Here is a 60,948-nt window from a genome sequence, read left to right as displayed (position 1 = left end):
GTGAAAATGACTTTATTTGTATCTTTAAAAACATCACTCACCACCATCATACAACCATTACTCAATGTGGCCATCAATGATAACTTCCTGATTGCTTTAGGACCTTATTTGCTTCTTTCATAGACAAGACAGACCATCAGACAACCATCACCTAATGTGTCCATCAATTTGCAATGCCTGCACCTATAATCTATTTGACTTTGAAACAAAAACAGTAGACACACATCAGACAACCATTTCCTTCCTTAATGGGTCCATCAATATGCATATTTGTGTATAGCAGGCTAATTTACAGAATGTGCCATGCAAGAAATGAATCTACAGTACTGTAGATTCTTAGGCCAGAATTAGATTTGCTGTTTTTGCAATGTTATAGTGATTATATAATTGTTTCTCAGTCTCTTTAATAGAATACATCCAGAAAATTAAAAAACTATTTTTACTTCATTCTGCTAAAAAACGCTCAAGATGTGTTTAGTGCCAAGATAGGTCACACTAAACACAGATGATGCCTAAAGAAGACATTTAGTCCTGAAAATTTACATATTTTCTGTATTTTCTGTTTGTATCTTAATGACATAGAATGGAAAATAAATATGGATGGACATTAAAACTTCTAAAACAATTCTGGTGGTGGTGCCGTGGTGGCTTAAAACTTGCACAGTACTGTATATAAACTGTGTAATGTAACTGTGTTTTATAAATGTTGTTAGTGTATTATGATTGCTTCCTTTTATAAAGTGTATTTTTTTAAAGTTTGACGTTTACTTTTACTCTTTATTTTTTATTCAGTTCCTAGGATTTTGCGAATATGTGATTGCAGAATTGAAGGCAAAATCAATCAAACTGCAAAATTGGAGGCATCTTGCAATTTTTAATACTTGCAGAGGATTTTCCGTAGAATTTGACCCAAGACGTGTTGTGTTGCGTCATCACTTCGTGTGATGCTCTTTCCGCTTTACAGTAAGAGCATGTAATGTGACTATAAAAGATCAAATTTAGATCATGTTAATGATTGATACATGTAAGTCAAATAGACGTCTGGGAAACTGGCTGATGCTGTTTATCTTCGGCAGTGGGCGAGCTCCGTTCAGGGATGCTCAAAATGCCAGAAGTGTTCCTTTTTGAGTTGTGTTCAGACTACTGTTTATGTAACTTGCATTGTTATACTGATTGTCAAGTGGTATGTGACCACTGCATTTAAACCATCCCAATGAGTAATGAACACGCACTTCAAGTAATGAACACACACTCTAAAGAAAAAAAGAATGTGGTAATTTTTACACATTTTTTGTGTTATGCTATTTAACACATTATGTGTAATTTTTTACACATTTTGGGTTGATTTTGTGTAAAAATAAATACACTATAAAATAAAAAAGTGAACAAGATATGTTGTTTCAATAGAACCACACATGCTGTGATCCATGTGATTGCCATGGGTTGTTTGATAAAAGTTTATGACACTTACACGTTTTCTCCAACAAGTTAATCTTTACAAATAAACACAACTGAAGTCTAAATGTGTTTACTAGAAATATGAAAGTAATAATTTAGACTTCAAAATGTATAAGCGTTGTCCAGAAGTATGTTAAGTGGGGGCCCAATAACTGTATTTTTTATCAGAATTTATTTGTGCTGTATGGACTAATTTGTAAATGCATGCTAGCACTGGTTGCAAATCAAAACAGACTGAGTCAGCTGACCAGTTTAAGTTGATTGATAATTTCAGAATTGGGGGCTTTAAAGAAGCTGGAGCTACAACCAAGCATTTCAGGCAGAGGGTGAGAAAAAGGCTGCATTAATGTACAGTAAGAAAAAAATGTCCTTAAACTTTAAATCATGTAAATGTCTTCTAGCAGGTCTCAAAAATGAAATTATCAACTTGACAATGAGCAAAAGGGGGCTTTTTAAATCTCGGGAAGATACACATTGATAATATCTGTAACTTAAATGCATTTGCCAAACACATTAATGTAAAATAACTCCTGTAGTCTATTCTGGTCCTGCACACGTTATTATATTGAATAGTCCTGCTAGGGCAGAGAATTTAAATACGATTAGTCGGAGGTATAATTGCAAAAGCATCTTTTTGGAAAAAAATTGAAGTTACCAAAAACTATTAGAGTACTGAGCAGACAGTGGGCAATAAATATTTCTGTAAAAAAAATCATTTTACACAAAAACTGATGGAAAACCTGTAAGGTGACTTGGCAAAAGAAAAACATGGAGCTGTAACCAGATTAGTGATTCAAAGTATCTCCAATCATGAAGAGTTGCTGTAATCTTTTATCTTTGCATCCGACAACAGCAACACATTGCTTTGTTTCTGTTTGGGTATGTAATGTAGTTTTGTGGGTTTTTGTAGGCCCAGATTAGGTCTATCATACATACTATTTTGGCAATCTATTCATTCAATGAAACAAATGCGATAGATATTAATAACAAGATGCCACAGTGAAATACCCACCCAGTAACAAGCCTTGCCTTTCAGTAAAATAGCCAATCATCAATTGTTAAAGACAATTAATTAAATAATTAATTATTCTCTGTGGGAGGAGTTCTGTACAAAACTTAGAGAAGTTGGAGAGAATTGTTAGACAGAAATAAGTTTTACTCTGACCTTAGCCATTTTGGTAACATTTTACAATAATGTTGTATAAATAAAAATTAGTAGATTTACTAAAATGAAAAAACAGTATTTTCAAAAAAATATTTTTCAATATGGTTTATCAGCATTTACTAATTCTTGTTAATGTTAGTGAAGGTCAATACAGTTAATAATGTTAGTTCATTTTGCAATAATTAATGTTAGAAGTGAAAACACAAATGCTGAAATTAACATGAACAAAGATTAATAAATGCTGTAGAAGTATTGTTCATTGTTAGTTCATGTTAGCTAATGCATTAACTAACTGTTAACAAATTAAATAACCTTATTGTAAAGTGTTTTTTAAAGTATTTTTTCTCCATTCGAGAAGATTTGGTCTTCTATGACTGAAAAAGGCATTGCAAAATAGCCACCAAGTGCAGTGACTTTAAAGCAACACCAAATAGTTTTTTTCCCCCTTAAAATAACATTTCTAAAAATGTTTCAGTCATTCATCCACTCGAAACAGGGTGAATGGTACTTTCACATTCGATTTGCAGCCCTCTATCAGCCAAAACCGCACTAAAGAAGTTTTCAACCGTCGGGTTGCAGTCCTGTAGTTCGAGTGAAAACTACAAAAACTTGCTTTACGGCAGACCTTCAATTCAATCAGATCCAGCTGTGCTGCAGTATTCACAACAGTGGTAATGGATAATTACGCTTCTAACCTGTAGGCGGAGCAAAGAGCAAAAACTCTTTAGTGTTGCTTTAAAGTACACTTTAGAGAAAAACACATAGTATCACAAATAATAAAGAAACTTTTCAAATTTCATTCACATTTATTTTGCTTTTAGTGTGCTCACAGAAAATTAGAACACGATAGGCAGAAAACTTTAAAAGCAATTTTGTAAGCAAAGTTACAGTCCTTCTCTAAATCAACCAGGTCAAAGCTGGTCTCCCGCATTCACAAAAGACTTTAATATGGTCAAAGACCACTAAAAAAGCACCATCGGTTGTAATCAAAACCACAGTATAAAAACAGGAACCAGGTCATATATCACAGCTTGGTTTGTGTTCAAAAAAACGCTTCAAGAAGTCTCTCAGGATGACTTAAAAAACAAGCTTGCTGGTAGAAGAGCTGCTCAAGACTTAATTTGTACATTAATCAAAGGAAAAAAAACACCTCTCCTGTACATACTTACATTTTTATAAGATCATAGAATTGACAATAATCCATAAAACCTATACAAATTATTTTCCTATTGAAATCACTGACTGTTACCACTAAAAAAAAAAGATTAAATGCTCATAGGATCTTCAAAACCTACCAAAGGGAATCATATTGGCATGTTACAGAGTGAAGTTTTAGTGTGCTTTATAAATTGTTGGTTTGTTTGTTTTGTAGTCTACTCTCTTTGTGTTGTCTGTTGTATAATTCTCAGGCACCAAGGCGCAAACCCTTAAAACTCCCATTCCCAAGCCCTGTCCCTTATTTGACCCATAACCTGACTGCCCTTTTTTCATAGGCATGTCCAATTTATTTGAAGATTTTTTTGTATAAAAATGCAAAAATAAACACACTTAATACTGATTCCAAAAATCTACAGCAACAGATGACATTTTCAGGTATTGTTCAATTTAGCAACCCACCTCACAGCTTAAAAAATTACTTAAGAAAGGGGTAGAGGTAGATGGAGAAAGGGAATACAACAAACAAACAAATATGAAAAATAAAAATGTAAAATATATCCCTAGTTGCAAACAAGGTTCTCCAAAGTCTCACAGCCATGTACCACTCCCACTGGGCAACATTGTTTTTTATCTTTAAAAAAATTGCTCATTTTCTGCTGGTGTACGTTGTGCTTGTTACTCAGCAGTGGATTCCACTTCCTGTACAGCGGGAACAGCTTCCTCTGTTGCAGGCGTTTCATTATGAGAAAGACTGCACTCGGGCTCCGAGGGCTTTGTTTCCTCTTTGGGCTCCTCTGCATCAGCACTGGCCTCTTTGGGCTCCTCTACTGGTTTCTCCACTGGCGTCTCAGGTTTGGCATCACTGTCATTTGCACTGGCAGGTTCAGCCTTTTCTGGTGCCTCATGAGCTTCAGGTGCCTCATTATTTGCCTCCTCACAGGCTGTCGCCGCCTCCTCAACACCCTCTTTTTCTCCAGTCTCCTTTTTGCCTTTTTTGAAAGAAAAGCCGCTTAACTTGAAGGATTTCTTAAAGGAGAAGCGCTTCTTTTTCTTGGGTGTATCAGTGCTTGTGGAGGGAGTGGCACCATCCTCAGCTTTGGCAGCCTCCCCTTCAGTAACTGGTTCTGTGTTCACCTTCTCCCCCTCTGCTTCTTTTTCAACAGCAGATTCCTCAGCCTTCTCTTTTGGTGCTTCTTCAACTGCTGCACTGCCATTAGCTTGGCACTCCTCCTCGCCCTCAGCAGCCGGAGAAGTTGGGTCTCCATTCACCTTCACATGACCATTTTCCTACAGCAAGACATTGACATTATTAGAAAGCCAGGTTGGGGAAGTAATCCATTACATGCAGGGCTCAATGCAAATCATTTTTTATACTAGCCTGGTCGGGCCAGTGGTTCAGGTTTTCACTTGCCCTGCCAACATTTTCACTGGCCCCAATAAAAAAAATGTCAGTGTCACATATTTAAAAATAATGATTAAGAAGTCAAATATAATTGTATACATATACAACAGACATGTGTCAACGAAAAAAGGCTCCAAACTTTTCTGCTTTACTTGTAAACTGACAGCAAATTGGGCAAAATATTGCATTGTTTCTTTCATCGTGTTTTACCCAAGACAATGTCTGCTTAAATATACATTGATGAAAATATATTTTAGTGATCGGGCAAGTGACAATGCTTTTTACTGGCCGAACGTCTTGCACGCTTGCCCCAGGCCACCGGGCAGTCCTTTATGTTTAGCCCTGACATGAAATGGGATTTAACTTTCATCGGACGCACATGCGGTGACGCGATACGTGTCTGGTCCGAACTTTGCTTCCGGTTTCAGCTTTTTTAATGGTCTGACTAGTTGCTAAACTGAACTTGAACAAATACCTTGTCGAGAATAAAAAAATTCTAGGTAATCTGTGTGTTGTTTATTTGCTTGTTATATAAATAAACTACATTTAAAGTACTTTGTTGTTATTTATTCCTAGTGGAGTTTTCCTGGAAGTTACATGTTGACCACTAAAGCCGCTTGTTTATGTTGTTACTGCTAAATACATCTATAAAGGATAAAGATATCTATCACTATACTGCAGAAATAGCTAATTTTGTTACATGGATTAATCAACTTAGGAAAACAGAGGAAATTATTTTTGACCCTATTATGGTGGGTAATTACTCACCTATTGTGATTGAAAATGAGCCCATCAGACAGGTTGATTCAAATAAATATTTGGGAGTATTTACTGATACTTAAAGCGTAACTAAACCCCTGGTCAGAGCCTGACTCCACCCACTGCAATATTTGAAAAATGCAAGAAAAGTGGGCAGATCCCAAGGAGATAGAGGGGACGAACTAAGTGTGTGGTGAGATCGTAACAAGGGCGTGGTGAGCTTGAACATGCTTACGTCACGAGTTATTTCTTGGACCCAACATCCAATAGGAAAATTCAACTGCAGTAGCCACCGTTCAACCTGAAGAGGGCAGCACGCAGACGTTTTACACCATATATTGTAGTATTGAAACACTTTATATCCAAATGTCAAAAAACTTACTAAAATCAATGATCAGCACTAATAAAACCCCATTCTTACAGATCATTAACTAAAAAAAGTTGGTTTAGGGTTTAGTTACTCTTTAAAGGGACACTTCACCCATTTGCATAAAGCATTGTATAGTTAGAACCCCAGTCATGTTTTTGAATGGTCATGCATCATTTCCTCAGTTGCCGCTGAGACAGGAGAAATACAGATTTCAGTGTTGCACTTCTTTCTTTCAATGATGTAAAAATCATCATTTTGCATCATTAAAAGAAGGAAGTCCAATATCTTTGTTGAGGGGATGAGACTAAAAACACCCCTTTTCTCGGTCAAATAGGCACCAAATTCTAAATGTATGTTACATTTCGACTACAAATATGACACACTTTCAATAAAGATGAATGTTTCTACGGGTGAAATGCTCCTTTAACTATCATGGGAAATGCGCATATATATATATAAAATCTGTGTCGGAAGGTGCAACAAAAAATGAGAATGTTGAGAACGAGAATAAGGACGTGTGGAGTTGCATAGAAAGTCATGTCAATGCTTTATCATGCTTGCACTGAAACTGTTCTGCTGTATGGTATAGTGGTTAAGTTTGGTAATCTGAAAGTTACGCACGGCAATAAAAATGATGATTTTGGGGTTTACCCCACTGATCTATATAAATGACTGGATTGCGCATAGAACGCTTGACGTAACTGCGTGAGGTGAAGCCAGCGCAGAGTTCGAGCCGCCATCTTGGTATACCCAACCGGCAGAGAGCGTCATTGACTTCCATTCAAAATCATGATCAAAATTTACCCCCTTTACAGCGTATCAGTTACACAAGGTTAATTTTTAGGATATGTGTACGTTAATTATTTGTTAATTCTGGTGTTATTTGCAATGTTTATGTTTTAATCGGGCAGGATAATGGATTAATAAAAAACCGTTAAGGTGAGTGTGTCTGTTGCATTTGTTAATGACACGGGTATAAATAAAGTTTTTTTAGACATTCAGCTACACTGTGACGGTCAGCGTTATTTCTCTAAATAAGTTTAGGTAACTTGTAAGTTTACAACATAATTACAAAACTAGCAAATTATTGCATGCACATACGGTACAAAGCATGATTATGTATTTAGATTTCAGAATGAGCACGTTTATTGTCATTAATACTAAATATGCTGCGGTCTGTCTGCTGATCTGATACTGTAATAAAGATGAATGTTTCTGATTAAAACGCAAAATGTACAACTTTCAGTAAATAACTATCAGGCATGTGATTGGCTAAGGACAAAAAAGCAGGAAAATATATTGAGACCCCACCCCCAACACACACACACACACACACACACACACACACACACGCCAATCAAACTGGTGGCGGATCTATACGGATAGTAAAGTAGGACCCATAACAACTTATTTGAACAAAAAAACACATTTTAATTCATTTTACAGCTAGATGTGCAACATGCTACTTTTTTGTACAGTATGACACATAACAACTTATTTGGTGGATGTGTAACAGTGGGAATCAAAAGCAAGTGTCTTGTCCACTGCTCCATTACCACCTCTCTCTATATCAACAACCATGATAAAAAATATGTTTTAACTTATTTTTGTTTTGTATTTTTACCCAACTTTAACAGCTAAATGTGCAACATGCAAATGTTCATGTCAAAAGAAGGCCTATTTTGCCGACATCCAAATAAAATGTAGGCAATGGCTTATAAAGAACTAAAGGCATGGCTACTTTTAATTTTATACTTTAAATAAATTTCCAAGCCTGTACTTTGATACTTTTACTTGAGTAAAGAAGTTAAATCAGTACTTCTATTTTTACCAGAGTATTATTTTAATACAAATATCTGTAAAATGTGCTACACAGGACCATTAGTTATAATAAAGTGTCTTAAAGGTCTCTTTTTCTAATTTTAGACCCCTGTAGATGAGTAACTTTGTTAGCTGTTAAACATGAACAATAGAAGGTTGACACTAATAAATAGAAGTAATTGTACAAAAAAGTGCAGGTGCTATTTATTTTAATCAAACTGGCAACCTTAAAACTTTAAACACACGAAACCTTTGAAACAAACGATGATACAGAGGCCGTTTCTCAATCCTAAGTCTGCAGCCTTCCGGAGGTCGCATTTCTAAGCTGCATACGTCATCAAGACTCATCAAGAGTCACAATATTAACAATAATGAAGTTTACTATTATTCTTAGTTAATCGTAAATTGTTGTAATATGTTTATCAGGGCTTGACATTAACTTTTTGAGGAACTTGTCCTTCGGACAAGTAAATTTGTGTTTCACTTGTCCATGCACAAAAGTCACTTGTCCGGGTAAAGATTTATAATATAATGTATTTTTTGTGTTTTGCTAATCAGTGGCAGAGCAAGGGATTTTTCATAAGGGTGGGGCCAGCAGTAACTCTGGGGTGGCATATAAAATCTCTATCATCCAACCTTAAAATACTTTTAAGTATTATAGTGTGTTAATCAGAATAATCTAACATACAATTGCTACAATAATTTAATTTTTATTAAAATGAATTGAGATTAACATACAATTTATAGTCATAATTCAACCTCCTTGTTTTTTAAACTATTTAATCAAATAAAACTTTTGAAATTTACTTTGAAACCAGAATTTATATATCCCATTGCTGAAAAAACTAGAGACCAGAAAAGCATGTGAATTTTGAAGGCTACTTTAATGTATTTTACTAAGATTTGTTTGGCTGCTTCTTGCTACTCTTTCTGAAGAAGGATGCTATATCTGCTGCCTTTCTCTTCATTTTTCCCTCATTTCAATGATTGTCTGACATTAAAACACTAAAGCAAAACATTAAAACATTACCATGTTTTTAAAAACTTATTAGGGTAAATGTATCTAGATTATCTGTTATATATAAAATCAATCTTAATCCTAGCATTTACGCTGTAATGTCTGTGTGGGATTTTTTAATGTACAGTGACGAACTCTGTCAGATTCAAATCGGCTGTCACGCGGCGCAAACACACGTAGGCGCGCTGAAAGAGAGATTCTCATTATAAAACAGATTCTTAAACAAGATTTTAAGCCATTTATGTGTTTTTACCTAACTATAGAAGAGAAATTTATATTCACGCCAGAGCCTGAAGAAACATCACTCTAGACTCCACTCCGTCCCGCGATTCCCGCCCCTCCGTGTTCGTCGATAAGGTTTCATGCACGAATGTAATGCTCAGTTAGGTTAAACCAGGCTCGATGAGGTAACTTATTTCCTTGCCTTTTTTCGGAACCAATATTGTTGCATTGTCCCTCTCTCAGTCGCCACCAGGATTTTCTGCAATGGCGCTCGTTTTTCCTCTCATTTCTGTGAAAATTGCTGCTCCAAATCCACCAAGTAAACCGACGTGTATATGTTTGCCGCTTTGTTTCGCGTCACGCGAGTGACAGCCAAACGTCGCAAATGAGAAGAGAGGAGATAAACGATCGGGTCTGATTGGTGAATACAATCATACTTCGCCATCCGCCATTTGCGAACGGTCAGAAACACGTCCTTGTTGATACTTGGAAAGGAAGGAAAATGCATCTCTTTGTCATCTGCCACCGGTGTGGCCCTGTTGCGCGGGGACGGCGATTGTGGTTCCGTCCCGGGTTACCATGGTGACGGCTGTGAGATACCCCCTCCCCCCTTATTTTTTTTTTTTTTACATATCTGCATGATTCACGTAGGTCACATTTTCAGGTCGGAAAATCCGGAATTCCGGATTAATCCGGAAAAATCACATCCCTGAACTATGTACATGCTTTGGACGTGTTGTAATAATGTACAGGGTAACTTCACAAATAAAAACGAAGACGAGTAAAGTGATGTTTTATCATTAAAATCTGATAACGTCCATTGATTTAATAGAACGTTTGGGTATACCAACATGGCGGCGCGGTGGCTTCAAGTGTGACGTCATGCGCAATCCAGTCATTTGTATAGATCAGTGGTTTACCCTCCTTATCAAATATATTTAATAAAATCATCCTTAGGCAGGAAAATTACCTCAGACCCTTCTCATGTGCTCCATCCAGATTTTGAACCAAAATTTTCATCATTGACTAGTTGATCAGCATTTTTATTGGTAAACCACAAAACATCTCCATTCCAGTGGACACAGGGTCTGAAGGGGTTAAGTGTATTGCCCAACAAGACCATCCAGTACACACCTTAATGTACAGGAAAGCATATGCAAAATAGGCAAAAATGAAAACTTTTTGCTGCATTCATATTCATGGCTCATTTGCTTGTCTGTACTATAGTATAACTTGTTATTAAGGAGTGTTAATAAAATTTGGTCTGTTATTCTGTTACAAACCCAATATTGTAATCCACATTCAACAATGTTTTTACATTAGTTGTTTAAGAATGTCCCATCCTATTCATTAAAATGGAAGATGTTAATGTGTAGTGTAACAAATTTCTATTTACAATTTGGTCCCATTATCAATGGTAATAAACAACAATAATTATTTTGTCTTAGTCTTTTAGCACGTTGTGTCTTTTTTTATCCATAACATCTGCTGCTGACCCACTTAATTATAAAAATTTTAGTAATTTGTAAATTGTATGTGTAACGTTACCAATACATTTTAAAGTAACCTGTACACAGCCAACATAAAGCCTGCTGTTAAAAAATAAACACAATATAAATCCAAATTTGCATCAAGGATTTTTTTATACAGTTCTGCAAGATGTTTTATGTATTCCATCACAAAGTTATAAGACAAATATTTTTTTTTAGACAAAACGTTTTATTTTGGTTCAGTTTCCCACTGATATAAAGTTATACGCTCGTGACCGCCAGAGGGCACTCTCTCTCAAACACCGCTTCTGAACAACTGAAGCACCAATAAAGATCACTTCATATTTACTAAAGTGCATATTAACGTATTAAATCGGCATATTCCGTCTAACGTTAGACAAACATGGAAAAAGAAAAAAAATTAATTATTTGCGGCACTATTAGTTGAACGCATGTGGTTTTCGTCATTGAAGTATTTTTTGAAGGACCTCGAGCATCTGCGTGACCAAAGGCGTGGCGAGCCATTGTTACTCTAACAATCATCCTTTTACCCTGCAAAATGCCGTTTTAAAACGCCCAAACAGAAGGCTGAACAAAACTAAATGTTGTATGGAAAACGGGACATTCCTAATCTATTTCTAAACAAAGACTATTTATCCAAAAACAGAAAACTCAGACAACTGTAAAATCACATTACTAAAGCAGATCTGAATGTTTTTGAATGTGAAAAATATTTAACGCTCTTAAAACCCCAATAATACTAACGTATATGCGTTTGTGTAAGTGGATGACTGCGCTTGTTCGGCAAACGTTGCGCAAATAACTGAATCTAACGCTGTAATATATCGCCAAATATTACCTGTCCGTTAGTTTTAGATGGTGAAGCCGCAGCCTCTTCTGGTTTCTCTGCCACGGTCTCTCCTTTTCCAGCTGTCTTCGAGGTTTGCGCTCCCATGCTTTCACTCCAACAAAGAACTCAACAGATCCTAATACAGAACAAAGACTAACAAGCCTCGAATCATAAAACACGTCCTGGCCAATAAGTACCAAAAAATGTAGGAAGCAATCGAAGTACAATCTCAGTGAAGAAAACAGGTATACGCTAAAAAAAACTGATTTGTGTCTGTGTCGCTACAGATAGAGCCTAAATAAAAAGATATCCCTTGTTGCTAATAAGATGCAATATACAACGCCCAACTGCAGAGGAATGGGCAATTGCGCGTGATGATGTCACCCACAGCCGTAACTGCCCAATCAGATATGACTCTTAAAAAGAAGGCGGGACTTAAAATCTAAACCTGCCAATGAAGGCTCGTCCTCTATGACAGGGGCGCGTTCGAAAAATCTAAAAATTTAACAATAGAGAGAGGAGCAGTTTGATGTAAATCTGAAGGAAACGCTAGCATCATTAAAAATGTATCTGGTGAAATAAGACCTTAATTCTCTCCGATTAACGTCTTTCACACAACATAATATTTCATTTTTTCGAAACAATGTATTTTATAATCATAGTTTTCTGTTTATATGATTGATTGATTGATTATTTACTAACATACACACACGAAAATATTTAGATTTGTTTTATTAACGTTGGTCATTTGACTGTACTGCAACGCATCCCAGAGGTTTAGTAAAAACTTTGTGTTTAAATCCCTAAAATAAAACTCGTAATTTTTCGTTTCAGAATTTGGGGTAAGTCAAGCCCGCTTTCTGATACCGTTTAACTTTTTTCAGTATTTCAGTACCAAAGCAAAATACTTGCTAATTGAACACTCTTATTAATAAAGTTAAATATTTTTTTCACCTAAAAGGACCAGCTAAAACCACAGGCTTGGGGGGCTACTGACCACAAGCGGTTAACTTATTTAATGATTTCTTATTTAAAGGTGCCAAATAATGCATTGAAATAATATGTTAAATTGTTCTTTCATATTTACATAGATTGGATGTAACTTTGTTAAAGGGGACATTCCACAAGACTTTTTAAAGATGCAAAATAAATCTTTGGTGTCCCCAGAGTACATATGTGAAGTTTTAGCTCAAAATACCATATAGGTGATTTATTGTAGCATGTCAAAATAGGAACTTTATGGATGTGAGCAAACATACAGTTTTTATGTGTATCCCTTTAAATCCAAATGAGCTGGTGATCGCAGTTTAAGTGGGCGGAGTTTTAAGAGCTGGAGTGCTGCAGACAGTAGGTGTGTTCGACTTCATGCGGCGTTGCGCAGACCGATCGGCGGCTGACTTGAAGCAGTGCATTCCGGTTAGTATTTCTGTCCGACTTAAGCTGGCGCTGCAGGCACGTGACTGTGTCATATGGTTTTTAAGTACCGCGAGAGCGGTTCGAGATCAGCCGCCTGAGTTAGCCAGCGCAGTTCCCGAAGAGGAGCTGCACGGGCTGTAATGACGACACAGCTGTTTCAAGATTGGTCGGATTCACCACATGACAACAATCACGTGTCTTTCGTGTGTATTTTCACGCCCTCAGTTCCACAAATGCTCACAAATCTGTATTTTTATAACAGTTAAAGCTCTTTTCATGTAGTCGCGATGTTATATTGTGTCATCTTCATCAAAATAAAATGGATACAAAAACGTAGACCCCACTACATTGGTATTTAAATAATTTATGCTTCTGTTAAACTTTATTCTTGTAAAAACAGATGCTGTAAGCCTCTTCAGTTCCACTCATGCTCATACACGGACATTCAAAACAGTATAATTCACTTTTTATGTAGTTTACAGTTTACATCTTACAAATCATGTTTAATGCGATTAAGCAAGCAAACGGCACGTGATCAGATAAATGCAGCAAACTACGGGAACCACAGCGCGTCCGACTTCACGTCTCCGTTTTCAGCTCCTCCCCGCCTGCACGCGGCTAATCTCGCCGATCGGTTACATCCAGCCACAGCCGATGTCGAACACACCTAGGCTGCGTCCGAAACCGCATACTGTATAGTAGGTACTGAATTAGATGAAGTACCTACTTACTTGGCGTTAAAACAGTAGGTACTGTATAGTATGAATCCGGGTAGTATGAATGAGATTCGGACGTACTACATTCCGCCATGTTGCTACATCACGTGACATACGTCGTCATCACGTCATGTCATTTCAGCGCGAAAACAGCCGCGTGCCTCTTCTTCTTCGTTGGATAACTCCTCGTCCGGGGCATCATGGGATAGTGAAGCGTCCATCGTATATACACTGCAAAATCTAACCGGAAGTAGTAGGTCATCCGGGTACTTTTCGCATACTGTTTTTCGAATACTATGTATTCGGACATACTACTCGCCTCGCCTACTGCTTTTCGCGTACTATATAGTATGTAGTAGGCGGTTTCGGACGCAACACTAGTATCACTCTACGGCTGCGTCTGAAAACTCAAGGCAGTGACTCGTTGCCTCGCTGCCTCATGAGGAAATGACTTCGGAGGCATGAAGGCAGCTCAGAGAAAGACTTTCGCACCCACTTCAAAGGCAGCGTGTTTGAAATATAAACAGAGAGTGCCTTTGTGATAACTAATCACATATTTGAAAACTACAATACTAGTTTCTCACTAAAAATGCAATTACAAGGTGTAAAAAGTGAAAATCTACCTTTATTTACACTAAATTTGTGCTCCAGTCGCTACCTAAGCCGCCATTTTATTTTTTCGAACTTGACCAGGCTCGACCAATCACATTCTTATTGTACGGCCACACATAGGTATCTCAGGAGACAGGAAGTAAACCTAACATTGAATTCGGACATGCCTTGATGCCTTCCTGCCTTGGAAAGCTGCCTCAGAAGGCAGCAATTTTGAGTTTCTGACGCAGCCTACGTCAGAGGCGTCATGCCCATTCAAACTGAGGAGGCACGTGCCCCCTTGTTTTTTTGTTGTTGTTGTTGAGCCAAATGGATTTGCATGTAACCTCAAAATCAAAGCAGCGTCCATTAATCTGTTATTTGACTTTTAATCTGTTTAATATGCACAATACTATTAATTCTGTGCTGCATCCTTGTCACTTTTAGGAGATTTTCGCAGTTTTGATCGTGTTACACTTTATTCTGGCAGCAGGCGGTGCAGACAGCGCAGTCTCAGACGTCATCATTGTCTGAGCGCGCTCAGGAGCTCTTTGGTTTTGCTGCTGCATTTTGCTATCTGACGAATTAAAATGTGTAAAAAACGCTCACAGCATTTTCCAAACCACAGTACGGTAATGTGCAGTTAACCTCCTCCGTGTAGAAAATGTATGGTTTTAAATGTGACAGTCTCTATGTTATATTAGTAGATTTCTAGATTCATCTTCATACAACGCCAAAGTTCGCCAGAGTTCGGGGGGGGGATCACACATGCTCACATATGAGGTAAAATTTGATGCAATTCACCTTATTTTTCACGACAACAAGGGCGGCGCCATTGCGCTCATTTTGTCAACGTTCTTCCGGCCGCATAGACGATGAGCAGCTGAGGCAGTGACTGAAGGCGACGTGTTAAGCTTAAAAAGCTCACTCGAGCGCCTTTATGTTTCTTTCTTACCAATTTTAAGCCAACTGAGGAACACCCTTATCCCAAGTAATGGTTCGACTACGATGTTCCGGTAACTTTAAACCACGCCTGGTGTTGAAAAGGTGGCCAGTTTCAGGTAAGCTATCTTAGCTAACTTTGTGCTCGTTCGCCTAAAGTTAGATTTGTGATGTCCGTTCTACAAATACACTTAAGATCAGTAACGTTAGTTTATAAAATGCAACTATTTGAATGGTTTTAATTGTCCACCTATATTTTTATATTTACGATAGTACAACAGTATATTATAGTACATTGCATTCTTACAGTAGCCCATGTGATTCCTACAAGTTACTGAGATTTCAGATGCTAGAATGTCAGTTCATTTCTCATTCAGATATTGATAATGACCTATTAAACAACGTATTATTTAACACTGAAGTTAAAGGTTGTGTGTATAATGTTTCTGTCTCTTTTTAATGCATCTCTCTCTTACACACTGTTCTGTTTAAGTATGGGTGCCATTTATATATTAATTCTCATGATGCAAGTTTATTTTAAATACTAACATAAACATGTTTATGGTTATATTGTTTTTACAGATGCATTGATGTTTAGTGATGCAGTGGACAACTGTGAGGATGATACAATCAACATGTTCCTAAACTGTGATGCAGAAACACAATGGGAGCATCTATCCGTCTCTGACCACAACTACACTTTAAAATCACAACTCAACCTGAAGCAACATACATCTGATATGGGAAAACAATGGTGCGGTTTCCCGGACAGGGCTTATCCTGGTCCCAGGCTAAAATGCATATTTGAGCTACAATAATTTAAAAACACCTTTTACTGACATACCTCAACATATATGAGTGCCATTGTTTTGTCACAAGATGCGCACCAGTCTTGTTTTTTTGTAGGATTTGTTTGTAAAAACTAAAATGTCCTAATATAATTAAGGCCTAGTCCTGTAAACCCTGTCCGAGAAACTGCTTCAATGTGTTGAGCTGGCACAAATGTACATAACTCTACTGAGAAACAACCATCTTTGGTTCAGCTTTACACAGGGTTGATATTGCATCCATTACACAGTCACCAAGCACTTTACCAGTACATACACCAACAGCTTCCAGATAAACACTTGGGATCAGCTCCTGATGAATCCGATAAAGCTGTGTCTTAATTTATTGCAGGGTGGTCTTGCTTTACCTGTTGTAAAGTTACATTAAACCTTCATATGTGATCAGATGTCATGCAGTGATATTAAACATTTACAGTGTGATCAGATGTTGTGCATTTATATTAAACCTTTACAATGTGATCAGATGTTGTGCATTTATATTAAACCTTTACAATGTGATCAGCTGTTACCTGTCATGCAGTTATATTAAACATTTACTATGTGATCAGATGTGACCTGCCATGCAGTTATATAAACCTTTACAGTGTGATCAGTTATTATCTGTAAGGAATTTCTTAAACCATATGTGAGCTTTGTAGATTCCACTTAAAAGGATTTAAGTCTCATGATTTGAAGGAATAAGTGTTGGCAAGTTTGCAAATGAATTCTATCATGGTACCACATAAAAACGAAATTGTTATTGGACTGGCTAAGGTGCACATTTGCCATAAAAAAGACGAAATCACTGTGTAAATATTGGTAGACATACTTTTAATAATTTTCAATGCTGCTCCATCAACTCCTGACAGGACGAGGTAATTAAATATGTCCAATAGGTTACTTGCCGCAGCTGCTTCATATCGTCTAACCACGAGACGATTGATGGGACAATATAAGACTATCCAATCGTCGTATGAAGTTTTAACCGTGCTCTTAATTTAAAACATTTATAGCAGTAGCGATATTTGTCATTTCACTAAAGTTGTAGTGAACTACAAACAATCTTCTAACCACCAAACTAACCACCGAATGCACTGTGCCATTTTAGCAGCGGAAGTCGGTTGACAAAATGCGGAAGAGCGAAGAATTAAAAAGGGGCGTGGCGGAATAAGGTGAATAATGTGTTCCTCTAATAATTTTATCTAAAAAATTTTTAAATCATTATTGAACATTAAAGTCAATCACGTTGCTATAGCTTATGTCATTTTCGTTGTTTATATACTTTTTGGTTTAATATTACATACATTTTATATGATAATGCAGTTGTTGTACAAAATGCATTAATGACACAATTAAACAAGTCATTAAACAAAACTTAAATAAATAAAACATGCCGTTTCAGATGCAAATATGATACCAATATGTCATTATTCCGATTGAATAGTATTTGATATGAAAGTAAGTCAACACTTTTATTTTGGAGGTTTTTGCATCAAAGCAGAGGTGTTCAGATTGTTAGAAATGTAAGTGCCATGGAAAAGACTGAAAGCTGTATAATATTTCAATTGATGTTTCTGTGAGCTGTTCACACTGTGTCCCCTTAAAAAAATTGGTGCATGACGCCCCTTCTCTACGTCCACACCACCGCCGACTTGAGCTTCCAAAGTTACCGGAAGTCATTCATTTACAATGGAAGGCGGCTTCTCTCAGCTGCAAGGAGCGTCAAATTCATTGGCATGGCGTTTTGGGCATTTTGAGTCAATCATAAAGTTAAAAGAAAGCGGTTCAGCGGCAAGCAGCAGCAAAACGATGTCAACCAACGGAATACTTTTTGACAAGCGTCCTTGACCAGGCGGCCTGAGCTTCTTTGGAGGCTCAAGTCGGCAGAGGTGGTAAGTAATGTGGTAAATTTACTTTGTTTACTTGAGTAAGATTTTGGAAAATATGTACCCTTAAGAGCTCTTTTTCTTTAAGTCTATAGTGATATTGCCCTTCTTTTACTCTCTCTCTCTCTCTCTCTCTCTCTCTCTCTCTTAATTTTAATTAATTACGAAATGTGTATTTTATTTTAAAACTGCTGTCTCATGTTTCTGGGGCATTTGCAAATTAATGACTCGTTTGAGTCGATTCCTTACAAAGATTATTTTGAGTTGATTCTTTACAAAGCAAATGGACCAAACATTTTGAATTGTTTCGCGAATCACTTTGAATTAATAGTTCAGCTCGCTCGCTGCTAAAACTGAATCGTCTGATGCTGTTTTACTCGTAGCCTATCTAGAAACACGCAGTGTTGGATGACGTAGATATGAATTTACTAATCTATTAACTAAAAGCAAAACTTCACGTGTTCCTGCGTTATATATGTTGTCAGACACGAAGGCCCTGTCCCAAATGACGCACTTCATGTGGACTTTCGGTCTCGTGGCCTTAAAGGTGCTCTAAGCGAATTCACACGTTTTAGGTCATAAAACATTTTTTGTTTCATACAGTAAACATCTCCTCACTATCTGCTAGCTGCCTGTCCTCTGAACACACTGTAAAAACGCGGTCTCAGCAGAGAGCCCAGGCTTTGCAAACTGCAACAACAACAAAGTGGTCAAACTACCACCACGAAACATAACAAAGTGTTCCAGCCAATAAACAACAAGAAGGATTTGGGAGTGGGGGTTGGGCCCGTTCATGAAAGCACGGAAGGGGGGGTAGGGGTGGAGTTAGCTACGCTCCGTTTTGTTTGAAAACACTTCGAATGTCAACAGGAAGGGACGTCACACAGATTTGCTTGAGTCCATAGGGTGTCCCATCTGTCATTTTTACGTTTTGAAGTGTGCTCATCAGCGCCCCCTTTGAATCCTTAATGCGGTCTTCAGCGAAGCCTGCACTGCAGCAGGCGTCACGCACTTGTAGCGTATCAGCAGGAGGAGGAGAACGGCGTTATTTAAAACACTATAAACCTCCGACCGAAACACTATGGGAATTTAAGGGAATTTGGGGAAATTCACAGATTTAGCTCAAATGGAATAATAAGTACAATTAAAGGATAATTCCGGTATTTAACACTTTGAGTCTCATTTCTGGTTTGTTTTGGATGAACTACAGTGATGGACACAGAAATTTTGACAATGGGTCGTGTCTTGAGTTTTTGACTCTTTTAGAAGCGTCTCTTAACTGCTTCAGAATGGAAGTCAATGACCATGCACAAACATGCCATTAAAACAACACTTAACGTTCATTTTCAAAACTGTGCTACTCACCAAGTGGTTTGTGGTGTTCGTTGATGATTAAAAACAAATATATTGGCGCAATGTATGATTTCAATCCGTGTTATTTGATATAGTGGAACTATTTTTTCAGATACCTCACAACCGCGTATATACTTACGCTCTATATTTGAGTCTGAAGCGACACTCCCGACCACTTGATGGCGACAACCACTTTGCCATACAAGTACGCTCGGTGTCTAGCGTATAGACAGTCACAATCGAGCTCAACTTCAAACCTTAAGCTGGTCACTGAGCCATCAAATATGTAGGGCTGTTCTTAATAACATTTTTTGAGCTTCGAATCTCTAGTAGAAATCTAATTGAATATTTGAAGCTTCGGAAGGAGGGGCTGAACATATTTTTCTCTTTAATAAAGGCAGGAATCTCTGTGTGTGTGTCTGTCTACAGTTTTATTATGTGGCGGATGTGTTGCTGCGGAACTAAGGGAGTGTAGTGCCTTTTTTTCGTGCAATATGGACATGCGACACGTTTAGAATGAATAAACTTTAAAAATACTACAGAACAGCGCAAGCCGGAAGCGGCGTGCCTGTCACGCGTCCTGCGTGAACAGCATTAGTGAAACAAAACACAAGATCAATACTTTTAATAAGGTAGCCTAACATTTTTCTAACAAACAAACATTTCCGTATCAGAAATAAGCAGCACAGTAATTACTGACAACGTAAAGGGTAGGCTATATAAATAAAACAACGAAAATAAATGAACAAAGTTCAACAAACTGTAATAAAACGGTAGCATACTTTCAAAATCAAGTATATTTATAACACTTACAATATCCAATATGTTTTTTTCATCAGCAGAACAATAAAGAAGATATTTTGCAGAAACCCCAGTGCTCCGTCATGCAAGTCAACCAATCCGCACACTTTAAGAGTTAAAGCATATATATCCAATACAAAAGTAATCCCCCATAACTCCGTGTGACATATTGAAGTCTTGTGAAGCAAATCAATCAGTTTTTGCAAGAAACCGAACGTTATTTACAACACTATAAGCATGAATGCCAAAGCAGGAAGCGCGCTTTCCGTTCGAGGTGATCTCTTCTACTGGTGGCGTTTGGTGGCTGTTGGCTATGGATGTTGGTCTCTCTGCGCCACCTATCGTGCGGGGGCGTGAAGCGCACTTCCTGCTTGGCAAAAGCTCTGCATTAACGCTGTAAAATATTTATATATATATTCGAATCTCAAAACTGAAAATCGAATGTCAACCCACGTAACGAATATTTGAATATTCTGGTCCAGCCCTACAAATATGGGAAAAATTTCTTCTGAGAGAAACCGAGCAAAAAAACTACAACCACATATAAACAGACCCTTTTCTGTTTCCCAGCGGCGGAGTGATATATCAGCGAGCAATGAGTCTTCCAAGAAAAGTCAATGGAATTTTGCAAAATGCCAAATAAAACACGACAGAAACTGTATTTCACTACACAACTTGTTTTTAATCATCAACGAACACCACGCACCACTCGGTGAGTAGCACAGTTTTGAAAATGATCGTTAAGTGTTGTTTTAATGACATATTTGTGCATGGCCAGGGACGGATTGGCAATCTGTGCGTTCTGGAAAAGTCCAGAACGGCCGTTCAACGGAGGGCCGTCGCCCGGCCGATGGCAAAAAAAGTCTAATAACGCAATATGAACAGCCAACAGCAGAGGCACTAATACGATTACTTATATGCTGCTACGTGTAAAAAAAAACAAGGAAGAAGAGTCGGCCTACTAGCCGTGATTGGTCCACGGATTCCCAGAATTCGCGAGCGTCTATGTTTGCGAGCCTGAGCATCCACAGCCTGGTCATCATGAGGGACAGACGGAGTTAACTTCACATTAGCAAGAGCTAAGTGCCAGTAGTAGCAGGACACGTGACATTATGATATAATATACACAATATAAAAATAAATAAAACTCGCGTGAAAATTAACGTAATGCGCAACTAGTGTTAGAGAAAGACGTGATGTGAGTGTGTGCGCACGCGCATGTGTGTGTGTGAGAGAGAGAGGCGCGGGCGCGATTGAACAGTGGAAACATAAAAACAATACATACTCTGTCATTTTGTTCATATGGGACATAATTCAAACGACAAAGTGTTTGCTTATATTTGTATACAGTCGCAATAAAACAAAACATTTTGCTTTTGTCAAACTGTAAACTCTTGTCAAACTGTAACCTACAATTGTCATCTAACCAAAATCACACACATCAAAGCAATAATTATTTATCCAACCCCGTTTAAAAATGTGGTGGACATTAATCGTATTGCATTGGTTTTCATTTCTTTTTAATTGACTTTATTGGATATGAGAGGTTGTAGTGAGCTCACATTTTCTGCTACAATGAAGACTAAGGTATTGAATTAAACGGGTAAATATCAGGCATGCATTGCAACCACTCTAAACGTGCTAATAGAAAGGGAAGCTAAATAATTGACCAAATATTAGTTTAACAAAAAAATCCTAGCTTGCACTTTCTGTCTGTCTTTCATCAGAGTGCAGTTTTTCCTTGTCTTTCATATTTGTGTTTAGTATTGTGGAATTGGCAAAGACCTGGTGGTTGTTTGTGAACGCTGTACAGACAAAATTAATAGGCCTAGCTATTTTCATTATTTCACAGCCTTATTATACATCAAAGTTTAATATGACATGGACAAAATATTAAATATCCTTGTCTGATAGTCTGACAGTATTGTGGCATAGTATTTAGGACATCCTTGTGTCTGTTGCGCACGGCTAGGGGTGAATGGCCGGATGATGGGCCTATTTGGGAAAAAGTCCACGGCTGTTTTTGAGCCCCAGTCCGTCCCTGTGCATGGCCATTGACTTCCATTCTGAAGCAGTCAAGAGACGCTTCTAAATGAGTCAAAAACTCAAGACACGACCCATTGTCAAAATTTCAGTGTCCATCACTGTAGTTCATCCAAAACAAACCAGAAATGAGACTCAAAGTGTTAAATACCGGAATTATCCTTTAACTGTAATTAATTATACAAATTATTAAGATTTTAACTGATTTAGCAGAACAATAATAACAATTAATTAAGATATTTGTCCAGGAAATACTCATAATTTTACATTAAGAAGTTAATTCCATGGCCTTTAGAAAATAACGTTCTTAATGCTATAAAGTATTGTTAAGTATGTAGCTCTAAGATCTTAAAGGCAGATTAAGTGACATTGATTTCATGAGCATTGAACACAGAAACAATTCAATTGTGAAATGCAAAACCGGTTTATTAAACTACATTACACTACTGTCACAGGGGTGACGATCTGTTAGGCGGAACCAAAAATCAGGAAAGTTTGGTTCCGCCCGGATGTTTCCGCCCAGACCGGTAAGAGAAAACACCGGACATCCGGTAGCGTCGCGGACGCTGAAATCAACCAAATTACACACAGCTGGGAGTTATTAAGAGGAGCGCCGGGTGATTGGACGAGAGGGACATCAGGAGAGTATTTTAGAACGATGTAAATCATAGTCTGTGTGGTTACGGTGTGTTGTTGTGTATCGTAGTGCCGAGTTGGGCTCGCCAGATACGCTGTTTGGATCGCTGTATTGCTCTCTCTCTCTCTCGCTTGGATCATTGATCTATACGAAGGGAGATATCGACGACCTTATAGGTGGAATATTAGACAGACACTGACGTTGGATGAAAGAAACGGAGGAAGAGGAAACCTTACTGTTGTGAGTACACACCTGTGGAAAAGTGGTGTTGGTGGCTGGAAAACGCTTCGTTGATGCAACTGGAGTCATTACAGCGTGAAGTCCACCTAGGACGAAGGGAGATCGAAGTTGTGAGTAAATACATCAATTGAAGTAGGTGTTTTATATGCAGTTGATTTCTACAATCGTTTTTGAGTGTTTTCAAGAGAGAACGAGTGGGCCCTACCCCTGTATCAGCGTGGTGGGTGAGCCGAAGGGTTTTTGTGTAAACAGCTACAGTGACGACAATAAACAAATACTAGGCCGTTTACCATCTCCCTATTCTCGCCCAGAGCAAAGTGGAAGAAGGCGGGTGTCATTGTGTGCACTGAGCGTGGTGGGTGAATCTTTTGGATGTAGACATTTTCACTTGAAGTGGTGCTGTGTAATGCTGTGTTTTGCAGTGAGAGTGCTGTGTCTTGTCTGACGTAACCCTGCTTTCAGTCACTTGTCCCGGGACGACGAAGAGACGGCGCTAGAGAACATCTGTGAAATGATGCTGTAGCGTGTTTCAGTCTGACAGTATTACAGAGGGGCGGTGAAGAATCGTACGATTGGCGGTGTGTGTGAGTATTGCATTACGGTGGTTGCTTTACCTGTGCTTTTCTTTGCATCACTACAGAGTAGAGGCGAACGAGACCCGCCGGCCCGAGGTCTCGACGAAAGGGCGCCCCGGTCCAGTTTTCGATTGACCAACGGGTCTCGAGGAAAGGGCAGCGTTCGACCCGGTGTGCCGGCGTGACGTTCTCGCCCCTCTGTCAACCAACACGAACGCCGAGTGGGCTTTGGTCCCCAGCGTCCCATGGTAAACCACCGTCCAATCGACGCTTCGCATAGCCAGCCAGCGTTAAGCCCGCCACCCGTAGCCGTCTCTGAGATATTGAGCTGTGGAAAGAGAGCTATACCTACCGAGAAGCTGTAATCAGCACAGAGGTGAGAGTAAACCTTGAAGTCGATTCACTGTGTCCGTATTTCTCAGCATAGAGCCGCCTGTGGAGAGAAAGAGAGCCAGCGTGAGCACTGAGATATTGAGCTGTGGAAAGAGAGCTATACCGACCTAGAAGCTGTAATCAGCATAGAGCCGCCTGTGGAGCGAAAGAGAGCCAGCGTGAGCACTGAGATATTGAGCTGTGGAAAGAGAGCTATACCTACCGAGAAGCTGTAATCAGCACAGAGGTGAGAGTAAACCTTGAAGTCGATTCACTGTGTCCTTATATCCCAGCAGCCGCCTGTGGAGAGAAAGAGAGCCAGCGTGAGCACAGAGATATTGAGCTGTGGAGAGAGCCATACCTACCTAGAAGCTGTAACTCGCATAGAGGTGAGAGAAAACCTTGGAAACGATCCACTGTGCCCCTGTGTCCCAGTAGAGTCTGTGGAGAGAGAGAGAATAAGGAAGAAGAGTGAGTCAACGAGCAAGGAGCGGTGGGAGATAGGCGGCGAAACGCCGTGCGCTGTTAAAGGTACACTGACCGGAATAGCCCATACCAACACTCATCGTGATTTTATTCTGCCTCCAGGGAGGAAGAGGAGCGCGCCACGGGCAGAGGGAACCAGAGGCGGGAGCCCGTTCCCCGACGCAAACCCCCCCCCCCCCTTGGAGGACAGATCCTGACTTTAGTTTTAATTTCCCTTTCCCCAAGCCCCCATATATTTTAACTATTTAAATAAATAAAGAATATTTTTTATACTTACTTGTACTCGCTGTTGTCTGGTCATTGGGTTGGTTTTGGGGACCTCCTCGAGGTGGAAGTTAGAAGGGGCGTGGCTTAAACACTAGCAGCCAGCCCCTGGCTTGTGACAGATTTTGGCGTAGTCGGCAGGGCTCCACCTCGAGTTGAGTAACCAGACTAGCCCAATGACCGACAACGCGGGGCCCGCAGCCCAACCCCGTGCGGTGCCTGTTTTTATGGGCAGCCCTTGGGTCCAAAAGTATGGAGGGACGGAGTCGGGAGTACGACTTACAGAATGGAAGGCCCAGTTGGAGTATCTAGCCGACCTGCAAGGCCTTAGTGTAGCCCAGCGGCTCCAGTTCGTGCTGAACTCCCTAGAGGGAGAAGCGCGGCGAGAAGTACAGGCCGCCCCTGAAGCTGTCCGAACCAGCGCCCAAACTATATTCCAGTTCCTCACCGAGCAATATGGTGATCACACCCCTGTAGCCGTCCTCCGTTCCCAATTTTTTAATAGTAAACAAGGCCCCCGACAACCCATTAGAGCTTTTGCCCTGAGACTGCGAGAGCAGTTTACCCGGCTACAGGCCCCCCGTGACCATGGATTGGGAGATGGAGAGACTTTGTTGCGCGACCAATTCCTGTCCTGTCCAGTCTGAGGGTCCAGTTTCGGAGAGACCCCGACCTCACATTTGAAGATCTAAGGAAGGAGGCGCTAGCGTTAGAGGGTGATGAAGTCGAGGTGAGTGAGACCCCAGTATGTGCGGCTGTAAATGAAAGCGTGCCACCACCCCCTGAGCGCACGGATTGGAAGCAGGCTCTGAAGGCGGAACTTTTGAAGGACGTCCGGGAACAGATGTCAGAAATATCTAAGACCCTTCTGGGAGAGCTACGCCAAGGTAGGGCGCGGGAGGAACCAAGGCCGGCACCCCGAGAGCGAGTATACTCGGAGAGGAGCCGAGAGCCGCCCGGACGCCCAAGCCGCTATAATCGGCCCCGGTTCGAGTGGGACGACCAGGGGCGGCCGATTTGCAACCGTTGTGGTGAGCCAGGACATTATAGCCGTCAGTGTGGGCCCCGCAGGGCATCGGAAGGGGGTTTTTAGGACGACCGGCCACAGTGGGTCGTGTGGCCGGGACCCCTCGAGAAGACCCGGGGAGAAGGGACAGATCAAGGCAACAGATGATCGGGCATAGCCCGGTGGCAGAAGTAAAAGTGTGTGGCAAGTGGATTCAGTGCCTGGTAGATACGGGCTCACAGGTAACGATGTTTGCAGAAAGCCTCTCCAAGGAGATATTCGGACGAGGGGGAACACAAGGAGCGGAGGCCCCCTGGCTGACGTTGAAGGGCGCTAACGGCCTGGAAATCCCCTACATTGGCTATCGCCTGGCGGATCTGGAAGTGCATGGAGTAGTTGTCCCCCAAAAAGGTGTGATTATTGTTGAAGATAAGTGTTTGGGCGTCCACAGGGCCCTGTTGGGCATGAATGTCCTCTCTGAGTGCTGGGAGGAGATATTCCGGGCTAGGCCTGGTCCAAGGATCTCACCTACCGAGAGGCCCAAGTGGGAGCGTGTAGTGGCCGACTGCCGCCGAGTCCAGATGAACCAGGTTCGTAGAGATCGGGAGGAAGTGGGAAGAGTAATGTGTCGTTTTGCTTTGTCTATTCCCCCTAGGAGTGAGGCTATCGTATGGACAAGAGTGCCCCTTCGGGAAGCGAGCCCTGAGGAGTGGGTGTTGGTAGAGCCACACACCGATTGTCCACAAGTGGAAGTAGCACGAGGATTAGCTGCGGTCCACCGGGGGAGGATCCCTGTGAGGGTGCGGAACGAGCACCCCTATGCAGTACAATTGTACCGACATCAACGACTGGCCCGGCTGACGATGGTCACATCCCACCAGGTGAGAGAGGAGAGGGACGTCAGTTTCCGTCAGGTGTGCCCCACTGTGATCGAGGTGGCCCTGACTCAGATGGATGCCCCGGCGAGTAGCCAGGGGGGAGGTGTGCCAAGGCATCTGGCGGGTGAGTCACTGCAAGGGGATGACCTAGGACAGGTACAGACACAGAAACTCCAGACACTCCTTCGGAAGTGGCAACATGTGTTTGTGAGGCACGATGAGGACTATGGGTGCACCCGGGTGGTGGAACATCACATCCCCACTGGGGATGCAGGGCCCAGTAGGGAGAGGTACCGGCCGATTCCACCTACCTTGTACGCAGAAGTGCGTACACTTCTGCAGGGCCTGTTGGGCCGGGGCATCGTCAGAGAGAGTAGTAGCCCCTGGGCAGCCCCCATCGTGCTCGTACAAAAGAAGACGGGAGCCTGGAGGTTCTGTGTGGACTATCGCAAGCTGAACCTGGTAACAAAGAAAGATGCTTTCCCCTTGCCACGAATTGAAGACTCCCTCGCTAGCCTCACGCAGTCAGCCTGGTATTCCACCCTAGATCTGGCCAGTGGATATTGGCAGGTGCAAGTAGCCGAGGTAGACCGGGAGAAGACTGCCTTTACGACCCCGTTCAGACTATTCGAATGGGACCGGATGCCTTTCGGGCTTTGCAACGCTCCGGCCACCTTCCAACGCCTGATGCAACGCTGCCTTGGAGGTCAGTTGATGGAGTCAGTACTGGTATACTTGGATGATGTGATTGTGTATTCCCCAGATTTCGACTCTCACCTCCGGCACCTAGAGGAAGTTTTTCGAGCCATGGAGAGGTACGGGCTGAAGCTGCAGCCAGACAAATGCCACCTGCTGCGGCGAGAGGTGAAATTTCTGGGCCATGTTGTCAGCGCAGCAGGGGTGGCCGTGGACCCCGAGAAAGTCTCTGCAGTGAAGGATTGGAATGCGCCTAAAACTGTGAGGCAAGTACGATCTTTTCTGGGGTTCGTGGGATATTACAGACGTTTTATTAAGGATTTCTCGAAGATTGCCAAGCCCCTTAACCAGTTGCTGGTTGGTACGGGACGAAGCCGGGGCCGTGGATCGCCCTCTATTAATTGGGGTAGTGAGTGCGAGATGGCCTTTCAGAGGCTGAAGCAGGAGTTGTTACAGGCCCCCATCTTGGCGTATGCTGATTTTTCTAAACCTTTTGTCTTATATACAGACGCGAGCAACCTGGGATTGGGGGCAGTATTGGCCCAACGACAAGAGGGAACCGAGCGAGTGATCGCTTATGCGAGCCGGAGCCTTCATCCGGCAGAGAGGAACGACGCGAATTACAGCTCCTTCAAGCTGGAACTGCTGGCCCTGAAGTGGGCCCTGAGCGAAAAGTTCAAGGACTACCTTTGGGGAGCTAAGGTAACAGTCATCACAGATAACAACCCTTTAGTACATTTACAGACGGCGAAGCTGGGGGCCGTGGAGCAGCGATGGGTGGCTCAGCTGGCCAACTTTGATTACAAATTGCAGTATCGGCCCGGGCGAGAGCATACGAACGCGGACGTCCTCTCAAGACTGCCAGAGGTAAAAAGCCCCAGATACCAGGAGCATCGAAGGGAGGATAGCCAAGAGGAGGGCTACATGATAGGGGCTGTAGAGGCGCCAGGAGGCCAGCAGGAAGCCGCACCAGGGAACTGGGGGTGGGACCCCCGCCGTTGGATGGAAAGGCAGGCCCAGGACCGGGACGTGCGTCAGGTGAAGACATGGGTGGAGCAGGGCCAACGGCCCACGTCGGCGGAAAGGCTCGCCCAGACAGAGACTGGGAAGAAGTTGCTGGGACAATGGGAGAAGCTGGAGCTACAGGAGGGGGTACTTTGCAGGAAGACCCGTGATCCGAAAGTGGGCGAAGAGGTGTGCCAGATCGTAGTGCCCGCCGACCAGGTAAACGCATTGGTCTCAGCCTATCATGACCAGTTGGGACATCAGGGACAGGAGAGGACTGTATCTCTACTGCGTAGATTCTTCTACTGGCCGGGACTGGAGGCATCTGTGCACAACTTAATTCAAGCTTGCCCCCGGTGCATGTTGTTTAAATCTAGATGAGAGGCCCGAGCACCGATGGTACCCATTCACGCGAAAGCCCCCCTCCATATAATGGCAATGGACTTCCTGACGCTGGGTCGGCCTCGGGACCGTTATCAAAACATTCTGGTGATTACTGACCTATTTACCAAATACGCCTGGGCAGTGCCGACGCTCGATCAGACCGCCAACACCACCGCCACAGCTCTATGGCGAAATGTGTTTCAGACATTTGGATGCCCCGAGTTTCTGCACTCTGACCAAGGGGCAAATTTCGAATCCAAGGTAATCCGTGAGTTATGCCAGCTGTATGGTTGTACCAAGACCCACACGACGTCGTATCATCCCCAGGGGAACGGAAGCTGTGAGAGATTTAATCAGACCCTATTGGGGCTACTGGGGACTTTAGACCAACGACAGCAGAGCGATTGGGTGAGTGCCTTACCAAACCTTTTGCAAGCCTATAACAACAGTGTTCATAGCACGACGGGGTATGCCCCTACTTACCTGATGTTCGGCAGGCACGTACGGATGCCCACTGACCTGGTCTTGGGAGTAGCAGCAGACCGGGAAGAAGTGAGCGTGACGGAGTGGGTGGGGCGCCATCACCAGCGCTTACACTTTGCGTACGAACAGGTTTCAAGGAGAATACAGACGGCAGGAGAAAGGAACAAACGGTTGTACGACCGGACTGCCCGAGAGGCCCCCCTGTTACCAGGTGAGAGGGTCCTGGCGAGAGATAACCGGCGGCAAGGAAAAGGCAAGTTGAGCGACCGCTGGGCGGCTATCCCGTATGTCGTCTGCAAGCAGCAGAGGCCGGGACAACCAGTGTACACCATCCGGCCGGAGGGAAAACCCGGCCCCGAACGTGTGGTGCATCGAAATATGCTTCGCCCCTGTCCGAACTACCCTGAGATCGTGATGGAGGGGCCTACCGAGCCAGTACCGGAGGCCCCCTGGATGGAAGGATGGGCTATGGTACCAGGTCGACCCGTGATAGCGCCACCCCCGGCCGCCCAGAGACAGCCAGAGATAGCACCCGAGCCGGCTGAACCCCCTGTGGCCCAGATGCAGCCTGAGCTGGCACCTGAGCCGGTTGAACCCCCGGCGGCCCAGCTGCAACCCGAGGCAGTACCCGAGCCAGCCGAGCCTGATTCACCCGTGAGACGCTCCCAACGGGAGAGCCGAGGACGCCCCCCTGCCCGGTACGGTGAGTGGACAACGCCGAGGCATTCCAGGGACTAGAATGCATTGGCGGGGGAGGATGTCACAGGGGTGACGATCTGTTAGGCGGAACCAAAAATCAGGAAAGTTTGGTTCCGCCCGGATGTTTCCGCCCAGACCGGTAAGAGAAAACACCGGACATCCGGTAGCGTCGCGGACGCTGAAATCAACCAAATTACACACAGCTGGGAGTTATTAAGAGGAGCGCCGGGTGATTGGACGAGAGGGACATCAGGAGAGTATTTTAGAACGATGTAAATCATAGTCTGTGTGGTTACGGTGTGTTGTTGTGTATCGTAGTGCCGAGTTGGGCTCGCCAGATACGCTGTTTGGATCGCTGTATTGCTCTCTCTCTCTCTCGCTTGGATCATTGATCTATACGAAGGGAGATATCGACGACCTTATAGGTGGAATATTAGACAGACACTGACGTTGGATGAAAGAAACGGAGGAAGAGGAAACCTTACTGTTGTGAGTACACACCTGTGGAAAAGTGGTGTTGGTGGCTGGAAAACGCTTCGTTGATGCAACTGGAGTCATTACAGCGTGAAGTCCACCTAGGACGAAGGGAGATCGAAGTTGTGAGTAAATACATCAATTGAAGTAGGTGTTTTATATGCAGTTGATTTCTACAATCGTTTTTGAGTGTTTTCAAGAGAGAACGAGTATCAGCGTGGTGGGTGAGCCGAAGGGTTTTTGTGTAAACAGCTACAGTGACGACAATAAACAAATACTAGGCCGTTTACCATCTCCCTATTCTCGCCCAGAGCAAAGTGGAAGAAGGCGGGTGTCATTGTGTGCACTGAGCGTGGTGGGTGAATCTTTTGGATGTAGACATTTTCACTTGAAGTGGTGCTGTGTAATGCTGTGTTTTGCAGTGAGAGTGCTGTGTCTTGTCTGACGTAACCCTGCTTTCAGTCACTTGTCCCGGGACGACGAAGAGACGGCGCTAGAGAACATCTGTGAAATGATGCTGTAGCGTGTTTCAGTCTGACAGTATTACAGAGGGGCGGTGAAGAATCGTACGATTGGCGGTGTGTGTGAGTATTGCATTACGGTGGTTGCTTTACCTGTGCTTTTCTTTGCATCACTACAGAGTAGAGGCGAACGAGACCCGCCGGCCCGAGGTCTCGACGAAAGGGCGCCCCGGTCCAGTTTTCGATTGACCAACGGGTCTCGAGGAAAGGGCAGCGTTCGACCCGGTGTGCCGGCGTGACGTTCTCGCCCCTCTGTCAACCAACACGAACGCCGAGTGGGCTTTGGTCCCCAGCGTCCCATGGTAAACCACCGTCCAATCGACGCTTCGCATAGCCAGCCAGCGTTAAGCCCGCCACCCGTAGCCGTCTCTGAGATATTGAGCTGTGGAAAGAGAGCTATACCTACCGAGAAGCTGTAATCAGCACAGAGGTGAGAGTAAACCTTGAAGTCGATTCACTGTGTCTGTATTTCTCAGCATAGAGCCGCCTGTGGAGAGAAAGAGAGCCAGCGTGAGCACTGAGATATTGAGCTGTGGAAAGAGAGCTATACCGACCTAGAAGCTGTAATCAGCATAGAGCCGCCTGTGGAGCGAAAGAGAGCCAGCGTGAGCACTGAGATATTGAGCTGTGGAAAGAGAGCTATACCTACCGAGAAGCTGTAATCAGCACAGAGGTGAGAGTAAACCTTGAAGTCGATTCACTGTGTCCTTATATCCCAGCAGCCGCCTGTGGAGAGAAAGAGAGCCAGCGTGAGCACAGAGATATTGAGCTGTGGAGAGAGCCATACCTACCTAGAAGCTGTAACTCGCATAGAGGTGAGAGAAAACCTTGGAAACGATCCACTGTGCCCCTGTGTCCCAGTAGAGTCTGTGGAGAGAGAGAGAATAAGGAAGAAGAGTGAGTCAACGAGCAAGGAGCGGTGGGAGATAGGCGGCGAAACGCCGTGCGCTGTTAAAGGTACACTGACCGGAATAGCCCATACCAACACTCATCGTGATTTTATTCTGCCTCCAGGGAGGAAGAGGAGCGCGCCACGGGCAGAGGGAACCAGAGGCGGGAGCCCGTTCCCCGACGCAAACCCCCCCCCCTTGGAGGACAGATCCTGACTTTAGTTTTAATTTCCCTTTCCCCAAGCCCCCATATATTTTAACTATTTAAATAAATAAAGAATATTTTTTATACTTACTTGTACTCGCTGTTGTCTGGTCATTGGGTTGGTTTTGGGGACCTCCTCGAGGTGGAAGTTAGAAGGGGCGTGGCTTAAACACTAGCAGCCAGCCCCTGGCTTGTGACACTACAAAAAACACACGATACTAACTATACATACATACAAACAAACAAACTAAAAACATTTATGAAAGAGAAAGAATGGAAAATTAAGAGAGAGAGAGAGAGAGAGAGAGAGAGAGAGAGAGAGAGAGAGAGAGAGAGAGAGAGAGAGAGAGTAAAAGAAGGGCAATATCACTATAGACTTAACTTCTACACAAACCACCAGAACTCTGAGAAACACCTTAATTAATAAGGGGCAATGACTTTTACAGCGAATTAATTAAACGGTACTTGCGTTGACTTTTGTGATGCGCATGTGCACGTCCAGCTGTGGGTGCGTGGAAGAGAGCTCCTGAGTTTGTGGTCACGTGACGGAGTCCTGAGGTGTCCGTAGGAGTTGTTTCTTTTTGGGTTAATCCGTCGGTCTGGTTAATCTGTGGCGATTAATTTGTTCAGTTTGTCGAAGTTTGTCAAAGTGTCAGGGTGCCCGAAAACTATCCGAGAGAGGGACAGGTCTCACAGCGAGCCCGGCTGGGCGCCGCGGCCTTGCTGTTGAGCAGCCGTGTGGCGTGCTGTGCGCGACTGAGCTGTAAGCTGTGAGCATCGATGAATTGGGGTGCAGGCCTCTTAACCTGAGCTAAGTCCAACCCCTTGAAATTCAGATGGCCAATTCAAAAGGGTGTTGATCGAGCAGGGAAACTTTGTCTTTGTTTCACATTTGCTCATTTGCATAGATACAGTTATGGTGAGATGATGCACATCATTGATCAGGAAAGGAAAAGGGGATTATTTAGAGTGTAAACAAGGTATGGTTTGAAACACACATCAAATAGTAATCTCATAAATGTGATTTATGAGACATGCTTAGATAAACAAAGCATCCATATAGTGTTAAAAGAAAGTGGTACATTACAGATAGAAACATGCAATACAAGGATATATAATATATACAATTTAAACCACTTATTGAGATCTTTAGCTGTGATCTTTGACCCAGACACAGTTCTGTGTCATGCTGTAGGCACATAGTCTGAGCTATCCAGCTGTTTGTCTCAAACAAATGGTCACTTAAAGTCTTTAGGTCTCACGTTTTCTCTGGGCTTTTGTTTGAAGTTTGCATTTGTAAAGATTGCATTTTAATTAGATTGTCACCAAAAGGGCAGACTCCGAAGAAGAGCAGATCTTCTGATCAAAGCATTATGTTGGGGCCAGGTGCTAAACTTAATCTAAATTAAAGTAAAAAAGTAAGTTAATGATCCAGACTATTGGAGACGACCATCAATCGTTACACACTCTACCAACCCAGAAGTCCTTGCGAAAGAGAAATCAGACCAATCAGATGACAGAAGGGAGGAGTTCACACTGATGGGCAACTTCTCTTCCTATTTCTGGCCTGACGCTCGAGTCTGTCCCAAAATACAACTTCGGTGCACCCTCTTGGACTTGGTCTAGGGTCTGCACTACATGGTGTCATCAAAGTGTGGACTCTGAGGAGGTCCACAGGTCCGGAGTGTGCCATTTGGGACAGGGCCAAGGTGTGTTCAAGATCATCTGGTGATTGGTAAGGTTTTTATTAATTGCGAATGAAGTGAATTTGATAAAAACAATGTCCGAATCCAATGTTAGGTAGAGTCTTCCTGACTCCTGAGATACCTCCATCGTCCTGTCCAACAAATCTATGCGTGTGTGTGCATGGGGAATTTGATTGGTCAAGCCTGGTCGAGTTCGAAAAAAATAAAACGCCGGCCAAGACAGTGGGTGGAGCACAAATTTAGTGTAAATAAATATATTTTAACTTTTTAAACGTTTTAATTGCATTTCTAGCGAGAAATTAGTATTGTAGTTTTAATGTGATTAGTTATCACAAAGGTGCTCTCTGTTTATATTTCCAACACGCTGCCTATGAAGTGTGTCCGAAAGCATTTCTTTGAGCTGCCCTCATGCCTCTCAACCTCATGAGGCAGCAAGGCAACAAGTAAGCTGCCTAAGTTTTCGGATGCATACGAAATCTGCAGGACAGCTGCCCTCCAGGAACAAACTAAAACCTTGCCTACCTGTAATTTTCAGGTGACTCTTTAGACCAGGGGTCGGCAACAGGTGGCCCGCGGGCCAAAAAAGTGCCCCCAAAAGGTGTTAAATTAAAAATGTGTCTAATCCAGTAATTAATTTTTTGATCTAAGCACACAATCAGAAAACCTGTCGTTATAATTTTTTTCATTTTGTTTTTAATTTGAAAAAACGATTGAACGAATGATACATGGACCCATAACCATGTTTTTAGCCATTTTTAATGCCGTCTTTCGTCTTTTAAATAGGAAATAAAGACAATGTTTCTTGACAAAAGATGAGATATGATCTATAATAGGCTAATTCAAAATAAGACACGTAAGTATGGCAACAGCAGCTGGCATGCCATCTACTGGCTAAAAAAATATTGGCCCGCGGCCAAAGTTACCTGCCGAACCCTGTTTTAGACCTTGATTAGCTTGTTCAGGTGTGCTGGATTAGACCTGGAGTAAAACTCTGCAGGACATCGGCGCTCCAGGACCGACGTTGCCTACCTCTGCTTTACATCAGTGGTTTTCAATCTTGTTCAATTTTCCCAATTAAGGTAAGCAAAATGTGCAGAGCGTGGGTCCCCTGGGAACAGTTTGAAAAATAATTGCTCCAGCTGCTAGATACCAAATTTTTGAAAAGGGTTTTCAAAAAGTTGTTTTTTTAATAAAATTGGCAACACTTTACAATAAGGTTGAATTTGTTAATATTAGCTAATTTATTAGCTCAGTTTCTACAACTCTACAAAGTCCTACAACTTTGGGGGCCATTTTAGTACAGTGAACTCATTGTCATGACTCATGTTGTAAAGAAACCAATGTGAAACGATTCGAGCTTTGTGACATGGTGCATTATCCTGCTGGAAGTAGCTATCAGAGGATGGTTACATGGTAAAGCCCGACCGATATGTTTTTTTTGGGGGGCGATGCCAATACAGATATTAGGGGCGTTAAAAAGGCCAATAACGATATATCGGCGGTTATTCTTTATCTGTATATTATAGTACAGTACACATATACTACAGTATATTATACTACAGTACTGTACATAGAATACACCATATACATTAACAGAATATACTACATATAAATAAATAAATTTTTTGCAATGATCACTCACAAATGTGGGGATCAAACACTTAAAATGAGGGGAAAATATGTAAAATAAGGAGGTGTGTTTAACAAGTTAACAATAAACTTTATTATACAAAATGATTCTGATATAAGTGCACAAAACAGTAAACTTGACTTATTATAAATAACTTTAAAACACAAACAGAACAATATAACTTAAAGGTAGGGTAACACATTTTGAAAAATGCTAACGGTAGCCGCCTAGCAATGAAATCCCGATCCCACCCTCAAGTCAAATCGCCATCCAAAGTCACGCCTCTTTCCAAACACATGAACACGCACAGATCAGATGGTCACGTCTCATGTCTCATTCACCAGTGAGAAAACTTTGTAGTACAAAGTGAATAACACTTCCAAAATAACCAACATAAACAACTGGTTTACATCAGAATTAGTTTAAGCACACGTTCGGTTGTGTAGACGTAGTAACTATATCGTTATGCTAATCCGGAAAACGAACACAAATTTCATAAGCAACACAACGTTTCATCAAAGTAGAATATCTGAATCCATCTCAATACAAACATATCGCGTACCTACCTTACCAAAATAAACAGTGCAACGACCCTTTCAGACCCTTTGCCTCCTGTAGCTGTTTGCATCTCGCGGTAAAGCAGTAAAGTTACCGATGTTAATTTGGGTTTTTGCTCTTGCTGATCCAGGCAGTTTTTGCTGTTGTTGTTATAAAAGATGCATTTAGTTTTGTTGCTCCTGTGTAGGTTATCAATTCAGCAGAAAAGTTTGCTGTTCTCGCTGTTTACAGACAGAGCGCACGTGAACGCGCCGATGACGTATGGTATCTGCGTGGACTCGCTGCGCGGTGGGAATTCAAATTAGGCTTACGTATGAGGGACATAAAAGAAAACGTCCGTTCGGACCGAAATCTATGATTTGTTGAACATTTTTTGGTCCTACGCCTTTCACAGATGACATAAATTTTTACAAATACATTTAAACAACTTAACACAGTGAATGCTATCAGAATGTGAGGAGACTTTTAACCAGCATAACTAAAAATGTTTCAGGATCAAATCTGTTACCCTACCTTTAAATCATTGGCAGTTTTGAAGTGAATGGGGGTGGGCTGGTGTCACTACAGTGAGTGACCTGGGTCACCATTAGCAACTCTGTTGGACAAACAAGTACTTACATCTGTCAAAAGCATTTAATGTGTTCTGTAAGAAACTTTCATATCGGCGGCATATCTGCGGCTTATATGCCGATACAGATATATCTGCGACATGCTCATATTGGCCAATAAAATCGACAATACGATAAATCGGTCGGGCTCTAGTACATGGTTGTCATAAAGGGATGGACATGGTCAGAAACAATGCTCAGGTATAGGCCGTGGCATTTAAACGATGCCCATTTGGCACTAAGGTGCCTAAAGTGTGCCAAGAAAACATCCCCCACATCATTACACCACCACCACAAGGCATAAAGGATCCATGTTCTCATTCTATTTACACCAAATTCTGACTGCACCATCTGAATGTCTCAACAGAAATCGAGACTCATCAGACCAGGCAACATTTTTCCAGTCTTCAACTGTCCAATTTTGGTGAGCTTTGCAAATTGTAGCCTCTTTGTCCTATTTGTAGTGGAGATGAGTGGTACCCGGTGGAGTCTTCTGCTGTTGTAGCCATTACGCCTCAAGGTTGTGCGTGTTGTGGCTTCACAAATGCTTTGCTGTATACCTCGCAGTGTTAATTTTAGCAGCAAATTCTGATTTAGTCTTAGTCTTAGTCTTTTGAATAACACACCATTTAGTTTTAGTCTTATTTTAGTCATCTGAAATCTTTTAGTTTTAGTCTAGTTTTAGTCGACGAAATATCATAAGAGTTTTAGTCTAGTCTTAAGTTTTTTAGTCTGTTATGGAATGGTATTAAGGTTTGAATATGCAATACAGACACAGATTTAATGGTTGTTATAGAAAACACGTATTTTATTTTATTCTTAATGTCAAAAAAACTGACTGTGGCTTTTTCACCAAAAAAAATATCACACAAAATAAGCATAAGGCCCGCTCTACCTAAAAATATACATGGTCCCTGAAAAAGATATGCATTGTCCCTAAATGACATGCACACACAGACGCACGCAAACACACAGACAGAGACACACGCACGCACACAATAGTAACGTTACACATTTCATTCAATTTGAGGACACTGAATATTTATACTCAGTATTAATTCAGAAAACCCAATACAATCAATACAGTTCAGATGTGTATTCCTTTCGTTTCTATGTTATACCAAGTTTAGCGAAAACACTGTGGTTTATCTGATAAAATAACCTTAGCGTGTATGCTTACCTTCGCATGTATTTCTGGATGAGTCGTCTTTACAGGCTGTCGTCTTGTCATATTTGTAGTGTGACCAGATTAGACGCTAGCTCTGACATTGTTGTTGTTAATGAGACATGTCTTCGGACCGGGTGCACCGCAAAACGTTAGCGTGTTGCTAACGAGCGAAGTCAACTGAAATCAGCCAAAGCTGGGAACTAAGACTGCACAACTAAATATAATGTAAACAACCTGTTGTGAAAACAAACTTTGCCGCGGGTTTTCAAAATGACTCGCTGCCTGTGTAGATCAACCTACCCTCAAAGATTCGCTCTGATTGGATTTCTTCCCAACTGTCCCACAAAATGAGTAGCTCTGATTGGATCTCTTCTCCATTCGTCCCTCCCTAACATTTTCGTCTTATTTTTATTCGTTGACTAAAGTGTCAGTTATATTTCGTTACAGTCTTCGTCATCATATATGATTTTATTTAGTTTTCGTCCGTGAAAAAGGTTCGTTGACGAATATTTTTCGTCATCGTCTTCGTCAACGAAATTAACACTGATACCTCGGTTGTTACTAGAGTTGTTCCGATTCCGATACCAGTATCGGAAATGCGGCCGATACCACCAAAAATTCTGGCATCGGAATCAGCGAGTACTTGAACCCATGTACCGATCCGATACCATTTTCTTAATAAACCTAGTTATGCCCGTTATAGCTAACGCTGCAAAGCGAAACTCATTTCTTCTTCGCTGCTCTGAATGCAAGCACCAGAAAGTCACCACATGCGTGACGCAAACACTGTTTACTTTAAGCGGCGGAGAAATGAAAGCATGCAGCCGTATGTCTGCTGTTTGTTAGTATTTCAGACTATTCCCAGATTTTTCCAATTATTCTTAAACTAAAATACCCTTTCAGTTTACAGTGTTAGATTTGTGGCTCGTTTTCTCTTAGGAAAAATAAATATTACTGTCAAATGTCTTTCAGATAATAAAAATACTGTAGTTCACTGTATGTATTTGTTCATATTTTATACAGGAATAAGCCTGAAGCACACCATGAAACAGTTATATCCACTCATACAGGGCTAGTAGTTTGTACAGATGCACACCCAAGAAATGGTTGTGCGTGAAAATCCCAGTAACTGAGCAGATTGTGAAATACTCAGACCGGCCCGTCTGGCACCAACAACCATGCCACGCTCAAAATTGCTTAAATCCCCTTTCTTTCCTATTCTGACATTCAGTTTGGAGTTCAGGAGATTATCTTGAACAGGACCACACCCCTAAATGCATTGAAGCAACTGCCATGTGATTGGTTGATTAGGTAATTGCATTAATGAGAAATTGAACAGGTGTTCCTAATTATCCTTTAGGCGAGTGTATATATAAATAATTAATACCCTTCTTAATTTTCTGTGGTTTATTTTCTTTTTATGTAAAGCTGATTTGGGACAATGCAACATTGTTAAAAAGCATTATATAATTAGGGTATATAATAAATTTGAAAAACATGAATAATAACCTATGGAGTATATTCTCTAATTTAAATGAAGGAGTTCTATTCTTATCACAGTAATTCGCCACCTTATGATTATAAGGTTCTATCTGCATTCTGAGTAGTTTTGAGATACTGCGCTTTGAAATTTTGCATTCCATTTGACTTTGTAAATAGAGCCTTTTGTTTTTTAAATAAAAAGTTCATCACATGCAAATAAGTTGTCACAGAATAAGAATATGTGAAAAACTTAATTTTGACAAAAATGTCAGATAGAACCTTATAATTCCATGCCGGCAACTTGTTAACTAGAGCCACAATATTTACTATTAAAGGGGCCATGGCATGAAAATTAGACTTTTTTTCATGTTTAAGTGCTATAATTGGGTCCCCAGTGCTTCTATCAACCTAGAAAATGTGAGAAAGATCAACCCATTAACTTAGTTTTGGTAAACCATTCTCTACAATCACATACAAAAATAGGTCGTTGAAATTTGGCCCTCTTCATGATGTCATAAGGAGCTCTTATTAGAATAATACTTCCCCCTTAATCTGCACTATCCAATCACAGCACTGTCATTTAGTGCAGAGAAAAAGAGGGAGAAAAAAATAATTCACAGCACAATTGAGTTTCAATTGCAACAAACCACCATCATTGTGATCAGTGTTTGCACTTCATCCGCTCATTTGCATTTTAAAGGACACACCCAAATCGGCACATTTTTGCACACACCAACAAAGTGTCAATTTTAACATGTTATAATAAATCTATTTGGTATTTTGAGCTAAAACTTCACACATGTGCTCTGGGGACACCAAAGATTTATTTGACATCTTAAAAAAGTCTTGTGCCATGCTTTAATGCTGATACTATTATTACAAAATCATTTTGGAGTCTAAATGGATTTCCCTCCACTATTAAACGGGTGGACATATTTAGAATAATATAAACTTTTTAATTTGAATTTATTATTAATGCTTATGCATTTACTGCACAAACGAGTTTACAAACGTTTTAACGAATTTAATGCCCAAATTATTCTTGGCTAATATGACTTATGTTTTAATGTTTTCTAAGTTTTGTTTGTCACACACAAGCACACACAGGTTCTAGGTGTGGTGACTGAGTTCTTTGAGCTGAACTGTATAGAGGTAGTTCCTGTTCATTGAGTAACAAAAGACAGCAACTCAACACTCAACTCACAACAACAGACACAGAAATATGATCCTGTCCTGTTCTATAAATCTTTATATTTGTGTTTGTTCAAGCAAAGGGCTCAGTTTGTGTTTGGTTAAATCCCCTCTGTCTTTGGTCAATCTCTTTCTCTCTGTTTCTGTGAATGTATTCTGGTTTGGGTGTGTCTGTCTGTGGTAACGGAACTATTTCATTTTCAGATTTGTGTAAAACTATTAACACTAATATATTTAAAGGGAACATTTCATGAAAATCTGACTTTTTCCATGTTTACATGCTATAATTGAGACCCCAGTCCCCAGTCCCTACCAACCCAGAAAACATGAAAAATAGCAACCCTGTAACTTTGTTTTGGTAAGCCTCTCTCTGCAAGCATGTAAAAAAATAGGTCATTCAAATTTCGTTCCTTGCGGGATAGTATGGGGATCATATTAGGATGATACTGCCACTTCATCTGCACTATCCAACCACAACGCCACCATTTAGTGCGAGGGACAGAGAGATATAATGACTGAAAACATAACGCATATGTATTCCCTCAAACACATACAGTACAATCTTATAACTTGTAGTTTTAATTGTCTTTCTAAAGGTAAAAGATAAGGATTACCTTAGTTGGAGAGAGTGAGCGAGAGAGAGATCAACAATAAATGCATTACACGATACTACGAATATTCGCTATCATACACAATAAGCATATATATATATATATATATATATATATATATATATATATATATATATATATGTGTATATGTGTATATGTGTATATATGTATATGTGTATATATGTATATATGTATATGTATGTATGTATATGTATATATGTATATGTATGTGTGTGTGTGTGTGTGTGTGTGTGTGTGTGTGTGTGTGTGTGTGTGTGTGTGTGTGTGTGTGTGTGTGTGTGTGTGTGTGTGTGTATATGGGTATATGTGTGTGTGTATATGTGTATATGTATATGTGTATATGTGTATATGTGAATATGTATGTGTATATGTGTATGTGTATATATGTGCATATATATATATATATATATATATATATATATATATATATATGTCGTTTTATCTGTTTCTCTAAAGATTACATATCAAGAAGTATATGAGGATACGAGCATTAAACATGTTTTATTTATCAGTCACATTTGTAATAACTACACCTCAGATCTAAACACTAGATCTTATAGTTATGTTTCAGATGACTTTTTGTTTGTATAGCTCTTTTCATTGTCTGATTTTCATGTGACTGATTGACAGCGTAAACGAATTCAGCAAACAGATTAACTGGATGTTCCTCGGGAGCCTCTGAACCATGCTGCATTTCTTTAGGTCTGGTCTTCTGTCAAAGAAAGATAGAGGACATAACGGGTAAGATTGTTCAAAAAGTTTATTCGCAATGATACAAATAGTAGATGCAACAAACAGGTGAGTAGATTAGAAAATGGGAGTTTGCATAAACTTAACTTTGTCAATAACAGTCTAGTTTGTAGTAGAGGATCAGTAGCAGTTTGGGAAGCAAAGCATCCGATGAAGTGGGTGCCCAGCCATATGTGGGCCCCACGTGGGTCCCATCTGGGCAGCATGGGTTACATGTAGGCATGGGCTTCACATGGGCAATGTACGTGGGTCCCTTGTGGGTTTCCCTATGTTGGCCCCATATAGGTTTGCCCATGTGGGATGATAATGTGGGGCCCTAATTGCACCTATGTGGGCAAAATAATTTTATGCTTTAAATACATCTTTATACATTTAAAATCTTGAAATAATTACTTTTGGTTGATTGTCACTTTTAAACAAAGAGCAAATAATACAACAGTTATGATTTGATCAGTATAAAACATTTTAAATAAAAATGCATTATTTTTGACATTTAATTGTGATATTTATAATGTTTACCTGCCTATGAATTTATCAATTATTAATTTTATTTTAATTTGCACAGCTAACAATGAGGGAAAATAAGAAATGTCAGAAAGTTTATCAGTTTGTTAGTATGTTAATTAAAGAAAATGTTCCAAACATTCTGGAAGGAGTCTAATTAGTGGAGTCAGGTGTTTCATATAAGGAGACCTCAGGATCTGCTCACTGCTACTACATATTACCCTTGACAAAGTAGTCCTGCTTCCAATGTTTTAAAGTTTTTACATAATTTAATGTAATATTTTATATAATCTTTGTTAAATAGGCAGACTTACAACTATAAAGATGGTAAACATTGAAACTACAAGAATTCACACTCAGGCGCAAGGATACAGTTTCTACACTGTAAAAACTATTACTATGATCTACTCAATATTTTTTTACACTTTATATTTTTACACTTAAATTTGAAAGCTGTGAAATTGAGTAGATTTCAATAATTACATTAATTTCTTATCACAAATTAAATTGAGTAGATGGAATCAAAAATATTAAAGCAAATTAATAAAAAAATCCTAGTGAAGTCTACTAAAAAATTGAGTTGATATCATTAAAAATGTTACTTAGATGTAGATGAACATTTTGTGAATATTATTTCACTAAAATAAATTAATTTTATTTACTTGATGTTATAAATTTATTTCATACCAGGGCTTAAAAACGAAAAAAATTATCAATCGTTTCACTCCGAGCAGAATCGATATTTTAACGTTTCCGTTTTTACGTTCCTCATTGAACATTTACGTTCCGAAAACGGTTTACTTAGAAAAAATACCGGTTAATAACGTTATTTTAATTCAGGCTATACTTTAACAAATACATGCATACAGACTAATTTTCACACAAAAATAATAACATAACACATGATATAACTAAACTTCAACATTTCATTAATTGTTAAAACCACAAAAGAAATACCTGCATTCATTTTAAGTATAAACAGCTGAAAAAAACGACCCGTTTTCAACCATGTCTTTTACTGGTTGAAACCGCAGCATACTCTGCTGGATGTTTGTGTTAAATGTGCCTCTGTAAGTTACCTCAGTGATTCCCGGCTACTGTACTTCTCCCCCACATCCTTCAATATTGCAGACAGACTTGTTAAGACAGCTTGTCGTAAGAAAAATAATAACGAAAAGGAATTTCTTGGTGGCGACCCATCTAAAAAGTAATTGACAGTGGTATAAGTCCCCTGGGTTTTTTGAGTTACAGTTTGCATCTTCATATTTCCAAGCAAGTTTTAACTTAAACATACCTCTGAACATTTGATGGGTAGCTTTGTGGTTGTTTAAGACAAATGCTATCGGGCCGGAGACTCGATGACTGCTGCGCGGGCATTTCACTCACGCTATGTGTCTGTCAAAGTCACTCACGCTTAATGCGTCAAAGTCACATGTTGTACTGTTCAAATCATGATTGGTCACTGATAAGTACAATATTAAAGAAAACGATAAAATAACATTATTAACCTGTTAATGGTCATTTTAAATAAACGTTTCTGTTCAGAACGATTAAAATTGATTTCGTTTTAGTTTTCGTTTTTGTTCCTGTTAAAATTTCGTTCGTTTCCGGTTTTCGTTTTCGTTCCTTGAACCGGTTCAGAGCCCTGTTTCATACTCATCCATCAATTATTAATGATCAGGGACGTGCACAGGATTTTTTAGGGGCAGTTGCTCTGACCTAAATTAAGGGCACCCCCCCCCCTAAATTTTTTTTTAAAACTCACGGCCTATATGAAGGACTGAGAATAACAGGGTCTTTATTAAAATCAGCAAACATGTTTGCCTAATGCCTACCAAAAAAATTGTAGCCTAGGCTGCTTGTCTGCAAGCTATGATAGCTAGCTGCTATCTGTCTGGTTATTTAGGCTTAAACGTGGCAAACTCAGCCTAGATTCATGAAGATTTTAACAGAGGTGGAAATAGTAGCCAAAAACTTTACTCAAGTAAAAGTACAAGTAACTAAATAAATAATTACTCAAGTAGAAGTAAAAAGTATGCAATGAAAATAATACTCAAGTAGCGAGTTACTAGTGAAAAAATAAATCTAGATATACACACACACACACACACACACACACACACACACACACACACACACACTATAGTTCCCTTCATAAGTATCAGAACTGTAAAAACAAGATTTTTCTGTTTGCTGTGGAGACCAGAAATTGATAAGATAAATATCAGTATGTCAGAAGTTTAGAATGTCACATTTTATTAACCTTTGTTTATGTTTCAACACATACATGCTTTAACAATAAAGAACAACAGCATTACAGTTTTTTTTAATCGCTTTGGTACAATTTTCACAATCATGTGGTAAAACCTCACTGTTAGTAAAAAACTCAAAGCAGATCATCAAATAGTCCGTTCAAACACTCTAAAAATAACTAACCAAAATATATATTTTTAGAGGGTTATGGTGCTTGACGCTGATGTGAACCATCACAAGTACATTTTTGTTGATGAAGCAGGCTTTAACCTTGCCAAAACTCGTCGCCGTGGACAGAACATCATCGGCCAACGAGCCACTGTCCAAGTGCCTGGACAACGTGGAGGAAACATCTCTATGTGCGCAGCTATCTCTGAAGATGGTGTTGTAGGACGAAGGCCATTACTTGGCTCCTATAATGCTGCACATCTTATTGAATTTCTCGATGAAATTGAGCCGGCCTGTCAAGATGAAGGGGTCACCTATGTAATTGTGTGGGACAATGTCAGCTTTCACCACGCAGAGGTAGTTCAAGCATGGTTTCATGCCCATCCTCGATTCATGACCCTCTACTTGCCTCCATACTCTCCTTTCCTCAACCCTATTGAGGAATTTTTTTCAGCATGGAGGTGGAAGGTCTATGATCGCCAACCCCTTGAGCGTGCCACCCTCCTTTAGGCCATGGATGATGCATGTGATGACATCACTGTAGACCAATGTCAAGCATGGATTCGTTACGCCAAAAGGTTTTTTCCAAGGTGCTTGAACAATGATAACATTCATTGTGATGTGGATGAGAATCTATGGCCAAACGCTCAAGACAGGCTTGATCCAAATTAATGTAATGTGTGCACTAATTGTTATGTTTTGTTCTCGTTACATCAGGTTTTGAAAGAATGACTAACTGCGTTACAAGTGTGATCAGTTTGGATTTTTGTACTAAGAGTTTTGAAAATGTACACCTTACTTGTGAAAATAGTACCAAGCGAATAAAAAAAAACTGTAAATGCTGGCTTGCGTGTGTTGTACACAAATGCACATAAGTGAATCAAACTGATCCTACACATTTTATGCTTTCATGTGTAAACAATCAGGACACAGCTAAGTGACCATTAAAAAAAAAAATAATGTGACAGATTCTGTACTTTTGTCTCATGTTCATCTTTTAATGTTTAGACATTTCTTGACTCCACAACAAACAGAAGAATACTTATGAAGGGCACTTCTACAGTATGTGTAAAACTGCAACATACACAAACAGTACAGAAAAAAGAAAGAATACAAACACAGAATAGACAAGCATTTCAAATTAACAAATTAACTCTAGTCTCAATGTTGATGTAGCTTATAGCTGAAATGTCAGACAAGTAAACTGACAACAGTTTTGCATATGTATAAAGTTAGATATCTCCTAAGATGGTCTGAGGACATTGACAGTTTACACTTACATAAAAATGATTTTAGACAAAACTCATGTTTTCTTACGTTGTCATGTCACGTGTGTTTTGTGAGAATCACTTACATCATACAGTACAGTATACAGCGAATCAGATGTCAATCATCGATGGATTTTCTTCAATCTGTGCTACAATGCTTCTGGAGGTTGCACGCGTTTAACTGTGTCTGACGATGGACGAACAGGTCGCGTGTATGTGTCACAGGTCGGGGCGGACCACAGATGTAAACAAGCCACGCCCCTTCCTAGTTTCCACCTCGAGGAGGTCCCAAAGTCAACCCAATGACCAGACAACACAAGCGTAGATAAAAGTTAAAAAGTATCTTTATTTAATTTAATTAAAATAGGGAGGGAAAGGGGCAAGGGTAAATTAAAATGAGGGTCTCTCCGTCTGTCCTCCAGGTAAAAACGGGGGGAACGGGGGAGGGGACAACGAGGCCAGACTCCTGCCTGGTTCCTTTTGCTCTCGTGGCGCCCTCCTTTTCCTCTTGGAGGCAGAATAAAACAATAGGCAAGTTTTGGCTAAATGTTGCTTATACCTGGATGTTCCCCCGGTGACAAACTGTTCAATCCTTGGGCATTCCACTAGGGTATATCAGTGGTGATACTCGGATTCTCCCTCTCTCTTTCTCTCTCTCTGCAGGCCCGTGACTGTAACACAGAAGATTTCGTGATAGGTACTGGGGGTGTTTTCTCTCACCTAGTGACCTTGGGACAACAATACAGGTAAGTACTTCACAGGTATGGTATGCAGGTTCTCTCTCCTTCTGCAGGCTTTTAGCTGTAACACAGAGGATTTCGTAGTAGACGCTGGGGCGTTCACTCTCACCTCGTCAGCTCGTGACGGCGCACAGGTAGGTACTTCAAAGGTATGGTATGCAGGTTCTCTCTCCTTCTGCAGGCTTTTAGCTGTAACACAGAGGATTTCGTAGTAGACACTGGGACTTTCACTCTCACCTCGTCAGCTCGTGACGGCGTACAGGTAAGTACTTCACAGGTATGGTATACAGGTTCTCTCTCCTTCTGCAGGCTTTTAGCTGTAACACAGAGGATCTCGTAGTAGACACTAAGGCTTTCACTCTCACCTCGTCAGCTTGTGACGTCGTACAGGTAGGTACCTCACAGGTATGGTATGCAGGTTCTCTCTCCTTCTGCAGGCTTTTAGCTGTAACACAGAGGATTTCGTAGTAGACGCTGGGGCGTTCACTCTCACCTCGTCAGCTCGTGACGGCGCACAGGTAGGTACTTCAAAGGTATGGTATACAGGTTCTCTCTCCTTCTGCAGGCTTTTAGCTGTAACACAGAGGATCTCGTAGTAGACACTAAGGCTTTCACTCTCACCTCGTCAGCTTGTGACGTCGTACAGGTAGGTACCTCACAGGTGTGGTATACAGGTTCTCGCTCCTTCTGCAGACTTTTAGCTGTGACACAGAGGATTTCGTAGTAGACACTGGGGCTTTCACTCTCACCTCGTCAGCTCGTGACGTCGTACAGGTAGGTACCTCACAGGTATGGTATACAGGTTCTCTCTCCTTCTGCAGACTTTTAGCTGTGACACAGATGATTTTACAGACACTGGACTTTTCATTAACTATTCCTGGCAGTACATCTCATAAGCAGAGGCAGCTTAACTTTAGCGGCTGTATCCCTTCATTTCCACTTCAATTGGTAGCAACTTGTGGTCATTTAACAGATAATCACAACATTAAATACTGCTCAGGGATGGTGGACTTACGGTGACTTCACTTCAGGTAGATAGTAATTATGCTCCAAACCTTAGATGGCATGGCGTCGTGATGCGACGATTCCGTTTTTGCAGCGATCTGAACAATTCATTCAAACTGATCCGCGAACCAATTTAAAACGTTTGGCTCATTCGCTTTGTAAAGAAACGACTCAAAAGACTCATTTATTTTCAACACTTTGTAAGGAATCGACTCAAACGAGTCATTAATTTGCGAATGCACCAGAAACACAAGATAGCAATTTAAAAATAAAATACAAATTTCGTAATTAATTTAAATACAGTAACGAAGGAACGCTGCATAGTGTAAACGAAGTAAAAGTACAATTTATTTGTTTCCACCTCGGAAGGGCAACTTGAGTCGAGAAGGGCATATGGGCAGTTGCCCGGGCAACCTGAGCAACCCCCCTGTGCACGTCCCTGAAACAGATATTAAAGCAAAAACTGGTTACACATGGCAAAACTAAGGGTAAATTGTTTTTTATTAATTAATTTTTGACAAATGTTCAATTATTTACAGCAGGTTTAGTGCAAAAATAAAGCCATAAAGCTAGTCATGACATATGTTTAACAAATAATATTGCTGCAGAACAACAGACAGAAAGTGATTTTAAAAGATTTGTGAACAAACACCACATAAGGATGTGAAAAACAGAAAATCAGTGTTCTAAAGGAGCCAGCCAAGCTACCAGTACACCCAAGTTGCTAATTGATTGATAATATGCTCAAAAACATATAAAGATAAATGCCTTATCTTGTTTAAAGAGCATCTATTATCTGATTCATGATTTTTTCATTTTTTTTGGGGGGGGGGGGGGGGGTTGTCAGTGTGTATTAGTACATGTTAAGGATATGCAAAAGGTACAAACCCCAAAGTAAACAATGACGCAAGTTATCCTCTCCAACTTAAATCTTTTTTCTTGACTACTACAAACACATGGATTGTAGGCAACAGTTTACTTCCATGACCTGTTGACGTGAACACGACGGTCATTATCATAATCCCGCCTGTCTGTGACTCACAGCCTGTAAAGAATTTTTAAAGATTTAAAGAATTTACTACTGACTTAACCTCTTAAGCGTCGTCCTATCCTTTAGAGTGGGGGGGTGAAAAATTGAAGTGCATGTTCAAATGAATATAACTCTGGCATTTTTTGGTCTAGAAGCCTAATCTTTATCTTGTTTTAAAGAAGACAATTCAAGGTTTTTGACTGAAGTGTAAGCAGGTGAAAATATTTAACAGAAAATTTGTTATAGCAGTTTAAATTTATTTTAATAAATACAAATAATCCAATAAAATATTAATTTTATTCAAAAAATTATAAAAAGGTAAATTTTTCAAAAAAGTAATAATGTAAACATGAAGCCATATGTCTCAAGCAGTTGTGATCCAAATTTCAAGTTAAAATCACAAAAAATGAGGTTTGTATCACAGTTTTAGTGGTTTTACCAACAACGCCCAGTAGGTGTCAACGGTTGGCTGCATACTCTTGTCATAAATGAATCAATTGCTGTCACTGCATTATTATTACTGCTAAAACATTTTGAAATATGAAAACTACATTCTAAGAGCTTTCCAATGATATATAGTTTGTCAACATTTTTGTAGATTTATACTAGTATATAGTGTTATGAATATAGAAAATTAATATGCATTCCTATGGGGGGGGGGCATGTAACAAAAAACTGTCACTAAATTATTTCTATCATCAGATGACTTTGACATATGAAAACTACATTCTGAGAGCTTTCCAGTGATATATAGTTTATCAAGATTTTTGGGGTTTAGGGTGGGGGGTTTAGTGTTAGAAAAATGTAAAAACATATTGGGCCTACATGTGGGCCCGTGACCTTTTTGAAACTGACTCTCACTACATCATTTTTTTCTCAAAATGGTGAAGATATATGATAACTACACTCTTAGAGCTTTCCAATGATATATAGTTTGTCAAAATTGTTTAGGTTTGGAATAGGGTATTAGTGCTATACATATGTAAAAACAAACTGGGTTCACCTGTGGCCCGATGACATTTTAGAAACTGACTCTCACTCTCTCATAATTTCTCCAAAATGGTGATGAAATATGAAAACTACACTCTCAGAGCTTTCCAATGATATATAGTTTGTCAAGAAATTTTAGGTTTAGATAGGGTATTCGTGTTACCAATATATAATAACAACATGGGCCCACCTGTGGACCTGTGGCATTTTAGAAAATGGCTCTCACTATGTCATTTCTTTCCCAAAATTCTGATGATAAATCGAAACTACACCCTTAGAGCTTTCAAATGATATATAGTTTGTCAGGATTGGATAAGAATTCACATGGAAAACACTGAAGTAAACGTAGGCGCCCCACTGGCGAAACAGTGACATTTAGCAGGATAAAAATGTTTTGAGGCGCACTCTCTTCATAAATGAATCAATTACTCTCCCTACATAATTTATTTTATAAAACACTGTTAAAATGTCTATTCTAGAGGCTTAGACCTTTCCAACAATATATAGTTTGTAGTGATAGATTAACATTTACCTGAACAATATTGACGTAAAGTTAGGTGTCCCGTATACGGGACGGTGACGCTTAACCATGACTTAATCACGAGTTTTGTGCAGTGCAGAATAGCGCTTGTTTGTTACACAGAACATAACAGATTGGTAAGGTAAGAATACTAAAACGTTAAAACCATACCTGCATTTGTGATCGTAGAAGCGACAAACAACCAGCGCTGCACTGCTCAAAACTTGTGTTTGAATGATGGTTTTGTCAGTAGTAAATTCTTTGAAATATGAAAACATAAGCAGGCGGGATTATGATAATGACCGTCGAGTCCACATCAACAGGCTTAGGAAGTAAACTGTTGCCTACAATCCATGTGTTTGTTGTAAACCAAGAAAAGAGATTTAAGTTGTCGCAATAACTCACGTCATTGTTTACTTTGGGATTTGTACATTTTGCATATCATTAACATGTACTAATACACACTAACACACACACAAAAAAATGAAAAACATGTTCTTCTAATAAAAGTAGTGTATATTTTCAAAAAAAAAAAGAAAAAACTCACTGTGCAGGTCCTGAAGAACCCCCGAGACGTCCTCATGTAGATAGACAGGAAGGAGATGAAGAGCAGTGATACACTTGGGGTGTATGTCACGTACCTCCTATAATAATAAAACATAACTGAACTGTAAATGTTAAACAATAAAATCTAGGGCTGCACGATAAATCGCATGTGTTTGTCACGTGCATCTCGTCAGTAATGCCGGTTCCTTGATTAGTATTAAATCGCCATCAGCTGTTTTCAAATGGAGCTGATTTAACTACACAGAGCCGTAGTTCACTGACAATCGGAGCAATTTTGCATTAATTATCGCGGATGTATCGCCTGCGATATGTATGCGATATGGCCCAGCTTGTCAGGGAACTACGGCTCTGTGTAGTTAATGTTGCGCCATCTAAAAGCAGCTGTTGGCGATTTAATACTAATCAAGGAACCGGCATTACTGACGTGATGCGCGTGACAAACACATGCGATTTATCGTGCAGCCCTAATAAAATCTACTTTTAATACAATCAGACAAATAAGTGAAGAAATTGTAGCATTCAAAATTGAATCATTAAACTTATCAAATGCTTTTCAACTTTTCTCTTTCAAGTAAGAATTAGACCAATAAAATCTTTAACAATATTTTTACCTGTTCATCGTAGATTCTTAGGATTTCAGTAAAAGCATTTGATGTCTTCCCAGTTTTAGTTGTCTTTCTAGACTGATGACTCTTTTCAGACAGAAGATGTTGGTCAAGCTCAGAGCAGAATGTGTTGGGCAGGTTCTGTTTTGTAATCCGTTGGAACTCTAAATACACCAACATTTTAAAACAAAGACAACACAGTCATTTTAATTATGTGAATCTGGTAAGTCTACAACCCTCCCATAAAGCATAAAACAGCCCCTGAATGTGGTATAGGTTGTCAGGAAAGGAATAACAGGAAAAAGTGCCACTACACATTACCTCAGACTCTATTTGAGTGCAGGCCAGAGTTCCATGAGCTCTTACTGGTGGGCATGTCTTCACAATGGTTTGTCGCCGCAGATCAAATGTTGTCTGCATCCTCTTTCTTTTAAGTGGCAAGTTCTTCTCAGCTTTGTTCATTTCATCAACGATTTTTGCCTCAACTGTTCAAGAGTAGAGGGATTCTCTCCCTGGGAAAAGTTGAGCAGAAAGTTTACTTCTGCTCGTTTGGGTCTTTTAATATTTGAATGTGAAGATTCACTGTCAGGATTGATTCTAGTTCTTTTTACAGGTAAATGCCTAGATGCATTGAAGGGGGCTAACACTGGAAAGTGGCTGTGCTGTAGTGCAATCTGTATATATAAATATATAAAATATATTTGCAATCTGTCAGTGTCACGGTAGGAAATCCACTGTTTCCACCGTGTCATGTGTGTGTGTGTTTGTTTGTTCACTCACCCCAGCCATGTGCTCGTTAGAGCGATTCCCTTCACCTGTGTGTTGATTGTCTCGCTCCAGCTGTTCATCATTACATCACCTCCATAAATACTCACCTGACTTTCTGTTCCCTGCCAGATTCTTTCATTGTGTTGGCTCTGTGTTGTTTGGTTGTCTCGTGGCGTTTTGGATTACAGTTTCAGTTGGATGTGTTTTGTCGTCGTCTTCGTGTGGATGTTCCCGTGTTCAGCCTGGATTTCACCACTGCTCACCACTCCACCAACGTCGCACTCTAACACCAACTTCCACCGTAGTCTTCGCCACCATTGCAACAACAACACCGGACTGTTACTTCCGCATTTGACTCTCAATACTCTCTCTGTGTTTGTCATTAATAAACATTGTGTGATTTATCTCCTGCATTTGCTTCCGCTCATTACATGTCATTACAGTCAGTAAAAGAAGATGAGCACAACTTGCACTGCCAATCATTTTGCAGCCACAAACATGAAAGGCAAACAAAATTAATGTTAGCAAGTGTAGCTCCATTAAAGCAGGAAAACCTGAAACTTTTTAATTAGAAGTCCTTAATTCTAAGTACAAGTTAACTTACAGTTTATACCCTTACGAAAAAGAAGTATACTTCAAGTTCATTTTATTAAGTATACTTAAGTAATGTTGGAGTATAGTTTTAAGTATACTTTATGTAGTAAGTGTACTAACATTTATACTAGGTTACTTATTGTGTGCAGCAGGTAAACTTCCAAGTGTTCTTTTAATATACTTTTAGTTAACTAGTAGTTTACTAGTCATATACTGAAAGTGTACATGCAAGTGTTTTGTTAGTGTACTCTTAGGGTGTTTTCACATATACACTGTTTAGGTCGGCCCAAATGACGTGTCGCTCCGAGTACGGTGCGTTTGGGTCAGTGTGAACACAACAGCCGCACTCGGGTGCGCACTAAACGGCCGCTCCGGGACCGCTCTAAACAGGTGGTCTCGGAGCGGCTGTTGCCGAACTCTGGGGCGACCCACCTGTGGTGTGAACACTGCTGGACCTCGGGCCGAACCAAATACAGGAAGTTCTCCACATGTTTGAGCCACTGGGCTTTCGTTGTGACGTGAGCCGGGTGTTATATTGTGGGTTAACAACAAACAAGCCAATCCTGGTCCGTTGCATAGAGATTCGCTGTCTCCCTTACGTTTGAGCTGATGATTTTATAAATGCATAGCTGTCCTCCACACACAAATAGTGACATTACGGGCTTTTAGCAAACTGCTCCTTGAGAAAGGCTTTAATAGAACAGCTACGCAATTTCGCGTTAAAGCAAAGAAACTTTGCAAAGACGTGCATCGTTTATCTCCACATCTTGATAGCTGCGCTCTCTCTGTCAGGCTGGTTGTCGTGGAAATGTGGGGGTGGTCATGAGACGGTAAGAGCTGTCAGAGACCAATGACAGCGCTGACCGTTGTCACATGGTGTACGGTGCGGCATTTCGAGTAAAATAAAAAATATATATATGTGAACACGGACCGCACTAACTGAAAAATGATACAATGTATTTTGGTGCGCTCCGAGGCCGCACCACGGTGCGCACCAACATATGTGAAAACAACCTTAGTAAACTAGTAGGTTACTTATTGTATACTGCTTGTGTAACAAAGCACTTTGACACTGAGGATCCATCTGCAGGTTTTTATTAAACACACTCATATTCCAACAGGCAATGTCAAACAACAGCAAACACAGCAATGTAGGGCAGGCAAATCTCGTAGTCATGAAACAGACAAAAGGGTCAGGGCAGGCAACAAACATACAGTACTCCTAAACCAGGTAAAACAGATCAAGATTAATAAATACAGATAGATAAGCAGGCAGGTAAACCGCTCAGCAATGACAGCCGGTACAAATCAAGACTTTGCACTGACTGAATAGCCGTTTCTCAAAACCAAGTACGCCGAACTCGGACTTGTGTCTTTCGTAGTTCGAACTTGCAAGTTCAGACTCGGAAGAACGAACTCCTGACGCGAAATGCATTCTGGGAAACTTCGCTGTCATAAGTCCACACAAGTCTCCTCTAATGCATCCTCGATAAAATGGGCGGATCAAGAACACATCCGGGGATTTTATGTGAACTTGGGCTTGATGCGAACTTTGAATTGGAACAGTACTTGGACCGCGACTGATGACGTTTCACAAGTCCACAAGAACACAAGTACAGACAAGAACGCATATTGAGAAACGGCTAATGTTTCCATAGAGTTTATATAGGCTGTCCAATGAGTTTCAGGTGGCAGACTAATCAGTCCAGGCATGCAGGATTATGGGAAATGGAGTCAACACAATGCGTTCAAGAGTCTTGGAAATGAAGGGAAGAAGAGAAACGGGTCTGTAGTTCTCTAGCATAGCAGGATTGAGAGTGGGTTTCTTCAGCAACGGGGTTATCTGGGTCACTTTAAATGCTACAGGGAAGGTGCCAGTGGAAAGGGATGAATTGATAATGTGAGTGAGAGCAGGGATAACAGACGGAGAGATGGCCTGGAGGAGATGGGTGGGTATGGGATCTAGCGGGCAGGTAGTCGGATGATTAGAAGCCAAGACCTTGGAAACATCTGCTTCGGATAGGAGAGAGAAGGAGGGAAGGGAGCATGTCTCAGGGATTTGAGAATGCGCAAGAAGCGGCGGCTCAGAGAACTGACTGCTAATAGTTTTCGTTTTCTTCACAAAGAAGGAAGCAAAATCATCAGCTGTTAGGTCGGATGAAGGTGGAGGGGCAGGGGGACAAAGAAGGGTAGAGAAGGTCTTGAAGAGAGTGTGAGAGTCAGGTGAGTTGTTAATCTTTGAATGGTAGTATAAGGTCTTTGCAGAGGAGACATCCTTGGAGAAGGAGGCAAGAAGAGACTGATAGAGGCAGAGATCAGAAGGATCATTCGATCTGCGCCACTTCCTCTCTGTAGCCCTGAGTGTGGAGCGATGCTCACGGAGAACCTCAGTTAGCCAAGGAGCAGGAGGTGTGACCCGGGCTGGTCCAGATGTCAGAGGGCATAATGTGTCTAAGCAGGATGTAAGAGTGGAACAAAGTGTGTCAGTGGCATTGTCAGTATCTAACAGAGAAAGTTGGCTGGGAGCGGGCAGCGTGGAAACAATCGCAGAGGATAAGCGGAAGGGAGAGTGCGTGCGCAGGTTGCGCCTGAACGTGAACAATGGGGGATCGTATGTAGCGACAGGGGGAGTCAGGTCGAGGTCGAGAGTAATTAGGAAGTGATCAGATGTGTGAAGTGGGGTGACCTGGGTGTGGTAGGTGGAACAACAGCGTGTGTAGATAAGATCTAAAAGATTGCCAGACCTGTGTGTTGGTGAAGTAGGGACTCGCTTGAGGTCGAACGACGCAGTCATGGTGTTGAAGTCAGCTGCCTGTGGTTTCTCCAGGTGGATATTGAAGTCACCAAGTACTACTAAAGGAGTACCATCCTCAGGGAATGAAGACAGAAGTACGTCTAACTCCTCAAAGAAGTGTCCAAGTTGACCTGGGGGGCGATAGTTAACTAAAAAATGCATTTTAGTAGGGTGGATGATAGTAACAATATGCGATTCGAAAGAGTTGCTGTCACATGAGGGGGTTTGCTGTTGGAATTTCCAGTCCTTTGGGATGAGCAGACCAGTTCCTCCACCCCTTCCTGTTGTGCGAGGACTGTGTGAGAAAGTGTAGTTGTTGGAGAGGGAAGCCGGAGTGGCCGTGTCCTCTGGTTTAATCCATGTCTCAGTAAGTGCTAAATCAGAAAGGCCAGAATGTGAGGCAATGGCAGTTATGAAATCTGCTTTGTTGACAACAGATTGGCAGTTCCATAAGCCAATGGGAAGAGAGAGTGAGGCAATAGTGGAAGGTGGGAGAGTGCGGAGGTTATTAATATTTCTCCCACGGCGACGTGATACAACAGATTTACGAGTTGTAATGACAGTAGAGATTTGAAAGCACATAGTAAAATTATAAGAATAGGAAATGTACAAGAGAGGAAAAAAGAGTGCTATATAGATAAATAGGAAAAGTTAGTACAAGTTAGTACAAAAAGTGCAATACTTAAGTGCCCAGTCGGTGTCCCTGCTCGGTGGAGTCGCGCAGGTAGAGTCGATGGTCTTTACACTCTTCGGTCTTCACACGACGAGGGCTGCACGCGACCGCTGCTGCGGTGGACTGACTGTTTTTATAAGTGCTTCAAATGTGGCCTGAAACTCAGCAGGCCACGCCCGAAAACAATCAACAACAAGCCGAAACTACTACTGTTTTTACTGTAATACACTAAAGCACGCGATGTTCTTATGATGTTCGCGTGGTTTTTACATTCAAAAACATCAAAAACAATAAGTAATAGGCTATTTTGTAACATGGATTAGTGGCTGTCTGGAGAAATGGTTCATTTGAAGGGGCGGGCCGCACTGAAGACCTGGACGTAAACACCCACTGCTATGATTGGACAGCTTCATTCCCCGTCATTACATGTGGGTAAATGTTTTAAAAACATTAATGTGTAAAAAGAGCAGCCAAACACATATATGTTTGAGCCACAAAAGATTCTGGGTGCTAAAGATGATACACATAAATGACAATACGTATAGTAAAGTGGAAACAAAATTTTAAACTCGACGTGACTAAATTACCGTATACAACACAGTAAGCGCGCATCAGAATCTAAACTGCGGCTGATAAATCCTTATCAATAACTTTGTATATTTCTATTGTGCTTGTGAGGTTGCTCTTAGATACACGTAACGTTACATACCACAGTTATATGATAAAAAAGCTTTGTTGAGTGTTGGACCTTTCAAACGCAACTCACCAAAATTACCGTATACAACACAGTAAGCGGGCATCAGCATCTAAACTGCGGCTGATAAATCCTTCTTTATCAATAAAACTGTATATTTCTACTGTTAAATTACAGTTGTGTTGTTAAGTGGTGTATCTTTATTAATCGTTTAATGTTTTTAGTACATTAAAATAGTCAAACATACGTGTTTAGACACGGATGTTACAACAGACATATCAAGCGATCTCTTCTAACAAAGCAATAGTGAAACGCAGTAACTTAAATAAACTTACTGTGTACTGCTGTCATTTTTGTCAGATCCAATATTAGGGGTGTTTTTAATCACAGTCTCTCTGCAAATCCAGCATCGACTTCTTTACAAATGAATCCGTGTACACAAAGTAAACACTCCCCACTCGAGCTGGAACTTCTTCAAAAGCAAACTTTATCCACGCATTTCTAATGTTGAGACTCCGTTATCCAGCATCTGTGTTCTTCCCATAGACCGTTCTACCACAACCGAAAATGCGTTTCCATGGTTACTTCAGATCACCGCGTCAAAATAAAAGTCTCTCAGAAAAAATGTATTTATAAGTAATTTTGGTTACATTTGGCAATCTTTAAATACATGTTTTCTTATTGTTGAGACAAACGTGTGTCACGCAAAGCTGTGGGCGGGGCTACAAAAGTGGTCCTTGTATTTGGCTATGGGGAGGTGCTTCAATTATACTTTGACGTCATACTTTTCCGAATTCCACACTGGCTTGTTTTACTGGCTTGGTGCCAAAAACTGTTATATTTCAGTAGCACGGACGTTTTCAGTTCTGAAACTTGCAGGATGTTCATTTAAGTATGATGACCTCTTATAAAACAAATTATCAAGTTAAAATTGAGTATTTGATTCACTGCTCCTTTAAATTTAAATATAAGGAACAACTAAAGGACCAATTTGCAACTTAATTGTCAACATGATTGGGTATAAAAAGTGTGGCAGTGTCTCTCAGAAGTCAAGATGGGCAGAGATAGTCTATATTCTATTGTGAATAAAATATAAGTTTAATAAGTTTATGAGATTTGTAAATTATTCCATTCCTTTTTTACTCACAATTTCTACAGTGTCCCACTGTAGTGTCCCATTATATATATATAATTTTTGTATTTATTATAGCATACGAAAGATTTAGCTTCAAATTGACAGTACAATTAAAAGGTACAAGTAAAAAATGTATACACAGGAACATTGTATTGTACTTTAAGTGCAATATATTTATATTTTTAGTATGATGTTAAGTTCACTTAAAGTAAAGTTGAGTAGTAAACTACTAGTTAACTAAAAGTATAGTAAAAGAAAACTTGCAAGTATACCTGCAGCACACAATTAGTAACTTACTAGTTTACTAAGAGTACACTAACAAAACACTTGCATGTACACTTTCAGTATGAGTACACTAGTTAACTAAAAGTATAGTAAAAGAATACTTGCAAGTATACCTGCAGCACAAAATTAATAACTTACTAGTTTACTAACACTAAAGATTCTCCATAAAGATAATATACATTTGTACACTACATATACTTTCAAAATTTACTTAAAATATACTGTTTCTAAAGGATGCTAAATAATGTATTTTATAAATATGCTGCCAGTCAGTGCATTATTATAATGATCACTTTAACAGATAAAGTATACCTAAAATAAACTTTATAATAAGTTCAAATTAGTATACTTTAAAAATTGCACAGAACTTTAACTCCAAGTATATTTTTTTAATTATACTTTTAGAAAATATACTAAATTATAATTATTTTGAAATATGTTAAAAGTTTAATTGTAAGCAAATATGTTGTAAGCATACTTTCAATATATTCAAAGATGGTACATTTCTTTCTAAGTATATTTGTAATGTACTATTGCAAATTTAAATATACTTGAAATACAATAAAGTATATTTATTTTTCACCAGGGCTATTCTTATGGCTTTTTGCAGCTTTCTTGATGTAGCTTTCGTTGTTGCATTTTTACTTTATACTTAAGTATATTTCAGTAAACAAGTATAGGCCAAATATACTTAGACATTTCGGTCAGTATAGGTCAAGTATACTTTAGTACAATTTAAGTATATTTCTGAGAAGTACCTAAAGTACATTTTAGAGAAGTACATAAAAAGTAAACTGAAACTATACTTTCTTATTTTAAGTTTAAAAGAAGTATACTTATAGCACACTTCAATAAACTTCTTTTTCGTAAGGGCATGATTATTGAACTTCCGAACACATTTGAAGGCAGCAAAAATGTTGCAACTTCAGACCATTTTCTACGGTCTGATTATCATTACATGTATCTAATAGCCCAATAAAGATGTTGTCTTTATATATTTTCTGCTTGTGTTGTCAGTTCTGTTTCATAACCAAGACATCGATGATAAACACACACCTTAAAGGGATAGTTCACCCAATTCGTTTATCATTTACTCACTTTAATGTTGTTACAAACCTGTATAAATGTCTTTGTTCTGATAAACACAAAGGAAGATATGTAACCGAACCCTTTGTGAGCCCTATTCACTATTTTCCTGCTATGGAAGTGAATGGGGCTCACAAACGGCTTGGTTACAAACATTCCTCAAAATATCTTCCTTCATGTTCATCAAAACAAAAAAATAAATACAGGTTTGTAAAAACATTAGAGCGAGTAAATGATGACAGAATTTTCATTTTAGGGTGAACTATCCCTTTAAAGAACTGAGATTTTGGCTATATTTTATCACACAGCGCATACACAGCTTATGTCTTTGTAACCATGTGTTTATTTACAGATGAACTATGTTTGTGCTGATATATACAAACAGTTGATAACAGTATAAGCATTATAACAGTATAAAACAGCGCTTTTAAAACCTGTCATTCACACGTAGACCGCCATAGGTTGATCTGAATGTGCTGCTTCTCCATTCTGCTTAATCACACACATTACATTTAAATGTTTAATCACACAGGCGAGACACAAGATGGACGTTTCTGTGCCAGAAAAGCGAGACCACGCGGGGCAGTACTGTGAGTTTTGAACAATATTTACTATTATTTTGTGATTGCTCAAAATGTGTCCTACATATTCGTCACCACCGTCAGATATTTATAAAAAGCAATAAAATTAGACAACTACAGGGTCAACTGCATTCCTGAAGACCCCATTTTCAAACCTTCAGGTCTACTGCATGCTTCAAGATCACTCAAGCTCCTGTATGTTTGCTATTTTCTCTGCTACTATGACAACCATAACATGTCAACACCATCATATTTGTAAAAAAACTATTAGATTAGATTATGAAATAAATGCATAATTTTTAAGAAGAGGTCTGAAGTAGCTAGCAACAGAGGGGAAACAAGATGGCTAATGTGAACAACTCATCTATTTTTTATCTATACTACTGTAGGTTTTTGTCACCACCGTCAGGTTTTCTGTCTTTTCTGTCAGGTTTTATGTATTTTAGGAAGTTATGATTTGATATTTGTTCATCACAGTGCTCAGGATTGTTATTTTTTGGACCAAATATTTACATAAAGTTTAAGCAAGAAGCCATTGACTTGAGTGGTATACATTTTGGAATAATAAGGCTAATGTCACCACCGTCAGATTAGTGTCGCCACCGTCAGATAGAGTTTTATTTGTTTTAAATGAAAATGCTTTCAATATGTTTCTTCAGTGCTGTTGAGTTATTAAATTAATAGTCTCTTTTAATACAAAAATATGTTTATTAAATAAAAAAATCATTACTTTTTCTATTTAGGCTTAAAGTAAATGTTGTATGAGTAATAACTGGAAAAACAGCCAAGACCTTGGTCTATATTGATATACCTTCAGATTTTGTAATTTAACAAAAAATTTTTTTCCACAATTTAAACCT

The 60,948-nt window shown here is 40.3% G+C and overlaps 2 protein-coding genes and 1 long non-coding RNA gene across 4 annotated transcripts; 1 reads left to right on the top strand and 2 right to left on the bottom strand.

The window, feature by feature from the left end:
- Window positions 1-3,409: 3,409 nt before the first annotated feature.
- On the bottom strand, window positions 3,410-12,068 carry marcksa (myristoylated alanine-rich protein kinase C substrate a). 2 transcript variants are annotated; one of them, XM_073811462.1, is made up of 3 exons: window positions 11,723-12,068; window positions 4,712-5,068; window positions 3,410-4,681 (listed from the first exon to the last, which is right to left on the bottom strand). In XM_073811462.1, the coding sequence occupies exons 1-3, from the start codon at window positions 11,816-11,818 to the stop codon at window positions 4,457-4,459; spliced, it is 678 nt and encodes a 225-aa protein (XP_073667563.1). In that variant the 5' UTR covers window positions 11,819-12,068; the 3' UTR covers window positions 3,410-4,456. The 2 variants fall into 2 exon arrangements, with proteins under 2 accessions (XP_073667563.1, XP_065119822.1); XM_065263750.2 differs by having other exon boundaries at window positions 3,410-5,068.
- A 3,172-nt stretch (window positions 12,069-15,240) lies between these two features.
- Window positions 15,241-16,688, top strand: LOC135745425 (uncharacterized). Its single transcript, XR_010531236.1, has 2 exons — window positions 15,241-15,497; window positions 15,961-16,688. It is a non-coding gene; the product is annotated as an uncharacterized lncRNA (long non-coding RNA).
- Window positions 16,689-54,536: 37,848 nt separating this feature from the next.
- LOC141283065 (uncharacterized) lies at window positions 54,537-56,250 on the bottom strand. The gene has a single exon (XM_073816319.1). The coding sequence runs from the start codon at window positions 56,214-56,216 to the stop codon at window positions 54,537-54,539; it is 1,680 nt and encodes a 559-aa protein (XP_073672420.1). The 5' UTR covers window positions 56,217-56,250.
- Between the last annotated feature and the right edge of the window lie 4,698 nt (window positions 56,251-60,948).

This window comes from Paramisgurnus dabryanus, chromosome 12 (genome assembly GCF_030506205.2).
Source record: "Paramisgurnus dabryanus chromosome 12, PD_genome_1.1, whole genome shotgun sequence".
NCBI classification, from domain to species: domain Eukaryota; kingdom Metazoa; phylum Chordata; class Actinopteri; order Cypriniformes; family Cobitidae; genus Paramisgurnus; species Paramisgurnus dabryanus.
The sequence above is the reverse complement of the archived record's forward strand: the minus strand, read 5'-3'. Positions and strand labels throughout refer to the sequence as shown.

Excerpts from the sequence above, each read along its gene's own strand:
- marcksa (XM_065263750.2), bottom strand. The coding sequence starts at position 11,818 with ATGGGAGCGCAAACCTCGAAGACAGCTGGAAAAGGAGAGACCGTGGCA. Across the intron at positions 5,069-11,722 it reads CATCTAAAACTAACGGACAG|GAAAATGGTCATGTGAAGGT; the intron begins GTAATATTTGGC and ends GTCTTGCTGTAG.
- LOC141283065 (XM_073816319.1), bottom strand. The coding sequence starts at position 56,216 with ATGTGCTTTCAAATCTCTACTGTCATTACAACTCGTAAATCTGTTGTA.